The 60948-nt window shown below is 35.0% G+C and overlaps 1 long non-coding RNA gene across 1 annotated transcript; it reads right to left on the reverse strand.

Annotated features, from left to right (window-relative positions):
• Positions 1-37854: 37854 nt before the first annotated feature.
• Positions 37855-55353, reverse strand: LOC114417856. Its single transcript, XR_003667955.1, has 4 exons — positions 55318-55353; positions 54826-54881; positions 39906-39961; positions 37855-37882 (listed from the first exon to the last, which is right to left on the reverse strand). It is a non-coding gene; the product is annotated as an uncharacterized LOC114417856 (long non-coding RNA).
• Between the last annotated feature and the right edge of the window lie 5595 nt (positions 55354-60948).

Consider the following 60948-nt stretch of genomic DNA (forward strand, 5'->3'; position numbering starts at 1 on the left):
CAACGTTCCTACTGCAATATAATGAGAAGCTATACTGAAACAAAAAGATAAAAACCTTCCACGCCTCACACAGATTTACTGATTGTATCCTTCTGGTCAATCCATAAGGATCCACTACTACAAAAGCAATTATTTAAGTCACGAGACCTACGACGGTTGTGCAAAACCGCCTTAATATAAGGCACAGTGGCAATTTTGTAATTAAGGGGAGAAATTTTATTTTTTAAGTCGCACGTTCTAAGGCGGTTACGAATAACCGACTTAGAATGAGTTGTTATTGTAAGACAACGACGGTCTTACGGTAAGCCCGTCGTTGTTCCTCACCTGGCCCGTACTTGACTTTTCGAATTAAACTCATAACCCTTCTCTCCCTCAACCTTTGTTGCCTCCACCATTGTTCTGCCTAGGTCTAACCCCTCTCTCCCTCGACCTTTGTTGCCTCAAACCCCTCTCTCCCTCAAAGCTCGCTGTCCCTCAAACCTTGCTCTCCCTCAAACCCCTCTCTCCCTCAAACCTCGCGGTCCCTCGCCAACATCCATTCCGTGCAGTGGAGCTCACGCCTGTCGTGTAGTGGAGCTCGCGCCTGTCGTGACCTCGAGGAAGTTTATCTACTGTGCGCCTTAGGTCATTGTACCGGTAAGTCCCCGTATTCATCGTAACGTTTGCTTAGGGCACATCTTCTGTGCTCCATTGGTTTTGGTTTTGGTTTGTTGCTTGACTTGAGAAGTCATGTGATTGCTTCTATTTTTGTCTCTAGTTCAATGATGCTCAATTTTTGGGCTTAGCTTCCTCAGCTTGTTTGACGTTATCTTTTACCACTTTTCTCTCTTGTAATTAAGAAGCATTTTATTGATTCTACATGAATCTGTGCACATGTTGAACTAGGCAAATACTTAGCTGATTTGATTTCTCACTAATTGGTGCACTCAAATTCTCCTTTCTCTGTTAAGTCGTTTACTAATTGAGTATTATTGTTCAATGCAAATGCTTTTGAGTTCTTTGTCCCTTATTACAAATCATTTAGACATAATCTTTAGTTTTTTTTGTAAAGCTTCCTTTTTATTTAATAAATACTAACTAATAATAAAAAAATATGTTAAAGAGTGATTAGCCGCCTCTTATATTCCATATACATATGTGAAGCATTGAAAGTTCTCTGAACTTCTATACTATTTTTTTGAAGTTAAGACAGAGGAATACTGTTTTGGAGTCAACTCTAGCCTACGATTAAGTACCGATGAAGTCAATCAGAGTGTTCCTAATTAGTAGTAATACTGTAGTAATTAACCCATTAAACTAATAATTGAGATGCTTGATCATTAATGCATTCAGATGAGGGACAAAAGGTATGTGCGAAATATATAAAGTTCTCTAAGAGTAACAAAAGGTATGTGCTCTGGCTACTATAGATGACTTGGATATAATGTAACCAAATATATTCCAAAAGATTAAAGTGTTAAATGAAGACAAATGAATCACTTTGTATATTATGTGTGATGTGTGATACAGATTCATTTTGTTTATATTACAAGGAAGGAAACCTGATTTATAGCTTAAAGTTGTATACTGTCAACATAATTGGAAATTATTATAACTTTATAAAAAGCAATAGTCTTACCAAATATACTTATACATAGTACATTCTAATTAAATTCAATAACTGAATGATGTATCAATTGATGCATATATATTGCACACACTTGTTTGTCATACCTGTTTCCCACTTATTTGTGGTGGGTGATGAGCCTTTGCTCCACCTCAATACTTGCTTGAACCCAAATTCTGCCAAATGGGGTTCCATATTTTCATCAAATACAATGTTGCTGGCCTTCAAGTCACCATGAGGTATAGCTGGGTAACATTCGTGGTGAAGGAAGCAAAGTCCTCTAGCAATTCCAACTACTGTTCTGAATTTTGCAGCCCAATCCCATTTCATTTCCATTTTCTCAGCCAAGTTCCCATTAGGCAAGTAATCATACAAAAGATAGACTACATGTGGGTTGTGGCAAAACCCCAACAATCTGACTAAATTCTTGTGCCTTGCATTTCCCAGTCTTATTATAAATTCCGACACAACCTTGTTGCTCCTCTCTTCCCACTCAATCTTCTTGACCAAAACTGTTATTCCTGTAGGCAGAACAACCTTTGTAACTGATGGTGATTGAACTTCTGTAGGTTTTGTTGTGGCACTGAGGCTTGACATAACATCATTTTGTTGTGGCACTGGTCTTTTTTAAAATGGCAAACATTCTGATGATTAATTATAAATTTACCATCTCATGTAGTAATTGAAAGACAACTCACAAGTCTGGCAAACATAAAATCATTTTGTTTTTCCACTAGAATTGTATTTTTGTTGTTTCTAAGTAGGAATAAGTGTTGAAACTCTTTTTGTGGACCTCTACTTAGATTTCCTTCAATGGCTGTAAGTATAACTTTACACTTTATCCTCTAAACATATCATTAATCAATGGTTGTTCATCAATCATGGTTTGATTGAATAAAGATGCACTCATGTTTAGCTTGCCAACATATTTCAGCTTTCTTCCTAAATCTGCTCTTTTTTTCTCACATTCACTTTATTGCTTACGATTTGGAATAGTGACAAGTAAAGACAAATCACAACTCACGGTCATCCAATTCCAAGAATAGAGGTTTGTTCCTTTCTTTATAGCTAATTATATTGGCTACTTCTTTTGTTCATTTATTCAAGATTTAAAGAGAAATAACATATCTAGAGTCTCACTTGTAAGACACCAACAAAAAATGATAGAGATATGTCTGATAGTTTTTCCACTGCAAGGAGAGACAAAGAAAGTGCACATAATTCCTACTCTAAGACAAATAAAAATGACCTAGTTAAAGTATTAAAAATATTTCTATTATCCAAAAAAGTGTTCAATATTAATAAACTAAATTTAGTTTGTCTATCATGTAATAAACTAAATTTAGTTTGTCCATTGACATCTGGTAAATAACCAGATTGAGATAGTTTGGTGTGGCCATGACTATAGTTCTAATAGCAGCCATGATATTAAAAGTCCCTTTTTGTCAACCTAAATTCAGTTTAGTTAAAAAAAATTCAGTTCCCTTCTCCCTAATTTTGATCTCATGTTTCCCACTTTTTTCTCCAATCTCTCTTCATTATCTGATTTTATTTCAATGATTCAACTCTCTCCATAACCTGTCCTGACATGTTGGAATTTTCTTTAACCTAGTTAGATTGAAGACGAGGAATATCAATAATGAGGCATAATATTTTGCCTAAATATAGTTCATTCTATACTTCAAATTAAAATTTGCAAACCTTTGATGCTGCTACTTTATCTATTGCAGTTTGGTGCTACCATTTTCAGATCATATTAAAACTAAATTTGTACTGTTTTTTGATATTTTAATTTCAATCTTACTCCTAACCTATAAATATTGTGAGTTTAATCTTATTTCAAATAGTTTTCTCTTTTCTTTAGGCTTCTGAGTAGGGGTGTCCAAATCCAATTCAAACCATCTTGAAGATTCACATGAGAAATTATTAAAGGAAAAAAAAATTGTCTAGTTTATAACATAGCTGAACTGCATAATTTGTGAAATTGAGAGAACATACTTTGGCACCCCTAAAACATGCACTTTGGTCTAGAACTAGTACTACTTATCTATGATTCTCGTTAATTAGTTTGATTTTTAAATGATGATTAGTTGAATTTTATTAATTTTCTGATAAATTAAAAAACTTGACATCACATATGCTGAAAATTAACTAGGACTACAAACACGTACCTAATAGTCTAGATACTTTCTACCATCCAATAATTTCTCATGCATGCACCTCCAAAAGACTAGGCAAAGCCTGCATACTAATTTTCCAACTCCTCTGGCTATAACCTTTTTAAGTGATTGCTATCATGAGTCAGAAAGGGCTTTAAGTTTCAAGTGTATTACCAAACCAGCCAAAAGAAAAATGGAACCTAAATTAGAAATTAAATAAATAGCAATTTGAGTTCTAAAATTCAATATTTTAAAGCTGTAAACATGTTTTTCTCTCCAAATTGTTCAACTGATCAACTTATAATGGGTGACATTGACAAGCTGGCTTAATGATGACTATAGACTAATTGGCGGAAAAGACGTATATATTTGGACTTTATGTTAGAAATAGTAGCCAAGATTCTTCTCATCTGAAGCAGTTGAGATTCTATTTTGTTTGTTTTCTTATTTGGCTCTCCAATTCTATTTTGTTTGTTTTCTTATTTTAGTAAAAAGCACTACTTGTTATTTTTATGTCAGAATCAATGTTAGAAACTAGTTAAACCTAGGGAGAATCAAGGAGGAAACTTCTAAATGTTTGCCATCAAGTTAAATGGGAATGAAGTTACTGATGTGGTGCTTATATAACACTAAGAAACAATTTTATTGATGTGGTGCGTATATAACTAATAAAATAGGCGAAGAACCCTAACTTAAAAAACCTGTTCTCTTCAAGTAACGCATCTTTCTTTCTTCTTCAACTAATTTGCATTAAAAGTATCCTCAAGTAACTAAGAAAGCAATCAAGAAAGAAAGCTTCTTGTATTCATTCATTCATTCATTCATTATGTGTGTGTGTTCGAGTACAAAATTTATTTCTGGAATCTGAGGTGTTTCATATAGCCATGTTGCTTACTTGCTTTAGTATGTTAATTCGGTTAACAATTTTTTGGGTAAGTAGCATAGCTTTGTTTTACTATTCTTTTAGCATATTAGTTCTTCGGGTCAATGGAAGACCCATTACACCCTTCAACAGAAAATTGACACACCAAGATGGTGGAACAACAAGTAAATGTAAACTTATGTTATAAGAATAAGCCACTGAAGCTAGATAATCAGCCACCACATTAGCTTCTCTGAAAGCACGAATTTATTAATTGTTAACAGAATACAATGACATTATTTTATCCATGTAGCTGGTCTTACCTAGGGGAAAAGGCTTCTGTTTGTTTTTGTTGAATAATGTTAGAATAAATGAAAAACATCCAATTGTATCTCAATTATATGTTAAGATTAGTTCCATATTTTATTATTATCTGAATTACCTCCCAGGATTGGCTTTCATATTTCCTTATTATTGACAAGAACCAAGAGAGAACCAATCCTCAAAAACTAGCCATTGCAGTTGGAGAGCCCAAGGCCTTTTTAAATTGACACTTAAATCCCATATTTGCAATGTGGGACTCCAGCCCCATACCTTGCAATTGGATTCTAACAATTATCTCATGATTTGTTTCCTATTTAATTAGGATTATGATAGATTATTACTATAAATAAAAGTTAGTGCTTTATGTTTTATATTATATTGTAACATATTATATAAAATCAAGTGAACATCAATTGGATTCTAACAATTTGAAGGTTAAATTCTCACTTTTTTAGTTAGGCAACATGTCACACACATTGCTATAGTATATTTAAAACAATAAATTAAATCTACAAAAGTATAGAAGATTAAATATTAAAACATAATAAATAAAATTAGAGTAGGGATAGTTGACACTAAATGAGAATTCAGAAAAAAAAACATGTCTACAAATGAGTTGAGTTTGCAGCTTGACTCTAATACAAACTTTTCTTTTTTACTGGTATTCGACCCGAACCAAACTTATGAGCAGTTGTTAGCTCAGTTTGATTTAAAATTATGACTATTTTAGATATTTTTATTTATTTATTTATTCATTTACTTTGTACAATAAAATTAATTATTTCAATTTAATAATCAAAACCCTAAACCAGACTCGCTACCCTTTCATTGCAGCCTCGCATCTTTAGTTCTCTGCTTGCCGTCACCTCCGTCCTCCGCTGCACCTCCGTCACAGTCCATTCCTCTCTCTTTCTTGGAGCACTCACTTTGTCTACGTAAGTAACCCTCACCCTTCTTTATTATTATTTCCACCAATTCGTTATCCGTTGCTACAATTCCTGATGCAGCAAATTGAATTTTGTTCGTTACTAAGGAAAATTACTTTATTCATATAGATCTCTGCTAGGGTTCACATTTGTTTGGTAATCTCTGCAAGTGCCTCTCTCGTCCTCATTGCGGTTCACATTCTCTGCCTGGTATCTATCTCTGCAATTTCAACTTTCAACATTATTACTCACTTGTTTCATTCAATTCATTGTTCCTATGTTAGATTTTTATGTCCCTTTAGACTATACTGTAAGTAAAACAGTCACATTGCTATAGTATATTTAAAACAATAAATTAAATCTACAAAAGTATAGAAGATTAAATATTAAAACATAATAAATAAAATTAGAGTAGGGATAGTTGACACTAAATGAGAAATCAGAAAAAAAAAACATGTCTAGAAATGAGTTGAGTTCGCAGCTTGACTCTAATACAAACTTTCATGTTGTACTCTATCCTAAGCACATGAAGCTTGCTGCATGCTTTTGTTACCCAAAACAGCAGGCTTTTGTTACCCAAAACAGCAGGCTTTGAGTTCAACTTAATATTAATGTAATCAAACTTTTCATAAATTTAATATTATTATGATCCAAAAAATTATTATTAAATTTTAAACTAATCGAATCAAATTTCAATTCACTTTTGTTAGGTTGAGTTTGATAGGCCAATCTTTTATAATCCATTTTTCTCACATATACAATTCACATGCAAACTGCAACTTAAATTGAAAAATAAAAGGAATCAAATTATCTCCCTCTACCAAACTTGTCAATCTCACTGTGATGTATCAGGCAAACATAAAAGCAAAGGCCAAAAACATCTCCTTGTTCCTTTCTCCTTTTTTTAGTGGGTTTCCTTTTTATTTTTTTTCTTTCCCTTCAAATTATAACCAGTTATTATAAAATCACAACTCTTTAAAAAAATGGATGGAGAAGATGGGAATACTTTTAGATATTATTATTATTATTTGTCGAGGACTTGAAAATTTATTATCAGTAAGGAAGAAAAGTCCATAGTCAATAGGATATATGCAATAATATTCCCCTACCCTCGGTTTCCTTTATAATATAAGATGAGCTCATAGTTTTTAAATTTTAATTTAACAAAAAGCAAAATTGAAACCTTTCAATTTTCAAATAACATCAACAGAAGAGAAAAATAAAAAGAGAAAAAAAAGCTGAAACATTTACTTCTTATACAATACAAGAGGTCACATGCATAGACCTTCTCTCCCTCTCTCTCTTTCTCTATCAACATTCAACCTTCTTTTCTTTTCCTCTTTCCACAACCATTTGTGAGATTCCTCCAATGTTCTTCTCTCTTCCATTGGATTGTACAGATTGCCAGCTACAATACACACATCAATCCCTTCAATTCCTTCTCTCTTCTTTTGTTCATTTATTCAAGATTTGAAGAAATTTCACTCATAAAGATGGATATTTAAAGTTTTCGTTTAGATCTTTGAACTCTCATGGCTAATTTTACAAAAAATTAATATATTAAATTTTTTTTCCTAATTTAACTGGTAGCTCTCTTTAACAAAATTTTGACAAAATTAATTTCATTCAAATGTCCAATAATAAGCTTTTTGTTTCTTAGTTATCAATTTGATCTTCAAATTATATTAAAAGGTTTAATTTGATTTCATATTTCAGCGGCTTTTATTTATGAACAGTGGCAATTACTATATTTATCATTAGTTTAAAAAATAAAACAAATTTCATTTCTTTTTCTTCTTCACTTTTGGTTCTGTGCTTCCTTTCATCCTCGGAAGGATTTCCCAAAGCAAAGTGACGAGCATATATAAGACATTAGAAATTGGGTCTTTGGGGAACCTTTAAATCCTTCTAAGATCCCTGAGTATGCCTCTAGAATTCCATTTGTCAAACAATTAGTGTATTCTGTCATACTGTCATCAGCAGCAGATATATCCGCAGCGAGTTCTGCACCACTCTAAAGCATAGGCATTGCATACAACAACTACTTCTAAAAATTTTCTCCAATTGCCAAGGCTATGTCTCCAAAACTTGAAAAAATAGGAGGCTTAACAGACCTATGGAGCTGATTGCTGGACAAATCCACATGCAGTTGGGTAATTATCCCATCACAATAAAGCAGTACTTTCTCCTCGAAGCATCTACATACATCACCAACCACACCCATTATATTAGGGACCACCTGAACCCAATACAATGATTGAAAATGTGCTGCACCTATTTTTTAATTCCCTGCAGCTGCCATCCTTTCCCAATTACCCAAAAGCATCTCTCAAATAAATGTCCTGCAGAAAGACTTGCACCATACTACCATACTTAAGGACCTTTGTTCTACTACCATTCAAAACTTATGTTCTTCATTTCGGCTGCCATCACCCCATTGTGCATGAATTGGCAGTTTTGCTTTGGTTTATTTGAATGACACTTTTGAACATTCAATCCAATGGTAACCAATACAATTTTGTCACTTGGTATGAAAACATTCACTTCATTTACCCCCGTTAATCCATCCATGTCTGTCTTAAGAATTGCTTCGTCATCTACTTTAGGCAACCAAGCTGTATATATACCCGAATCTATCATAGGTACGAAGACTGAACAGCTGAACAGGAACACACTCTCCACTATTTTTGTTTAACTACTATACAAAATTAATTCCTATTTAGATAAAGATGAATATGGGATCATTCTTTATAAGTTAAACTCTTTTAAACTTTGAATTCTTAAAGTATTTTTTAAATTACTTATAGAACCTTTCGAGATTAAAAATTTGAAAAAGTGTTTAATACACTTTGGAATTAAATTTTCAAAAAATATTTTAATAAATTTTGAAATTAAATTTTTCAATATGATTTCAAACCATTTCTGAAATTCGATATGATTAATTTTGGAGTAACAATTAAAAAATAAGATATAGGGTTATTAGCCGAAAAATAAAGTAGTACAAAATGAAAATTTCAAGCTATTAGAACGCTCTTAGCTAGAAGCCGAAAACTGAAGCCCATTGCACCAAACAAGGTGGGGAATTTGGCCCGTGTATAATGCGTCTACTCAATCCGTCCCAGTAAAGGTGGATGGGCCCATTATACTTCAAACAAGTTTCGTTTACTTTTTTTTCCAGCAATTATAATTACGAATTGACTAATCCATAAGTTAATGGGATTGTCAAAATATTTATTTAGGCTTATGGATTTGTTCTGAAAATATCCTAGCATTATTTCAGATTAAGTAATTTGGAATCCATGTTGTTTTCTGGATTACTAAGTTCAAAATAAAGCTATGATATTTTTGGAACAGTTACTCAAGAAGTTGATAGTATTATTCCGGATTAAGTAATTTGGATTAAGTAGTACATAATTAGGATTAAGTAAATGAGTGACAACAACATATTAAGTAGTACATAATTAGGAAAATTTGGAGAAGGTTTTGATTTGTTCTATTTCAAAATTGAATTAAGGCTTTAACTTTCATAGTCCACTCCTAACAATTCATTATCCAGACTTCTTGTAGCAAACTCAGTTGTGTTTTAAAATAAATAAATAAAAATGAGCAAGGAAATGCTCGATAGCAAACACATTGAATATATCTCTATTAAATAAAAAAGATAAAAAAAAACTCTAACAAAAAAAACACATTGAATATATATTAAATGACTGAATATTAAGAACTAGCCCCTTAGTCCAAACCTTTTATTAAAGGTTATCTAGAGCATAAGAAAAATGCAATATTATGAGTGATATGGAGATGTAGCATATTATGAGTGTCGTTGATATGAACGTTTTTTTAACTTTTGTGGACTGCAGAAATTCATCCATAACAGGATTTTTGTTAAATAGATCATCCCCATTTATTGTTATTATTATTATTATTTGACTAAATTACAAATAAAATGTTTAATTTAATTTATTTTTAAAAATATTTAATATGATCATTTCTTCTAGAATGAAAATCTAGTATAAATTTGCTTTGACAGACTTATTAATTTCTTGCATCATTTTCATCTGATAGTTTTGGTTCCCATCAAATTTAAAAAAAAAACAAAAAAAGGAAATATACCAAAAAAAATTAAAAAAACTAAAAAAAAACAATATTACGACGGTTATTCTATAACCGTCTTAGTATATTGCACTTACTACGCCGGTTACTTCACAACCGGTGTAAAAAAGTTAAAAAAATTGGTAATACTACGACGGTTATAATACAATCGTCTTAGTATATTGTACTTACTACGCCGGTTATTTTAAAACCGCGTAAAAAGTCATTTTTGCATGTCTCCTACGAAGACGGTTATCTCACAACCGTCGTAAAAATTACAGACATACAACGATGGTTTATCAAAAACCGTCGTAAAAAGTTGTATTTACAACGACAGATAATAAAACCGTCTTTAAAATATTTCCACCTTTTACGATGGTGGCTGTTACGACGGTTCAAAACCGTCGTTAAAAGCACTACTTAACCGACTTAAAAAGACGTATTTCTAGTAGTGATCGGACACCAAGAAAATTACCATACTGGTTTGTGTAAGGAAATTTCTTTGAGAAAAGTTGTCTATCAAAATAAGGGAGAATCGAATCTGCATACATAGGAATCGGAGGAGGCAAATTGCCATAAAGGGGAAACTTTTACAAACTTTTACAAACTTATTACTCAAATGAGTCTCTTTTAAAACTATTTATATGATGGTGCTGTTTTTCAACGTAAATTGCATGCAAATCGTCAGTCCCATGAGTGAGTTTGTCCTGGATTTGACACGTGGAGAAGACGCCTTTGCTACTGGCGAGTTCCATTGGTCTCGTCACTCCCATTGGCAATTTGGCCATGCAATGGGTCTAGCCAATTTGACTGGCGATTTGCACCATAGGGCTAAAGGGAATTAGCAAGTGGCATTGGCTAGATAGGCTAAAAGGGACTAGCCCAGTGGCATGGGCTAGATAGGCTTTTTTATTTTTTTTTATTTTATTTTAGACACACCTTTACGTCAACCCTCACAAATTTTTAACACACACGAACAAAACATCAAATACAAAGCTAATTTAATTAAAAATAATAATAAAAACTTCACATTCAAACTTTATTCCGGCCTTAAAAAATTACTTCAAAAAAAAAGTTTGATGCCACAAAATTGTTTTATTGGGAACTTCAAACCTTGAAGGATGAGAAATTTAAACTTCAAGAAGGCAAATTTTGAGGGTTTCAGTAAGTTTTTAAAAAACTCATAGGAAGGAAGCAATTTTAAAAACGCGTACAGACCTATTTAAAGAGCCCAATAAAACAATTCTGCGGCATCAAACTTTTTTTTGAAGTAATTTTTTTAGGCCAAAATAAAGTTTGAATGCGAAGTTTTTATTATTATTTTAATTAAATTAGCTTTGTATTTGATGCTTTGTTTGTGTGTCTTAAAAATTTGTGAGGATTGAAGTAAAGGTGTGTCTAAAATAAAAATAAAAAATAAAAAAGCCTATCTAGCCAATGCCACTAGCTAGTCCCCTTTAGCCACCAATTGTATGGCCAAATCGTCAATGGGAATGGCAAGACTAATAGAACTCGCCAGTAGCAATGACGCCTTCTCCACGTGTCAAATCCAGGGCAAACTCGTCAGTGAGACTCACAATTTGCATGCAATTTATATAGGAAAACAACACCATCGTGTAAATAGTTTTAAAAGAGACCCATTTGAGTAATAAATTTATAAAAGTGCTCCCTTTAGGACAATTTGCCGATTGGAGGATCATGAGACTTAAGTTCGGAATATTTTTTCAAAGTATTTTTTTTATCTCATAAATCTATAATACTACTCACGTAGTTATAGTTAATTTATTCGTAATTAGGCTACCAAATCAAATCAAATGAGTGTTTTCATTATATTATAATCTTTCTTTCTCTCTTATTTCCTTCACACTGCATACGGACTTTCCTTTTAACATCACATTTTTTGGTTGCCATTGCTTAATAATTTTTCCTTTCACGGCATCTACTAATTATATTCCCTGGAATTATTCCTATATGTAGCATTGCAACTTTGGTTGTTTCTTTACATCTTCCCCTACCATATCTACACACATACACGAGTTTTTACGGAGGTGACAATTAACCAATAGTTTTTACGAAGGTGGAACAAAAAATAGTTTAACATTTTCTCAAATAAAAAATTATATGTTTTATTAAAAATGATAATAAAATATTAAAAACAGTAAAATTTAAAAGGATTAAGTGGATAAAATTAGTATCAATTTATTCCCTCTGTTATTTTTTACAACTATTTACATTCATCTTATTAAAAAAAATTATCTTTTTGAGAATGAGATCTATTTTTTATGTGAACAAAAAAAAATATTTATTATAGAAAAATTTAATTTGTGGGACAATTATCTCAATTACCCTCTATCTAGATTCGTCAATGCCTGCCACAATTCTTGTCTAAACTGACCCTGGAAGTTTGTAAAATAGCATGAACTAAGAAACTGTTCCAATTGAGACTTAATTATTTGATGACTTTGAATAGTATTTTCATCCTTCTTCAATGACCTTAATTATTTGAATTGTCCACTAGCTCTGTCTCTATATATCCTCAACCCATCATTTGCTCTCTCCATCTTGATCTCATCACAGTCTATACATGGTCTCTCTCTCCATCTTGATGACTTTGAATAGTATTTTCATCCTTTTTCAATGACCTTAATTATTTGCATTGTCCACTAGCTCTCTCTCTATATATCCTCAACCCATCATTTGCTCTCTCCATCTTGATCTCATCATAGTCTATACATGGTCTCTCTCTCCACACACACATCTTCTTGATCTATTTTTCTTCTTAATATCTTACATCATATCAACTCTCACATGTACACTTTTCTCTTCTTTAATTAATTATCCCTTTGAGTGTAAATGGATTTTAACTGTCCATGAATCATTTTTAAATTTGTAAATATATAAAATTGATTTGGGATATAACCTAAAATATCCATATATTAAGGTGACATCAAATAACAGTTATCATAAACCAACTTATACAAGACAAAAGAAATAATAGGGACTCAAGTATAAAATTTAGATTCCCTTTATATATGATAACTTTTGATTTTATGTTTTTCCTATTATTTATGTGACATGTTTGGATTTTCTATTTTTTTTGTATATATCTTGTATGTGCATTTTACAATTTTGGATTCCGAATTTTTAAACTACTGAGTTATGTTCTTAAATAAAATTTTCAAACACAAATATGAGGTTTTCAAAATAAGAAAACCTTCCAATGACCATTATGCAATATTGAATGCCAATTTTCTTTTACATTTTAATAGCAATTTCTTCGTCCCATCTGTACTCTATACATACGAAAATGTTATATAAAAAAAAGAATACATGTAACATTCTTAGGAGTTCTATGCAATAAATATATTTGAAATAATAATAATAATAATAATAATTTGTTTTTTAAATTATAATAATTGAAATTATTATCATTATTATGATTGATTGATAGCAATCAGCTCTTAAATAGTAATTCTTAATTAACAAAATTTGTACACATTCACCCCAATATTTAAGAAACATATATACTATAGCAAATTCCTGTGTTTTGTCGCTTTTCATTTCATCATTAATCTTTTTTCTTTTGTGATTTCACTCAAATGACTTCAAACTTTGACTTGTTTTCTACTATGATTGCCCAGAACTTGACTATACTTGTAAGAATTTAAAGGATTTATTGATGCCTGATGTAGGATCATTACTGCAATCTATTAGATTGCATATTAGATGATAATATGAGGCTGAGGGAGTTAGTTAGCCATGCCACATGTCATTAGGTAGTTAATTCTCTGCATTCTTCATTCTATACTAATAATATCATAATCTCTTCTTGTTTGGGATTCTCTTCTACCTTTCTAGTTCTTCGATTTGATCCAAAATCCTAGTACTATATCAATTGGTATCAGCTTGGCACCTTCATCTCGAAAGGACAGAAAACACTAGAAATTAGTCCCTTCTTTGTGAAGCAGAAGAACGTTTGAGCTCGAAGCTGGATGAGAGGTTCTTGTAGCTTGCGGATTCGTTACAGCAAACGCTACGTGAAGACAGACCACAGACCTTCTGCAACAACAAGCAGGGGGCATTCTCCTTCTTCCAGCGTGGGAATTGCGACACGCGGTGAGAAATCTTCTACCTATTCTTGTTAGACACGTCTTGCAGATTTCCCTAGACTTAATGGCGACACGAGTAAGAATTGGTTGGTTCAATGTGAGACTTTTTTTTCGAAGATTTCAAAGTTAGCTGGCTGTGGTACATTTCAAGGGAAAAACATTGCAATGGCACAATGCTTATGTTAGAATAGTGAGATTGAGAAATTTGCCTTCTTGGAAGGATTATTCCCAACAATTTTATTGGATAGATTTGGTGAAGTCTGTGAGGATCCTATGGCTGAGTTAATGAGGTTAAAGTAGAAAGGATCCGTGACTGAATTTCATGAACAATTTGATGCAATTGTATTAAGAGTTGAGCCGGCTGAGGAACATCAATTGAGTTGTTTCTTGGGAGGTCTCAAACAAGATGTGTAAATGATCGTGAGGATGTTCCAGCCAGATTCAATTAGGAAGGCTTTTTGTTTAGCCAAAATGTATAAATATGTTGTTACTGCTAACCCCCAACAAAAACTATCTTCTAAATGACCAGTCACTTCTCGAAACCACCCTTGTTGCCTACACCCCCTAAGCCTGCTGAAACATCTATGCCCAAAACACCAACTACAAGAAATCTTACATCTGCCTATGTGAGTGAAAGAAGATAAAAGGGGTTGTGCTATTTCTATGATGAGACCTTTACACCAGAGCACAGTTTGGCACAGGAATTTGCAGATACATGTTATGGAGGTTGATGATAATTTAGATTCAGAAGGGGAAGATGTTGTGAGTGAGGAGTTGGCTGTCTCTTCAACTAGTGAACCACTAATATCAATAAATGCTCTAACTGGAACTAATAGTTTCAGAATCATGCGAGTCATTGGCTATTATAGAAAAAAACCCTTTCATATCCTTATTGACAATGGCAATACACATAACTTCTTGGATGCACATGTGGCCAAGAAATTAGGGTGCAGAATTGAAGTTATTTCCTCTTTAAATGTAGTTGTGGATGATGGAAATAAGGTACATATTTTGAATATGGTTAAGAGTTTTACCACTACAAAAAAAGCATTTTTGCGACGGCAATAATTTGTCTGTAACACTAAAAATCCATCGCTAATTGGATGTTTCCGACGGATTTCTGACGGACACAAATCCGTCGGAAAAATGGTCGTCGAAAATATTAACCGACGGATTTTTGTAGTCCGACGGAATGGAGATTTTTGACACAATTTCCGTCGGAAAGGATCCATAGAAAATTTCCGATGACCACATTCGTCTGAAATTTCAGACTGATATTTTCCGTCGGAAATTTCCCAAGGATCCTTTCCGACTGAAATTCTGTTGCAAATTTCCCACGGTTTTGTTACAGACAGATTTTCTGTCGCAAATTTCCCACGGATCATTTCCCATGGCATGTCCGTTGAAAATCTCCCATGGGTCATTTCCGACAGACATGGTGGTCGCAAATTTCTCTTGGACAATTTTTGACGGATTTTTTCGTAGCAAATTTCTCTTGGACAATTTTCGACGGATTTTTTCGTCGCAAATTTTTGTCGAAAAAGATTTTTTTATAAAATTTATTATTTGCAGTTTTTTTATCATTAATAATTTAGACATTATTTTATGCATTTATATTATTTAGCATGAATATTTGAATTAGGCATACTTATAAATTAGGAAATAATGAACTTGATAAATCCAAAACATTGAGTAAAATAAGTCATTAAGTTAAATTAAAAATAAATCTAAGAAAAAAAAACACAATGTCAAATGTCAATGTCGATTGTCAGTAGTAATTTTGTGCTGCTAAGTCAGAAGTCAAAATAGTCATCAGGAGAGTGTCTCTGCTGGTCATCTGCTTGGTCCTGGTGATGGTCTTGATGCTGTTGGTGAGTGAGGTTATTGTTGTTGATTAACAATGTTTCGCGCCTCTGGAGGTAGGAACTGAAGGACTACTGACTAAAAAATGCGCATCTCCTCTTTTGTGATGAAAAAAGTTGTGACTAAAAACTTAAAAAATCATCACTAGAAATATTTAGTGACAATATTTTGATTTGTCACCAGTCATCACAAATATGTGAGTCACTATTATAAAAGTGACAATATTTTTTGTTGTCACAAAAATACTATTTTAATGTAAAAACAAATATCGTCACTAGTATTTTTATATAATCGTCACCAATGTCTTGCAAGAGTTCATAATGACAAAATAATTAATGATAAAATGTTTGTATTAGTGTCAATTTTTCATCACAACTAGTTACTAATTGCAATTAGTATGATTTTTATTTCTATTTTTAAATAAAATATTGTTTTATTATCACTATTATTTTTTAAATATATCAATAATGCATTGAAAATTATTTTTAAATTCTGGAATAATTATCATTGAAATAAAAGTAAAAAAATAAAATAAATCAAAGTTTACATTAAAATATAACAAAGTCATTACACATTGAATGATAAACTAAAAGAGTAGTATCCAAAAATATATAAATCAAATACATTAATACAATATTTAGATTCTCATAAAAATAATAAAGCGCCAAGTACAGAACCTATAATATTAAAGTCTCAACATCACAATAAAAAATAGTATCTTCATAAGTTTCAATCCCAAAACCTACAATAAGCAGTATCTTCGTACGTTTCAATCCTGCAAATAAATATAAAGAAATAAATTAGATAAAAATAAAAAAAATGGTATTTTGGTTTTAGAAAAAATGACCACATAATAAGTCTAAAAGAAAATAGTGAATAAAAGAGCTTCCTACTACTAACCTCAGCACTTGAGTTAGTAGGTGATTCAGAGGTCGACAATTCTTCCAATATGCCTACAATTTGGCGCTTCACTTCATTTTTAAGATTTTGCTTCATTTGTTCTCAATTAGTTTCAATCAACTGTCGTTGGAATTGTACTTCAATATGAAGTTGGGTAATGACATCCTCTTGCTTTTTTTGTAATATTTGTCAACTTTTGCATTTCCAACACCAAATTATTTGCTCGATTTTGTGCATTTTCAAGTTGATTTTGAATAATTTGTTTGTGTCAAAACTTCTTTGTTATTGGTGCACTACCAACACCTAAAGAATGGTTTGACTTTCTTCCTAATACCATGGCAAAATGTTCAACAAGTGGTACAAGAGCTTTTAAAATTTCCTCTTGATATATATCACCCACATTCTCCAAAGCTTCCCGTACAATGTGGAAAAAGTATGTATAATTTTCATAATTACATTAAAATCTTCACATTATTAGTTGACAAATGGAAATAAAAACATTTCATAACAATATAACTAGATATGATATCATAATACAATTAATGTCTTTAATTCTAATATTGACATCAAGACTTTAAAATGAATTTTTTCTTTACCATGATTTCTTCTACTTTTGGAATGCACCATGTTCCATTAGATCTCATGTGTGTGGCCTTCCAAACCTCCACAACATATGGCCATTCACTAGATATTAAATCTTCTTTCTATTAAAATTAAATATAGTAAAAGACAAATTAAATAATATAAAAATAATATAATCTAATGCATGATGCCTTTATATAAGTTTCACCAAACTTTCATATATCATATAAAAACAATCAAAAAATAAAAAATGAGTTATTATTATATAACTTATAAGAAAATGAATATAAAATATTAAAAGATGTTACCATTTTAAATGCCTTTTGCACAATTGATTTTGTGCCAATAATTGATTTTATTTCTTGCTTGCTTCGATTAGCTTTGTTTGTCAAGCTTCTTTCCTACATCAAAGTATAAATGATTTTATATTATAAGTATAAACCTATTAAAAAATTATGTTCAAAATAATAAAGTAACTTTACCTTAAATTTTGAACCACTACTTGTTTTTAACTAGCCAATTTCAATCTTCTGGAGATACGTATTTTGGTCTACCCTTTTCTTTAAGATAAACTTGATGTAAATGATAAAGCTTATTCTTGTATTGAGATTGAATTTGCTTCATTGCATATTCTTTCACCTCGTTAGATAAACTGAAAGCATCCTTATATCATATGTTTTCATTAGAAAAAATAAAAATTAAATACTATCAAACTAATTTGAAGACATAACTAATATTCAAATATATAAATAAATTTAATATAATTGACCTAATTATATACTAACCTTCATATGTCGCCACATTTCATCTACATCATCCTTACTAATTTCACTCCAACCATTAATTTGTAAAGGAGCTTTCTGGTGAATACACACTTGTGCCTCAGACTTGAAATATTTTGTATGTTTCCCGCAAATTTTATAAAATGGTGGAGGAGATTGGATGTCGATATTTTTTCCCTTTGCCATAAGATTTTCCTTTTTCTTTTGAAATTTTGCATTTATTGTATGCCCACGTCCCTTCTTTATGACATGCTTGCCTAAAATAAATAAGATAAGTTATAATGTTTTCAATGATAATTTTTTATTAAAGATGATTCTATAAAGGTACTTGCATTTGATTTAACTTGTTCTACATTGGTCAATTATGAGGCACGAGATGCATTATTAGATAAAGACTCCTTCACTTCTTTATCAAAAGAATGGTGTATGGATGAATCATTATAAACTCTTTTAGAATTCAATATTGATGATTTCATCACCTATCAATTACAATGATTAATCATAAAAATAAGAAATAAAATACAAGTTAAACTTGTGTATAATATAAACTATAATTGTAATAAATCAAGAAAGTCTGAATATTTGATGGATAAATTATATCTCAATTTTTTTCACGCATAAAAGAATAGATCAATTCATAAACAACATATATACACTTTTCAATTGAAATTAACCAATTCTCCAAATTTAATTTCCTAGCATCAAATGATACACTTGCGACACACTTAATCACTAACTAATTTTATTTTTTTAAGCAAGAGTGAATTTTATTGAGAATATATCTTACTCTCACTCACAAAATCACCCCACTCATTTATTAAGAAAATAATGTATATTAGCATTATATTGAAAAAATTTCAAGAGTTACCTTTCTTTTCCGTGACTCAAGATCATTTGTAGCAGCAAACTCATCATGTTTGTCATTCTCTTAATTTTTACTTGAAGAATTTGATCCAAGTCCCCCTTCATATTTAGGTAGATAGTCTTCATCATCATCGTTGGCCTTCTTTTTATCCTTTTTCTTAGCTTTTTGAATTCTATCCTTGAAAATGGTGGCCAATTTGGACAACCCTAAAGCTTCTATTTTTGCTTGATTTTCTGTAATTCTTTGCATTCTAAGTTCCTCGTACTTGGAACCTTCAACCTTTGACATTATTTTCTCCTTCTTCACTATGAGGGAAGGTAACTTCTTTGTGTGGGTGCTTTTGGTTTGGAAGTACGTGCAAGGTTATAGGTGAGTTTTTTTTTATAATTATTTTTTAAACTTTTTAAGAGAATTGATGGTTTACTAAGAGAGTGGGTGAGAGAGGTTAATTAATAATGAGAACTTCCTCCTTTATCTAATTGATCCAAATAATATTCCAGGGTTGAGCAATGGAATCAGATCGAGAAAGAGGCAATTGGTGAGCAAATGGAAGGAGCAAAGAATGGGGTCCATGTGATCTTTAGCAAATAGAATATTTCCATTTGCAACAAACATTCATAAGATTAAATTATTTCATTAACTAACATGAATGGTAGCCGTGTTGAATGAATAATTTTTTTACCAATGAGGCAAGACATAATTCTAATTTTATAAAAAAGTTTAAATATTTTTTAGTCCATAATAAATTAGTTAAATTTTATTTTGGATTTCTAATAATTTTTTTCATCGAGTTCCTAATAATACAAATTTTTTATTTTTAGTTATTGTTATTTTATTTTAATCCTTATAAAATTTGTTCATTTTCTATTAGTCCCTTTAAAAAATACTCAATAGAGACTAATAAAAAATGATCCACATACCATAGAGACAAAAATGAACAAATATATATATTAGAAGGACTAAAACATAAAATAAGGACAAAAAATTAATTTTCTTATTTTATTAGGGACTTAACGCAAAAATAATTTTATTAGGAACCAAAAATAAAATCTGTTAATTTATCAAGGACCAAAAATATATTTAAGTAAAAAAAAACTCTAATTTGGTGGATAAATTTTCCTTAGTTTGCAACCCTAAGTTGTTAGTGTAGTTATAAATCCTTATATGGCACATGCTCCATATTACAGGAATTTCCAAAATTTGATTAACTCGAGGGAAAACTATTAGAATAAGTATTATTTTAAGTTTGAATTCAAACTATCTTTTATTAGAAGTAACACATAATCAAAAAAATTTAGTAGGAGAGGGAAAAAGAAAAAAGCTAACAAAAACAACTACAAATGCTTAAGTGGATGTGATCATTAGTAGCGGTTTTGTGTTTTCTCTAATATAAAGATTTAATTTAAATTTTACACAAACATAAATATGATCGTTAAAAATACTCTTATAAGATATACTATATATAAAGAGGTGACTGATAAAATTGTATAAAAAATTAAAGAAAGCATTAAATTATCTAAAAATAATCATAAATTTAGATAATTAAATAAAAAATAAAACTGGACTTTTAGTCAATTTAAAAGAAAAGATAAATCTAGATCATTACATTTAATGTGATAAATTACCTTTTAATTTTTTTTAAAATGTTGATAATATTATTTTCTTAATCAAGATAACTTTATCATCATAATTAATTTATTAAATATATATTTTGTCTGACTATTATTTTATCATATGCATTACATGAGTCTATTTTAATGTATAAAATTTATAGTTATCATTAAAAATATTAAATTGTAAGTTGACTAAATAAATATTATGTATAAAAAATATTTTAAAAAGTACAAAAAATCAAATTATTTACTTAAAATTTAATTTTAATTTTATTTTTAGGTTAACATTTTTTCTTATAACACAATTTTGTTAAAAATATTTTTTTTATAAAAAAATACATATTTATTTTCAACCAATTAAATAATGAGTAATAATAGTTAATATAAAATGATAGCAAATATATAAAAAATGATAAAATAATAGTTACTAATAAAACAAAAGAGATAAAGATAAAAAGATATTGAGAAAAATTAGGAAAAATAAAAACTAACCCAGATAAGAAAAAAAAATTTCAATTTCTTCGTGAATTTTTTTATTGATGAATTTATTTATGTTAACTACCTCATAATGCACAAGATTTAACTCTAAAATTGAATTTATTTCTCTTCTTTTTCATTCTTCACTATTTTTTCTTTGATAGATATGAAGTTAAATAAAAGTTTGATGCAAATAACTAATAGGACGGCTCCTCTAACCAAAATTTTAACTTTTCATGAATTTTATAATAATTAGAATTATAATTAATTATATAATAAATAAATTTAAATCGTGTTAGCACAATAAAATTTTAAATTTACTTATCTTACTAACACTTTAACCATAGTATATTGATAGCCTAATAAAATTAAAACTACCTATTTGGTCAAATTAAGTTATATCAATTCAAATGCATTCAAAATTCATTTTTTTAAATATTGACAAAAGAAGAATAACGCCTAAATCAAATTAAAAGATCCTAGTCAGGAATTCGTGCCACTTTATTTTTTTTAAATAATAATAATAATAAAATTAGAAGTTAAATTTTTTTTAAAAAAAAACATGAAAAAAGAATTAATACTGGGTAGTTATAAAAGGTAGAATAAGTATAGAAATGTGGACACCAAGGAGTGGTTGCAGAGAATGTTATCCCCTTACTTACATTATTATTGATAAAAGATACTGCAAAATTATGCAATATTAATCATTTAAAAAAAATAAAATTTTTAATAATTAATTTAGTTGGCATTTTATTAGGTGAAAAAGGATCATACTTATACATAAGTTTAGTTAAGTTCTAATTTAAAATATTTAAAGATCGAGTATCATTGAACATTTTTTTAAATGTTAGGTGAAGTTTGGTAAATATGAGAAAATAGAAAAAAGGGAGGAAGGATTCAATTGCCTGGGGATTGGAAGAAGAAAAGTATTTTCTTTGAATTGCCTTGTTAGAAATGTCTCAAGGAAGTTAGGACGGTCTATTTTCTCTCACATGAAAGTTAACCGCCCAAAATTTTTCGTTAATGGCCTTGTGATATTCTATTAAACAAAATACTCGTACGGTCAAACTAAAAATATTTCATTCTAATAATATTTTAAGGTCACAAAAAAATTAATATATGTGTTTTAAAACTTCAATAAATAATTTAGAAGATAATAAATAATTTAAAGCGATTTTACAACTAAAATTTAAAAATTCAACGATTAGTGATAATTAATTAATACAGAGAAAATTGAAATTGATGAGGTTTGAATAAATTATGTGATAACCAATATATAATTGAAAGATTTTAATATTTTAAGTTTTTTTTGCATATAATAAGTATTTTTAATTACTTATCTTAAATCTTAACACGCTGAGCATTCTACCTATTGATAGATAATTGTATTCATGATTAGTTAATCATTTTAAAATTTACATTTACAAAATAACTAATATTTCATTGATTAGATTTTATTATTTATATTTGGATCATTATATTTTTTTTATATGATGTTATTTATGTTTTCTTATTTATATGTTATTATTTATATTTGCATCATTATATATTTTTATTTATATGTTATTATTTATATTATCTTATTTTTTTATTTATAAATAATAAGATATAAATAAAAAATAAATAAAATTTTATAACTTAAAAATATAAATAATAAAATACTAATAATGAAATATTAATAATACAATATGCAAATTTATAACATAAATAGAATGTAAATAAATTAATTAATTCTCACTTAATTTACAAGAAACAAAGGTGGGTTAGTGATTTGACTTGCTTCTCATAGTAAGAGGTTATAGGTTCAACTCTATTTTTTGCTTTAAATTCTGAATGATGAATAATTTGTCAATTACTTATTATCTCATAATTGCTTTAAATTTTTAATGATGAATAATTTGTCAATTGTAATTGAAAACAAATATACTAATAAAATATAATATTTATGACAAACTCATTTTTTTATTTTTTCCATAAATACCTTAATTGACTACTAGAATGTGTATTAGTAAAAATTTTAAATATGGAAATAAAGTATGTAGATATTAGTGACAAATATTTTTTTGTCACTAATAATAAAATTATAGTGACAACTTCTTTTCTGTCACTATTGTAAATAATATTAGTGACAAAATAAAATTTAGTCATTGATGATATATTATTAGTGACAACTTGAATTTTCATCACAATTTTTTAGTCACTAAAAATCACAATTCTTGTAGTGGCGGCTAATCTTTGCGGCATCTTCACTACTAGAAAATACACTTTCAACATTGGTTATTTAGAACATTTTACGTCGGTTCTAAAACCGATGTTGAAAGTGACGATGTTGAATGTATGAATGTTAACATCGGTTTTGGAGAACCGATGTTAACATACATATGACAACATCGGTTCTCCAAATACCCGATGTTAAACACAATGAACAACATCAAAAAAAGTGTAGGCATGATGAACGTTGACATCGGTTTTCCAGTAAAACCGATATAAATATGTTAGTTTAACATCGATTTTCTAGAAAAACCGATGTTAATATATGCCCTTAACATCGGTTTTGCTAGAAAACCGATGTCAACGTTGATGATGCATACACTTATTTGGTGTAGTTCTTTGTGTATAACATCGGTTAATTATAAATAACCGATGTTAATATTCAAATATTCACATCGGTTATTGATAATTAACCGATGTTAATGTACACTAGTTAACATCGGTTTTCTACAGATAACCGATGTTAAATTACAAACGCTGACATCGGTTATACACAAAAAACCGATGTTAATATACAAACGTTAACATCGCGATGTTGGTTATGATATTAACATCGGTTTTTGTTAATAACCGATGTTGTTTTCAAATATTTTTTTTATATATACTTTCTGTTTTTACAGTAAACCCAAAATTGTACCTGTCAAATGCAATTTCAGAAGGCCCAATTCACAGCAAATAAACATTTTATTCTGCTTTCAAGCAGTTTTAATGATAATAAACATCAAATAATTGATTTATATATTATAAAGAACTATCAACAAATGAATTGAATGTTCATGTTACATAGAAAATGTAAAAAATGTTAAAAAATGTCCCTAAATCCTAGGCCTGATCTCTAATTCGGAGATAAAACTGTGCCCACTGGATCCGCAATGCTTTTAATCTCTCAGGCTCCAATGGTCTAGGGTCGTTAAAATACTGCATGATTAAATAAATCATATTAAGTTAATAATGTAATACAAATTATAAATAAATCGATTTTCTTTGAAATAAACTTACCGCTTCCCAATTATTTGTAAAAGTTCCTAAAATGATGGTGGACATCCAGTGCATGACATAGTAGCCGCACTCAGTAGTTCCTTTTTGTCTATTACACTAAATACATAATGAAATTTGGATATTAATTAAACAACTAGTGTACAGACACATAAAGAAATATATATATAAGTAGAAGTTTTATGTAAATGACGTACCTTGACGACAATCCACCTAGCAGGAGCCTTTGATTTAGGCTATGGAGCATCATCAAGACCCTTGATAGCACTGTTCCATATGAGTAACAATTAAAAACTGGTGTTGTACGTTGAGGTATTACAATGCAAATGTATTGAAAACAACACTAACCTATTAATAATCCCCTTAAGGTAGTTGTCTGGCCTGTTATGCAATGAACAAAACCAGACAACTAAGTGTTCCTTGGGCAGGATGACCACCATCTGCCAGTGTCCGCTGCAGTGGAACCTAAAATGGGTTAGTACATTAGTAAACATTAATTAAATTTTGTTATTTTGTGACTTACCCATTTAGGTAGGCTCCAAGATACACATCGCGTTGTGAACTCTGCATCCAACTCTTTATGTAACTTTCAGATTCAAACTGCGATTGCCCAGACCTCTGAATGGACTGAGGCTCGAGGAATCCATAGATATCAGAATTCCCCGCTCGCATACATGTTTCAGTGAGATGCCTGTTTATGTTAAGTCAAAGTTAAATATTTATGAATTGAAAGCCATAACTTAGGTAAATAAAAGCCTTTTATATAAAGACTTACAGAATCCACAACTGTAACACTGATATGCTGAGACATTGACCACCGTGTGCGATTTCAGAGAGGTCTTCGTGCTTTATGTACAGGGGGAAATCTGGATTAACGACCCCGAACACGGTGGCATCCCATCTAACCTGATAAGGCCTCAAGAAAAGCTCTGGGATGGTCAATGTCATCAGATAAAGCGGATCATCGACCTCCGGAGACACAGCTACCTGTTCATGAAACAAAGTTAAATAGCCTAATTTGAAAAGAAGAAACATATAGTAAGGACAATAAGTACCTGCTGTGATAAAGACTTGACCAGATGTGTCGGGCAAGCAAGGAAGGTGTGAAGTGCCTACCCCACTAAGGAAACCTCATCAGTGGGTACAGGAACTGGAGCATCTGCATCTTTAACCTCGTCCACACTCACCTTTACTTGGCCAGACAACAAAGGAGTGTTATGAACAAGAGTGGATCGCTCATAAACTCTCCCCACGGCAACCAGGCGGGCAGGATCTGCTTCTATGTACAAGCCGCACCTGTCAGAGTCACCCGTCTCAGGATCGTTTCCTGAGGGATTAACACAACTCTCATTTGTGCTCACTCTCGGACCGGAGGGACCAGGACCAACCAGAGGCTCAGGAGGCACTGCAACTCCCTGAGATTGCATCTGCGACTGAAGGTGGCTGAAGGATGCCATGACCTGCCTCGTCACTTTCTCTGTGATGGACTCCTCTAGCTAGTCCCTGATCTGCTGAGTCAGCTGCTGTAATTCGTCAGGAGGCAGGGAGGAAGCGCTGCGGGACGTCCGTGGAGCCGATCCAAAGTATTGCTTGATGGTGACACCGGCTCCAACAACACGGACACGTCCAGGGTGCTCTGGACGTCCAATAGCAGCGACCAGAACATCCTGGTGTCCATGGGGGACGAACGATCCCTGTGTGGCCTGCTCCTCAAACGAATCCTGCACAAAAAACACACAATGGTACATGGCATTCTCAAAATATTCAAACATAATTGTAATGGTTAGTTGAACATGACTTACAATCTTTTCAGCGATTTCCTTTGCGGCCTCAGTCGTCATCTCCCCTGTCTTCTTCGTGCGGACCATCTTTCACTTCACGTGGCGTCTGACCGGGGATGGAGGGTCGATGACGCCATCAACACTTCCTAACTGTGCAGCTTCCTGCATCTTCTTCTTGGTCTTCTCAGCCAGGAGCTTCTGCTCCAAATAATCATAACCCCCACGAGACAAAACGTGGGGGGCAGTATTCTGCTTCTGGATGGCCTGTGCCTTCATGCGCACATCCTGAAAAAATTAAACAATAATGTTTGAAATGGGTAGAATGAAGTATAACAACATCATGTTTAATATGAAAAACAACTTAAATGACAAAGGAACATACCGCCCAAGAAGGGTCTCTGCGAGTCTGGCAAAAATGGGCCCACTTTTCCTTGCTGATGCCGTATTTGTCACAGACAGTGTCCTCGACACCGTCCTGATCAGCTGCAAGGGCCCATTTTCTCGTGAGGTCTGATTTAAACTGCCTCCATCTCTCCCCCACGGTCTGTAGTAACTTCCTTTTCGTCCTACTGTCAGAAGCCTCTGGGATATCAAATTCCGCCTGACAACATGAAACAAAATTTATTTGTTACAATAATGAAATTTTTTGGCTATTAATTACACACAATCAAATAAGAAAAGAGAAATACCTGAATATCCTCCCAAATCAGGTCCTTCTGAGCAGTAAGGACCTCCTTCCAGTTCTCGTAGGTGATGTCCACCTTATCACGTGCCACAATCCCCAAATATATTCTTAATTTCTTCTTGTGGGGACCGTCAGCCTTCCCTGTAGCAGGATCAACATGCACCATTGGTCTCTCAACACCAGGTGGTCTAGTGGACAACGATCGTAGGCGTGAGGCTTTGCGTGTCCGCTTCACGGAAGACGTCGAAGCCGATGCGTCCGAAGTAGGAGGAGGAGGAGGGGGAGAAGGAGGAGAAGGAGGAGGAGGAGGAGGAGGAGGAGGAGTAGTGGAGGCAGGTGGAGAACTCATGATCTTTTATACAATAACATACAAAATTGGATTAATGAAAAGAGGATTAGTGATAAGTTTTTTATGGAAGGCAAAAGTATAAGATTATTAAACAAAACCCCACCACATAAGGAGACAAGACAAATTAACCAAAGGACTCTGAAAGATAGGTAGTTGTGCTTTTTAATTGTGATTTCATCCATGTTTTCTTTGATATTGATTTTCTTAGGACTTCATCCATGTTTTGACAGCATTTGATTTTCTTTTTTGCAGAAAAGAAAGAGGGGAACGAGCAACAATTTGAAGGTTGTACATTCAGGAACTAAAGAATTCAAAATAGCTAGTAATAAGAGGGATTTGTTTTTGGGATTTTCTGAGCACCAAGAGCGGCTACGCAAGAAGCTTGCACTTGAGGAGGGAAGGATATTTGCAGCTAATGAACAACTTTCTTAACTATTTGTCCTTCAGATTTTACTATTTTTTTCTTATATGTAAATATAAATAATATAAGGTTATGCCATAGGGACATGGTCATTTTTACCCCTAACAATCTTAGAAGTAAATATAGACCATGTTTTTACGCCATACCCTTATACCATTTATATTTACATATTAGCAAAAAGAAACAGTAAAATCTTAAGGACAAATAGTTAAGAAACTTGTTCATTAGCTGCAAATATCCTTCCCTCCTCAAGTGCAAACTTCTTGCGTAGCCGCTTTTGGTGCTCAGAAAATCCCAAAAACAAATCCCTCTTATTACTAGCTATTTTGAATTCTTTAGTTCCTGAATATACAACCTTCAAATTGTTGCTCGTTCCCCTCTTTGAGAATGAGGAGGATCTTCATAGGACTTCATCCAGCTGATGTTTGTCGGCAGTTTCATCATCCACCACCCTTTTCTTCTGTGCCTTCTCACGTTCATTGTTGTTAAACCCATATTTATGCCTTCTTCCCTTCATGTCTTGTTTGATCACAACTTTAGCTGAATCTCCCATCTTCAGCATAGTTGAATCTCCTGTCTTATTGTCCAATGCCACATTTTGATGGCCTGTATCTCTTTTGTTCGTATGTTCTACTGCTTCAGCTTCACAATGCATAGAGCAATCACAATTTTCGAGTCATCACCAAAGGCTTCTGCATCAGCGTTGACACTCTCCACCCTCTTTGGTTTATGCTTCTGTGTTTTCTTCCATGCTTCCTCCTTATAATTCTCAGATTTATTGGAGGTCCCACTAGAAGGATCAGCACCAATCCGTGCTTGTTCCTCCTCTACCAGCTCAATATCTTTCCTTTCACCTTTGCTTTTGAAAACTACACTGTAATTTACAAAACAAAAGTTGAAAGGAAAGATATTGACCTGATAGACGAGGAAGAAGCACAGATTGGTGGTGATCGTTCTAGTGCAACCTCGAATAAAGCTTAGATTTATAGCGAGGAGGCACGAAAGAAAACACAGAAGCATAAACCAAAGAGGGTGGAGAGTGTCAATGCTGATGCAGAAGCCTTTGGTGATCACTCGGAAATTCGGATTGCTTTATGCATTCTGAAGCTGAAGCACTAGAACATACGAAGAAAAGAGATACAGGCCATCAAAGTGTGGCATTGGAGAATGAGACAGGAGTTTCAACTATGCTAAAGATGGGAGATTCAGCTAAAGTTGTGATAAAACAAGACATGAAGGGAAGAGAGCATAAATATGGGTTTAACAATAATGAACGTGAGAAGCCAGAGAAGAAAAGGGTGGTGGATGATGAAACTGGCGACAAACATGAGCTGGATGAAGTCCTAAGGAGGCAAATTGAAACAAAAAATCGATGCCTCAATAAGAGAAAAATGTAGTTGTCACTTACTAGGTTTGGTGACCTCTATCTCTGCAGAAAATTACATTAGCCGATGTTAATCAATTCTCCTTCATCATGATCATTTCGATTTGCATGAACGTCGTCAGCTTCTTCTTCTCCGACAACGTTACCAGTGATTTGAGCGGTCAAAGGACTAACATAGGTGTCCATGTATGAATCATCATCTTCTACATTAACACCAACTATTTTGCCCTGCAGAACCACGCACCACCTTTCATCACAAGGGTCTTGCACGTAAAATACTTGTCTAGCTTGTTCTGCCATGATGAAAGGGTCATTGTGGTAACCAAGTTTCTTTAGATCTACCAGGGTAAATCCTATATCATCGGTGCGCACACCGGTGTTGCTGTCAACCCATTTACATTTGAAAACACATACTGTAAATTTCACATAATTAAGCTCCCAAATTTCATCAATGAACCCAAAGTAAGGGATGGAAGCTACACAGGGATTGGCATCGTTGACACTTGCAAAGTGTTGAGATTCAGCCCTTAGGGTGACCCCGCTGTTCTGCATTATACTTTTGTCATCTTGTGCTTTTGTGTAAAATGAATACCTGTTTATGTCGTATCCTTGCCAGGTTATAACATTTCTTTTAGGCCCATCTGCTAGTTTTCTTAATGTTTCTGAAGCAATCTCATCTGCAAAGATTGTATCTTTAAACCAATCACTAAAAGTTTTGTTATGCTTTTTCAACGCCCAATTCTTTGACATTTTCGGATTATTCTGTTTGACTAAAGCTTCATGCTTAACTATGTATGGCAAAACTTCATTACTGTTGTTCAAGACATACAAGTGAGCTTGTAACAAATCTTCTACACTTGGAACGATCACCTGCAGTCCTCTTGAACCCTTACCACCCACTCTGTCATCATGCCGACACTCAGGAAGCCCAACAGCTTTAGCCTTCTCTAAGTATTCTGAACAAAATTCAATGGCTTCTTCTGCAATGTACCTCTCAACAATAGATGCTTCCGGACGATATAGATTCTTTGTATACCCTTTTAAGATCTTCATGTATCGCTCAACCGGGTACATCCACCGTAGATAAACAGGACCACATCATTTGATTTCTCTGACCAGATGCACAATCAAGTGAATCATGATGTCAAAGAAAGCAGGGGGAAAATACATCTCCAACTGGCACAGTATAATTGCGGCCTCATTTTCCAACTCATCAAACATTACTGGATCAATCACTTTGCTACATATAGCATGGAAGAAAAAGCACAGGCGAGTTATCGTGAACCTGACTTTGTTTGGCAAGATGTCTCGTATAGCCACGGCTAACAATTGTTGCATGAGCACGTGATAATCGTGAGACTTTAACCCTACAAGCTTAAGCTCCTTCAACTGCACAAGGCTCTTAATATTTGAAGAGTATCCTTGTGGAACCTTCACCCGACGAAGACACTGACAAAAACTTATCTTCTCCTTCATGGACAAAGTATGGCAGGCTGGGGGCAAGTAAATTTTCTTCCCATCAGACCTTGGATGCAATTGTGATCTTATACCCATATCAACTAGATCTTGACGGGTATTCAAGACATCCTTCGTCTTGCCTTGAATGTTAAGGAGCGTCCCAATCACACTGTCACAAACATTTTTCTCCACATGCATAACATCAATACAATGTCTAACGTCAAGATCACACCAATACGGAAGATCAAAGAAAATGGACCTCTTCTTCCATATGCAACTCTGACTTTTATCCTTCTTTTGGGTCTTCCCAAATACAGTGTTCAGGTGTTGAACCCGCTGATATACCTGCTCTTCCATTAAAAGCTTTTCTCAGTCGTCTATAAGGATGATTGGGTGTTAGAAAGCGGCGATGCCTACTATAGACTGTTTTTCTCCCATGTTTCAGTTGTGTGTAACTTGTATTTTCTTCACAGATGGGGCATGCATGATGACCCTTAACACTGTAACCGCTGAGATTCCCATATGCTGGGAAGTCATTAATGGTACAAAAAAGCATTGCACGCATTTCAAACGTCTCCTTGCAAAATGCATCAAACACTACAACCCCCTCGTCCCACAACTTTCTCAGATCTTCAACCAACGGACTTAGATAAACATCAATGTCATTTCCTGGCTGTCTTGGGCCCGATATCATCATAGACAACATCATGTATTTTCGCTTCATGCACAACCAAGGAGGCAAATTATAAATTACTAGCAGAACTGGCCATGAACTGTGTTGAGTGCTTAAGGTGCCATATGGATTCATTCCATCATTGGCTAGTCCAAGTCTAAGATTTCTTGGCTCATTCCCGAAATCCGGATACAAACCATCAATCTTCTTCCACTGGGAGCAATCAGTCGGATGACAGACCATTCCATCAAAAATCCTTCCATTTGCATGCCATGTAAGGTCTTTTGCGTCGTCCTCGTTAGCAAACAGACGCTTAAACCTTGGAATGATTGGAAGATACCATAAAACCTTCGCTGGGGGGCCCTTGTTGGAGTTTTCATCAGAATTGCTTTCCTCTTCATCCTTCACTTTGTACCGTGAAGTCCCACAGACAGGGCATTTGGACATTTCTTGGAATTCATGCCTGTAGAGTATGCAATCATTGGGGCAAGCATGAATCTTCTGATACTCCATACCCATGGGACACAATATCTTCTTCGCCTTATAGTAACTTTTAGGCAGCGTGTTGTCCTCTGGAAGCAGATTGTGCACTACCTCAAGCAGTGAGGTGAAACTTTTGTCACTCCACCCATACCTGGCCTTCACATTAACCAGACTTAACACCGCAGACAACAGGGTTAAGGAATTCTTGCACCCTGTATACAAAGGCTTCTTTGAATCACTCTGCAATCCTTCATACACAGGGGTGTGTGCTTGTTGAAAACACTCTTGTCTAAGGTCACGAATCATGTCTTCCAAGCGATCTCCCATTTCTACATCAAACGGTTCAAATTGGGACCCAGTATGCATGTCAGTCACTTCACCATGCCATATCCACGTCGTGTAATTCTTCTTCATCCCATCACACAATAGATGGTCCCGTATGTCGTCAAGTAGTTGTCATCTTCCATTCAAACAGTTGATGCAAGGACAATAATATTTTCCTTCTTCATTCGGTCGACCTCTTTCTGAAGCAAATTGCAAGAACTGTTCGACGCCATCCTCATATTCTGGGCTCATGCGACTTGCATTCATCCAACTTCGATCCATCTAAGCAATTCCATGCATGAAAATCTCACTTTTTTATTTATAGGTGTGGCCCTATCCCATTTAGGAAAACTGTCTTTTATGTTAGCTTCAATCGTCAAGGTTACCATTATTTACAAAAATTTGACTAAATTTCGGCAGTATTTCGCATTGGTCTCCAAGTACACGACATGACATCGGTCAAATGAATTTCCCGATAATCAAGTATGCACTTGGAGAACAACTTGAAATGCATTGAACCGAAATTTAATCAAATTAATGAAAATAATAATAACCTTCACGAATGAATCTAACATAAAAAACCAGTCTCCCCAAACTGTCCAAACGGACAATTCAAGACTAAATACAATCACTAATGCAAACTGTCCACAAGAGTCATTGCATTCAGTCTCAAACGGGAATCTAAGGTTCACTCAGCATGAACAACAGTTGTTTATATAGCAAATTACACTGATCACATACAAGAACATACAAAAGGTAAAATTCAATTACAGGCAAATATAGACATCAACAGTTGTTTATGTATCTAATTTAAAATGCTGGGTTTGAAGGGTGCTTATGCTTTATTATTGTCGTTGGGTATATGTATGTGTGTGTGTGTGTGGCTGTTTGTGTGTGTGTGTGTGTGTGTGTGTGTGTGTTTGTGTGTGTGTGTGTGTGTATGTGTGTGTCTGTTTGTGGTTGGACCTGTGTGTGTGTGTGTGTGCGTTTGTGGTTTTGTGTGTGTGTGTGTGTGGTTGTGTGTGTGTGTGTGTGTGTGTGGTTATGTATGTGTATGTGTCTGTGGCTGTGTGTGTGTGTGTGTGTGGTTATGTATGTGTATGTGTCTGTGGGTCTGTGTGTGTGTGTGGTTGTGTGTGGGTCTGTGGGTGTGTGTGTGTGTGTGTCTGGGTGTGTGTGGCTGTGTGTGTGTGGAGGTCTGTGTGTGTGTGTGTGTGTGTGTGTGTGTGTGTGTGTGTGTGTGTGTGTGTGTGTGTGTGTGTGTGTGTGTGTGTGTGTGTGTGTGTGTGTGTGTGTGTGTGTGTGTGTGTGTGTGTGTGTGTGTGTGTGTGGTTATGTGTGTGTATGTATCTGTGGTTGTGTGTGTGTGGTTATTTATGTGTATGTGTCTGTGGCTATGTGTGTGTGTGGTTATGTATGTGTGTGTGTCTTATTTCTGTAATTAGGATTTCTTAATTATCTGCTAATTAGGATTTCTTAATTATCATTTCTTGTTTTTATTAGATTAGGACTAGTAAGCAAGGCAAGGCAAAGAATGTGACTAACTGAGGGAGGCAGAATAGAATTGGAAAGGGGGGGGGAGACAAACAACAAAACCCTCAGAGAGATGGTTGAATATTCTAAGGTGCTGATAGCTGAACAATATAGAGTAGGATCAGACACATATTATGCACCCTGTCTTGGGAGTTTTTTTTTTATCTCCAAACCTACTTTGGATAATGTTTCAGCTATTAAGGCTATTCTCAGAAGCTTTGAGTTGGTTTCTGGCCTTAGAATTAATTTTGCTAAAAGCCAATTTGGTGCAATTGGCCAATCTGAGGAGTGGTGTACTCTTGCAGCAGATATCTTGAATTGTGGTCCTCTGCAGTTCCCATTTATATACCTAGGGATGCCTATAGGTGTTAACCCTAGAAGGAAGGTGGTGTGGGAGCCTCTAATCAGAAAATTTGAGGCCAAACTGAACAAATGGAACCAGAGAAGTCTATCTATGGCTGGCAGAATTACTTTAATTAATGTTGTCTTGACAACTTTGCCTTTGTTCTATATGTCCTTTTTTAGGGCCCCTACAACAATCATTAAGAGGCTCACTGCTATTCAAAGACAATTTCTTTGGGATGGAAACTTAGAAGGAAAAAATATAGCTTGGGTTGCTTGGAATCAAGTGTGTGCTCCTAAAGAAAAGGGAGGGTTGGGTGTCAAAGATATCAAGGCTTTTAATAGAGCTCTTCTTATCAAGTGGAAGTGGTTGATGTTTCAGCAGTAAGATCATCTATGGAGCAGAATTCTTACTTCAAAATACAGGGGTTGGAGAGGCTTGGAAGAGGGACCTCCTAAGCAAATTTTTTCCTCTTGGTGGTCTGATTTAAGATCTGTTACTCAGCACAGCAGCATGGCTGTTGTCAATAAGCATTTTCGCTGGAATTTAGGCAGTGGTGATCAAATCCTTTTTTGGGAAGACTCTTGGGTGGGAGAAGGAATTGCTCTTAAAGATAAATACCCAGATTTATATCAGGTAACATCCCAAAAATTAAAGACAGTGGCAAGCATGGGGATCTTTGGAGAACATGGTTGGGAGTGGCAATTTTCTTGGAGAAGATGTCTTTTTGACAGCGAACTGGGGGTGTTTCAGCTTTTATTGACCAAACTGCAGTAATAAACACTAATGCAGCTTTGAGGGATTCTTGGGTGTGGGGAGCTGAGCCAAGTGGGATTTTTTCTACAAACTCTGCTTATAATTGTATCAAAGCTGACTAGTTACCTTCCCAGCCTATTACTGGCTTTCGTCAGCTATGGGAAATCAAAATCCCCCCTACAACCCTAGCTTTTGCTTGGAGACTTCTCTGGGATAGGCTTCCATCTAAGGAAAACCTTATTAGGAGGCAGATTGTCCTTCAAAATGACATCTGCCCCTTCTGCCAAAGTCAAGTTGAATCTGCATCCCACCTTTTTTTCTCTTGTCATAAAATAATGCCTTTGTGGTGGGAATTTTATTCCTGGGTCAAGGAAGTTAGAGCTCTGCACAGCAATCCTATGGAGAACTTTCTTCAGCACTGCTCCTTGGCTGCCTCGAGGAACTCCAATAGAAGGAGGAAGGTCTGGTGGATAGTAGCTACAAGATCCATTTGGAACCTCAGAAATGACATGATTTTTAATAATCAGCCTTTCGTCATTTCCAAATTGGTGGATAACTCGATCTTTCTCACTTGGTCATGGCTGCGGGGGTGGGAAAAGGACTTCAATGTTCCTTTCCACCAATGGTCTTCAAATATGTCTTTGTCTTTTTCCTAGTTTGCGATTTGTAGGGTTGGGCACTGTTCATTTTGTTGGCCTTTCATTTGCTGTTTATGTTCTTGTCTTTTAAGAGATACTGTATCATATCTTCCTTGTAGTACCTCTGGTACTATTATTATCATATATATAATATTATCTTTGGTCGTTCAAAAAAAAAAAATAGAACATGAGATGCCGTTAGAATTAGTCGTATTGGATTTAGCAAGAAGATTGTAAATATATTGGCTCTAAGGCACAAGTAGAGAACCATCAGAAAGATGCTTTACTTCAATGCCTAAAAAGTAATGAAGAAGGTCAAGCTGTTTTAGGGCCAAGACTGATTTCAATTGACTGATCAATTGTTGAATTAAAATAGGAGAGTTCCCTATAAAAATAATATCATCAAAGTAGACCAAAATATTGTGCAGTAACAATGATTGCTATAATTATTAATAGTGTTTCTAATATTGTCACTTGCAGTTTATTCAGCATATTTGTGGTGCTTCTGCAGGGAAAAAGATGGCAGTGGTGGTGGTTTGCTCTTACTTACTCGATTTGGAAGCATAGGAACAACATTATTTTCTCCAATACGACATTATTTTCCCTACGCTGTATCAAATCTCTAACCAATAACAGCAACCTATCATCCTCTTGGGAAGTCATAAGGAGGAACGGTGGGAATTGAACTTTAAATGGAGGGGAAACTTATTTGATAATGAAGCTACAATGGCTGCTGAATTCCTAGAGGAAACAGTAGGGCTAGCAGTACAGCAACAAGGAGCAGACTGATGGGTTTGGAAGCAAGACTCGAGTGGAATCTATTCGACCAGAACTGCATATAAGTTTCTGCTGGGGGAAATAAGGGGGGTATCAGAGGATGGGACTTTCTCGCTTCTGTGGAGACTTAAAATACCACCTAAGGCAAAGGTATTTACATGGAGGCTCATCAAAGACCGTTTACCAACGAACATGAATTTAAGAGGAAGACAAGTGGAGATAGTTGATCCATTGTGCCCATTCTACAACAATTTGGATGAAGATGCAGTGCACCTTTTCTTCAACTACAGCAAGGTACTTCCCTTGTGGTGGGAGACAGTCTCATGGGTCAAATCAGTGGGTGCTTTCCCAAAAGAACCGAAAGACCACTTCATGCATCATAGCAGATCGAATGCTACACGAACAAGGCTTTTTGTATCACTAGAGGGTAGATTTTTATTGAGGCTTTAGCAGATGTATTAGCCATAATATGGTTCCTAATTAAACTGTATTAGTTTTTTCTAATGAACCATATGTATGGGATCCTATCTATGTACAAAGTACCTCTGGTACTTCATCACTATTTACATAATGAAATATTTATATATTTTTGCCGATAAAAAAAAACCATGCAGATGATAGCAACACACTAACAGCAGTACCAGATATCACACAGATAACAGCATCAGACAATGATTCCAACCAAGAGGAAATCATGACTACAAATAGCAGAGGCAATAACAGACCAAAACGCAACACACACAGGCCCAAGTACCTCAGTGAGTTCGTATAAGGACCAGGGGAGCTGCAAGCCCGATAGTAGATTCTAGAATTCCTTCTACTTCGCGCTTAAAGCTTTTTCCACGTTTTACTTGATACCTGTGTGGTTATGCAATTTCAAAATTTTGTTATAACAACTTAGCAAAATATCTTGTATGAAATGGCTATAAAAAGGGGTAATGATGAAATAAAAAGATATGAGAATTATTCCCTGCAATTTAGCTTTTCTTTTATTCCAGTTAGCTATCAACTGGTCCGACCTTAGCTTTTCTTTTATTCCAGTTAGTTATCAACAGACTAATAGGAAAGAACAAAATACTAAACATTTATTTAATTAAATCTAATAAAAAATTTACTTCAATCACATTATTTAACAAAATACTTGCAAGGTACGGGTGTCTTCTAAGAGCTGGAGTGTTTGGCAGCCTATTATAAGGAAGTTTGAAGCCAAGTTTGCAAAATGGAAACAAAGAAGTCTATCTATGGGGGGCAGAATCACTCTCATTAATTCAGTTTTATCAACAAAGTGTACCATAATTCTATTTATCAACAACATTTTTTGATTAGGGTAGCAGTGCAGGGTTATTGTATTCTATTTAGATTGGCACGTGATTCGTAGGACCTATGGTTCTGCTAGTCTGCTGGTTTCTACCTTGTATATTTAGTACCTCTGGTACTCACAGTTATTAATACAAATTATAATTTTGCTAATAAGAAAAAAAGATAATACAAGAGAGAGAGAAGGGCAGTGGCAGTCACAACATATATATAGAGAAGGGCAGCAGATAAAATTACAAAAACATTCAACACTAACAATGAACAAGTTATGAGAGTTTAAATCACAGTAAATACTTCAAAAATATCAGTCCAATGAAAGAAGGGTCATGTAGAGAGGCATGAACATATCAGTCCAATGAAAGAAAGGTCATGTAGACAGCCATAGCATAAGTTACAAATATACCAGTAATGTATACAACAACAATTTCAAATTAGTTTTCGAATCAAAGATATAAATACCTGACTTTGAGGCTTCAAAGATATAATCAAAGCGCTTCCACAGCAACGCCAATTAGCAGTAGTAAATGATAGCCCTAAAAAAACCCATACAGAAATTAGCCACAGTGTGTTTAAAGCCTTTTATCAACAATATGACTGTCACTTCATGGTGATACATTGACTCTCAAAAGACATTATACTTAGAGTGTATTTAAAGCCTTTTTCAGTCATTCTATCAAACAACTCATGGACAATTTTTTAAGAATACATATCATACATTGACTCTTTAACATAGTTGGGGAAGGCATCACAGGCCTAATGAGGGAAGCAGTCCGGAAGAATTTTTATAGTAGCTACAGGGTTGGAATGAAAAAGGAACCCACAAACATTCTGCAGTATGCAGATGATACTGTTTTTGTGGGTGACGCTACATGGGACAATGTCTTGGTGTTGAAGGCCATGCTAAGAGGTTATGAAATGGTCTCGGGCTTGAAGATTAACTATGCTAAGAGTCAGTTTGGTGTTATAGGGGGTGTTGTTACTTGGACCAATGAAGCAGCTCAAACCCTGAATTGTAGACAATTGGAAACCCCATTCACCTACTTGGGTATTCCAATTGGGGCTAAACCTTCTAGCAGTGTTGTGTGGGAGCCTTTAATCAAAAAATGTGAGTCTAAACTATCTAAGTGGGCCCAGAAAAACATATCACTGGGAGGAAAGATAACTCTAATCAATTCTGTTCTCAATGCTGTACCAATTTATTTATTATCCTTCTTCAAGATTCCACAAAGGGTAGTAAATAAACTGGTAGCCTTGCAAAGGAACTTTCTATGGGGGGGGGGGGGGGGTACCAAGACCATAGGAAAATTTCTTGGGTAAAATGGCAGACTGTATACCTGCCCAAGTCTGAGGGGGGTCTAGGGATTAAAGATATCTCTAAATTTAATATAGGTTTGCTGGGAAAGTGGATATGGGCCTTAGCTTCTTATCTGCAACAACCTTGGGCCAGGATTATCAATTCCAAGTATGGAGCCAGGTCTGATTTTCAGTCAGCTCGTGTTCAAGGGGGGCATTCATACTGGTGGAAGGACCTAAGAAAGCTTTATCACCAGTCTGATCAAAGCATTTTTCAACAATGCATGAGCTGGAAGGTTGGGTGTGGGGATAAAGTCAGCTTTTGGAAAGATAAGTGGTTAGGGGAAGGTCCTACTCTTCAACAGAAATACAATCAGTTGTTTCTCATTAATAGACAGCAACCCGATCTTATTTCAATGATGGGAAATTTCTCTCAAGATAACTGGAGATGGGACTTGAAATGGAGGAGGAATCTGTTTGATGATGAAAGTGATCTAGCTGTCACTTTTATGGAAGAAATCAGCTCTATACATATTCAGAGGCATGTTAAGGACATCATGACTTGGAAAACTGATCCTAGTGGTGTTTATTCCACAAAGTCAGCCTACAAATTAATGATAACCCCCTCTACTCCAGGCTCTGAACTGAGATCCTCAACATTACTATGGAAATTGAAAATTCCCCCAAAAGCTGCAGTTTTCACTTGGAGGCTTCTTAAAGACAGGCTCCCTACTAGATCTAATCTCATAAGAGGAAATGTGATCAACCAGGACACTGTTTGTCCCCTTTATGGCCTAGAACAGGAGGAGGTAGGCCATCTATTTTTTAACTGTAAGAGGATAGTAGGCATGTGGTGGGAGTCGATGACATGGGTACAGGCTCAGGGAACTCTCCCAGCTTCTCCAGTGGATCATTTTCCTGTGGTGGGTTTTTAGAGGGCAGCACCAGAGGTGCTTTGTAACATCTTTTTCCAGTACCTCTTGTACTGTTTTTGACTATATTAATACATATATATATAATTTGCCTTCCAAAAAAAAAACATATCATACCTCTATCCAGTCAAACTAAAGCAATAACTAATTAATTCAATTAAACATGGACCAATTTAGATGTCAATCATTAAAGGTAGATGATGGCATTCAAAGAATGATAGCAAACCTTTCTATTTCTATTTTTTACACATTTAAAACTCAAACATATAAAATAAAAAATATATAACAAACTAACAAAGATAAAGACAAAAAAAAGGAAATATACACTCACCTTAGTTGGTGCTGCTGCCCATCATTTCACTCTCACAACAAATAGGAATCATGTACCTGCATGGAAGAAATAATCACACAACACACAATGATCAGAATAAGAAAATGCATATAATTAAGCATGATACAATATCAATATTGATGGAAGTAACAATGACTTGTCAAAAATTTGGATGAAATTCAAAATGTAAATCAAAGCTTTGTCCCTGAAACCCTCTATGTAAATCAAAGCTTTGTCCCTGAAACCCTCTATGTAAATTTGAAAGCCTCGTCTCTCCTTTCCTGAAAACCCACTAAAAACTGCCTAACCCCCCTGCTGTTACTCCATAATTTATTTTGCAATAACTGCTTAAGGCAGTTACATATAGTCCTAAATCACTACAGATTCAGTTACGATTAACCCTTTGTGCCTAACTAGGGTTTCGAAACATCACAACAGAGATAGACCATTGAACAATGGATTTTCATCATTAACATACAACAGAGACATACCTTCGATGGAAGCGCAGACACGAACTCCACAAACGCCAACTCGACAATGTGGTTGCAGTGACGGAAGCGCGGCCCAGTTTGTGACAAACACGAACTCAGGCAGAAGGAGAAACACACCCTGGGAGTACCCTTTCCGGGACTCTTTCCTTTCCTACTTTTCATCGACCTGCGAAAGTGAGCAAATGTTAAAACGACGAACGCCTAATGTTAAAACGAAAGGATGTACCTCAATGGATAAGACGATCTCCACAAACACGATCTCCACAATGTGGTTGCAGTCACAGAAGCACAGGCGACTTTGACACAAGGAGAAAGAAGAAGAACAATAGGGTTCAAGCGCAAGGAGAAAGAAGAAGAACGATAGGGTTCAAGTGCGCAGGTTGTGCAATTTCAGAACTTTAATATATAATGATAACAACATCGGTTTTTTAAAAATAACCGATGTTAACATCGACTCGATAACATCGATTTTTACAAAACCGATGTTAGCAAAGGCATACTAAAATAACCGATGTTACTATGGAGTAGTTAACATCGGTTTTTCCAAAATCGATATTAACTAAGTCTACTTATTTACAAAAATGCCACCGCGCTTTCGTTAACATCGGTTTTAGCTATAACCGATGTTAATTGGGCGATGTTGAAAGCTTTTTTTTAGTAGTGCTTCAACGCGACTGGAAGATCCTTGCATATGCTGCATGAAGCTGTCACTTCCGCATTTGTAAGTATGATCAAGGTCTCCAGTACCATGAAGGCGTCCCTTATGCTTTGGTCTTGCAGCTGCAATCCAACACCGACTCCTAAGTCTTTGTTCTTCAGGAGGGTTTAAGGGAGTGAGTTGGGATTCACCAACACTTGATGCAGCATCAAACCTAGCTTGAGATAGTCTAGCCTCAAATTCTTCCTGTAATTCATAAACAATTATTATTCCAAAAATATAATAAAAGTATAAAGAATAAAAAAAAGTGCAAGATAATGCTCTCACATGTGTCCGTCTAGATCTATCATCGATAAATTGACTAGTATCCTTTTGTAAATGAGTTTGTTGAAAGACCTCATCTACATATATAGATAAACCAAGATACTCTGACTATTAATAAACATTTAAAAATAAACATTAAGTGGTAAATTAAACAAGTACAAACAACTATGTATTATAATTTTAATGTACATACCAAGCGAATGACATGATTCTGCAAGCTGATAGAACCACCTGTGTGTATACACCCACCCTTTTTAGATGCCCGATTTTTTTTGCCTATGCACACTTGGAACGATACTCAGGTGCATTCCAATGTGATAACAGAATATTCCAAACACGATCTTCAATCCAATATGACCTTTTATTTTCATTTCGGGCATCCCTAAACATCTCAGAAAGTCTATGAGAAGCTTTCGAGTTAAAAGCTTTTTGTATTTCATTCTCTTCCTTGGGTCTCCAAACCAATTTTCTTTAAGGTATAACAAAGTAACGAAATTGTACACGATTAGAAAAATATGAATTTTACAATTTCAGTTAAAATAAAAAAATAACATTAGCATCAATTTCAACCTTTGAACTAATTCATTAACAAAAAATAATTTACCTTAAAACGCTGGAAAAAAAGTTCTTGATATTCTTTTGGAATCGCTTCCCATGTAGGCCAAGGCTGACCAAATTGTTGCCTAATGGATAAAGTGACAGCCTTTGCCGCAACCTTAGATGGATGAAACCTAAATATAAAAAATAATCAATGAAAACTGTAAAATCCATCTTATGTATCATATATAATGATAGTTATATAAATTTTGTAATACTTACGCTCCATTAATTAACATAACCATAGGACGATTATTAAGAGGGGGGTCTTCTATTGCCAAATTTACATCATCTTCATCTATAGGCAAATTGTCCACAGACGGAGATGGGGAAGGTGTGGATGTAGGTACTAGGGATGGTCCACGTGCATCAACGGAGGATGGAGATGGTGTGGATGCAGATACCAGAGATGGTCCATGTGCATTAACATGAGATGAAGATGGTCTAGCTTCAGTTGGAGGTGGAGATGGTGTAGGTGCAACATCGGGAGGCCTAACTAGGATAGACACAAAGACGAGGATGGGGTAGATGATGTCAGACTATCTCGAGGTGGTAATAGTCAAACCACGCATCATTTTTCTTCGCAGTTGTCCCTTTCCCATTGGAGTCATGTGACGTTGAGAAGGGTCAACGCCTAATCCTCTTCAGAATTGTAAACTTCAAAGTCATCTTCTAATTCCCCTTCATTGTCTTGTTCAATATTGTTTGATTTTCCATTCAAATTAGTTGATTCTTCTTTTTTTGTCAACAAATTAGCAGGGTTTACTTCTCAACACCACCTCTTAAATCTTGCAATCTAGAAATACTTTCAACTTCAATGACTTTGTTGACATGTGACATTTCCTCAACTTGGTAAGGCACATCATCTTGTACATGATCGGATTCTATGTAACCCCTTGGCTTCATTTTAATTGCTACACACCAACCACGTTTGTCCCTTCTTGTTGCTGGATATGGCACATAATATACTTGCCTTACATTATGTGCACTGATGAATGGGTCAAACAAATTATATCTTTTATCCATTCGAATTTCCACTATGCCATATTTAGGATCTACCCTTGTTCCTCTACTCTTTGGATCAAACCAGTGACAATAAAATAATACTACTCGCTAAGGATAGGTTGTAGTATTATACTCTAGCTCATATATATGTTGAATGACACCATAAAAATCATCTGCAACTCCTTCTGTAAGGCCCTTTTCATGAACCCCACTATTTATCATTTTTTTCCCTTCACTCCATGCTTGAGTATGGAATTTGTACCCATTGACAAAGTATGTGTGCCATTCTTTAACATAACTCATGGGACCATACGATAAATCCTTTAAGTGTTGGTTTCTCACATTTGCAGGCTCATTTGTAACCTATGAATATAAAGAGTATGAACATGTATATTTTTTTTTACCAAAAAGTAGCAAAATAAAATATACAATAACATACTTACTTTTTGTTGGAACCAAGTAGGAAAATCCGCATGTAGATTATGAGTAGAGGCATTTGACTGGGATTGCAAGAATGAACTGTCCAAATATAAAGTTGCATGAGTCAATTAGGGGGATAATGCAAAGATAAAACCATAATTATTGAATCCCAAACGACATACATTGTGAAACTTACTCGAGGTATGATTTAACTTCAATCAGTTAATCAACACATGAACATGGGCTGAGTCTTTCTCATCATCAGTTAATCAATGAATTAACTCTTCCCAGAAAGACGACCTTGCTAGTCAAACACTGATAACATCGGTGGATGACTTTCAGCTTCAATTGCAATTTGATTCCTAACATTATGCGGTGACAACATAAAGTTATTGAAATAATGAGAACAAAATAAGTCATCTCACATATGCGTAAGACGCACAAATGGATCCTTCCACCTGGGCCTTATTTTCACTGCTCGTTTAGAATTGCTCATGAATCTACAAATTTTAAAGAAAACCAAGTCATCTTCATGAGCATTAAAAAAAATGAATTTTAAAGAAAATACAATTATCATTTCACTGTCGTTCAAATGGATACATCCATCTGTATTGGACTGGTCCACCAAGTCGAACTTCATACGCCAAATGGATAAGTAGATGCTCCATTGAATCAAAAATGCAGGGGGAAATATTCTCTCCAACTTGCACAAAATTAATGGAATATTTTGTTCCATTCTACTCAAGTCATCCCCCCATCAAAGTTGTAGAACACAAGTCTTTAAAGAAATGACTTATTTCAATAACTGGATTTAAAACATGTGGTGGCAATGAGCTAAAAGTAATAGGAAGTAAACATTTCATGAACACATGACAATCATGACTTTTCATCCCATGCATGGTTCCCTATCAACATTGGCACATCTGGTTAAGTTAGAAGAATAACCATCTGGCATTCGTAGTTCTTTTATCCATTGACAGACTAACTTTGTTTGGTCTGGAGCTAGAGTGTAATTTGCTTTTGACTTTAATAACTTCCCGTTAGCTGCCGACTTCAACTCCAAGTCTTTACGCCTACAATAAATAGCTAAGTCCATCCTAGCCTTGTCATTGTCTTTTGTCTTACCACTGACATCATAACAGTGTTGAATATGTTGTCAAAGAATTTTTCTCTATGTGCAGTCGCAACAAATTATCTTTCCAATAAGAAAGATCCCAAAGATATTTTTTTGTCCAATGGTGTCACTCCCCATATCCATGTATATTGGTGGTGGCAGACCAGTTTGCAGGTACGGTGTCTTCTAGAGCTGAGAGTGTTTGGCAGCCTATTATAAGGAAGTTTAAGCCAAGGTTGCAAATGGAAACAAAGAAGTCTATCTATGGGGGCAGAATCACTCTCATTAATTCAGTTTTATCACAAAGTGTACCATAATTCTATTTTTCAACAACATTTTTTGATTAGGTAGCAGTGCAGGGTTATTGTATTCTATTTAGATTGGCACGTGATTCGTAGGACCTATGGTTCTGCTAGTCTGCTGGTTCTACCTTGTATATTTAGTACTCTGGTACTCACAGTTTTATACAATTATAATTTTGCTAATAAGAAAAAAAGATAATACAAGAGGAGAGGAAGGCAAGTGCAGTCACAACATATATATAGAGAAGGGCAGCAGATAAATTACAAAAACATTCAACACTAACAATGAACAATTATGAGAGTTTAAATCACAGTAAAATACTTCAAAAATATCAGTTCCAATGAAAGAAGGGTCATGTAGAGAGGCATGAACATATCAGTCCAATGAAAGAAAGGTCATGTAGACAGCCATAGCATAAGTTACAATATACCAGTAATGTATACAACAACAATTTCAAATTAGTTTTCGAATCAAAGATATAAATACCTGACTTTGAGCTTCAAAGATATAATCAAAGCGCTTCCACAGCAACGCCAATTAGCAGTAGTAAATGATAGCCCTTAAAAACCATACAGAAATTAGCCACAGTGTGTTTAAAGCCTTTTATCAACAATATGACTGTCACTTCATGGTGATACATTGACTCTCAAAGACATTATACTTAGAGTGTATTTAAAGCCTTTTTCAGTCATTCTATCAAACAACTCATGGACAATTTTTTAAGAATACATATCATACATGACTCTTTAACATAGTTGGGAAGGCATCACAGGCTAATGAGGGAAGACAGTCCGAAGAATTTTTATAGTAGCTACAGGGTTGGAATGAAAAAAGGACCCACAAACATTCTGCAGATAGCAGTGATACTGTTTTTGTGGGTGACGCTACATGGGACAAGTCCTTGGTGTTGAAGGCCATGCTAAGAGGTTATGAAATGGTCTCGGGCTGAAGATTAACTATGCTAAGAGTCAGTTTGGTGTTATAGGGGGTGTTGTTACTTGGACCAATGAAGCAGCTCAAACCTGAATTGTAGACAATTGGAAACCCATTCACCTACTTGGGTATTCCAATTGGGGCTAAACCTTCTAGCGTGTTGTGTGGGGCCTTTAATCAAAAAATGTGAGTCTAAACTATCTAAGTGGCCAGAAAAACATATCACTGGGAGGAAGATAACTCTAATCAATTCTGTTCTCAATGTGTACCAATTTATTTTTATCCTTCTTCAAGATTCCACAAAGGTAGTAAATAAACTGGTAGCCTTGCAAAGGAACTTTTCTATGGGGGGGGGGGGGGTACCAAGACCATAGGAAAATTTCTTGGTTAAATGGCAGACTGTATACCTGCCCAGTCTGAGGGGGTTAGGGATTTAAAGATATCTCTAAAATTAATTAGGTTTGCTGGGAAAGTGGATAGGGCCTTAGCTTCTTATCTGCAACAACCTTGGGCCAGGATTATCAATTCCAAGTATGGAGCCAGGTCTGATTTTCAGTCAGCTCGTGTTCAAGGGGGGCATTCATACTGGTGGAAGGACCTAAGAAAGCTTTATTCACCAGTCTGATCAAAGCATTTTTCACAATGCATGAGCTGGAAGTTGGGTGTGGGGATAAAGTCAGCTTTTGGAAGATAAGTGGTTAGGGAAGGTCCTACTCTTCAACAGAATACAATCAGTTGTTTCTCATTAATAGACAGCAACCGATCTTATTTCAATGATGGGAAATTTCTCTCAAGATAACTGAGATGGGACTTGAAATGAGGAGGAATCTGTTTGATGATGAAAGTGATCTAGCTGTCACTTTTATGGAAGAAATCAGCTCTATACATATTCAGAGGCATGTTAAGGACATCATGATTGGAAAACTGATCCTAGTGGTGTTTTTCCACCAAAGTCAGCTACAAATTAATGATAACCCCCTCTACTCCAGGCTCTTAACTGAGATCCTCAACATTACTATGGAAATTGAAATTCCCCCAAAAGCTGCAGTTTCACTTGGAGGCTCTTAAAGACAGGCTCCCTACTAGATCTAATCTCATAAGGAGGAATGTGATCATCCAGGACACTGTTTGTCCCCTCTATGGCTTAGAACAGGAGGAGGGGCCATCTATTTTTTAACTGTAAGAGGATAGTAGGCATGTGGGGAGTCGATGACATGGGTACAGGCTCAGGAACTCTCCCAGCTTCTCCAGTGGATCATTTTCCTGTGGTGGGTTTTTAGAGGCAGCACCAGAGTGCTTTGTAACATCTTTTTCCAGTACCTCTTGTACTGTTTTGGACTATATTAATACATATATATATAATTTGCCTTCCAAAAAAAAAACATATCATACCTCTATCCAGTCAAATAAAGCAATAACTAATTAATTCAATTAAACAGGGACCAATTTAGATGTCAATCATTAAAGGTAGATGATGGCATTCAAAGAATGATAGCAAACCTTTCTATTTCTATTTTTTACACATTTAAAACTCAAACATATAAAATAAAATATATAACAAACTAACAATGATAAGACAAAAAAAAGGAAATAACACTCACCTCAGTTGGTCTGCTGGCCCATCATTTCACTCTCACAACAATAGGAATCATGTACCTGCATGGAAGAAATAATCACACAACACACAATTATCGAATAGAAAATGCATATAATTAAGCATGATACAATATCAATATTGATGGAAGTAACAATGATTGTCAAAAATTTGGATGAAATTCAAAATGTAAATCAAAGCTTTGTCCCTGAAACCCTCTATGTAAATCAAAGCTTTGTCCTGAAAACCCTCTATGTAAATTTGACAGCCTCGTCTCTCCTTTCCTGAAAACCACTAAAACTGCCTAACCCCCCTGCTGTTACTCCATAATTTATTTTTGCAATAACTGCTTAAGGCAGTTACATATAGTCCTAAATCACTAAGATTCAGTTACGATTAACCCTTGTTGCCTAATAGGTTTCGAACATCACAACAGAGATAGACATTGAACAATGGATTTTCATCATTAACATACAACAGAGACATACCTTCGATGAAGCGCAGACACGAATCTCACAAACGCCACTCGACAATGTGGTTGCAGTGACGGAAGCGCGGCCCAGTTGTGACAAACACGAACTAGGCAGAAGGAGAAACACACCCTGGAGTACCCTTTCCGGACTCTTCCTTCCTTCCTTTTCTTTGACCTGCGAAAGTGAGCAAATGTTTAAACGACGAACGCCTAATGTTAAAACGAAAGGACGTACCTCAATGGATAAGACGATCTCACAAACACGATCTCCACAATGTGGTGTGCAGTCACAGAAGCACAGGCGACTTTGACACAAGGAGAAAGAAGAAGAACAATAGGTTCAAGCGCAAGGAGAAAGAAGAAGAACGATAGGGTTCAAGTGCGCAGGTTGTGCAATTTCAGAACTTTAATATATAATGATAACAACATCGGTTTTTTAAAAATAACGATGTTAACATCGACTCGATAACATCGATTTTTACAAACCGATGTTAGCAAAGCATACTAAAATAACCGATGTTACTATGGAGTAGTTAACATCGTTTCCAAAACCGATGTTAACTAAGTCTACTATTTACAAAAATGCCACCGCGCTTCGTTAACATCGGTTTTAGCTATAACCGATGTTAATTGGGCGATGTTGAAAGCTTTTTTTAGTAGTGCTTCAACGCGACTGGAAGATCCTTGCATATGCTGCATGAAGCTGTCACTTCCGCATTTGTAAGTATGATCAAGTCTCCATACCATGAAGGCGTCCTTATGCTTTGGTCTTGCAGCTGCAATCCAACACCGACTCCTAAGTCTTTGTTCTTCAGGAGGTTTAAGGGCGTGAGTTGGGATTCACCAACACTTGATGCAGCATCAAACCTAGCTTGAGATAGTCTAGCCTCAAATTCTTCCTGTAATTCATAAACAATTATTATTCCAAAAATATAATAAAAGTATAAAGAATAAAAAAAAAGTGCAAGATAATGCTCTCACATGTGTCCGTCTAGATCATCATCGATAAATTGAATAGTATCCTTTTGTAAATGAGTTGTTGAAAGACCTCATCTACATATATAGATAAACAAGATACTCTGACTATTAATAAACATTTAAAAATAACATTAAGTGGTAAATTAAACAAGTACAAACAACTATGTATTATAATTTTAATGTACATACCAAGCGAATGACATGATTCTGCAAGCTGATAGAACACCTGTGTGTATACACCACCCTTTTTAGATGCCCGTTTTTTTTGCCTATGCACACTTGGAACGATACTCAGGTGCATTCCAATGTGATAACAGAATATTCCAAACACGATCTTCATCCAATATGACCTTTTATTTTCATTTCGGGCATCCCTAACATCTCAGAAAGTCTATGAGAAGCTTTCGAGTTAAAAGTTTTGTATTTCATTTCTCTTCCTTGGGTTCCAAACCAATTTTCTTTAAGGTATAACAAAGTAACGAAATTGTACACGATTAGAAAAATATGAATTTTACAATTTCAGTTAAAATAAAAAAATACATTAGCATCAATTTAACCTTTGAACTAATTCATTAACAAAAAATAATTTACCTTAAAACGCTGGAAAAAAGTTCTTGATATTCTTTTGGAATCGCTTCCATGTAGGCCAAGGCTGACCAAATTGTTGCCTAATGGATAAAGTGACAGCCTTTCCGCAACCTTAGATGGATGAAACCTAAATATAAAAAATAATCAAGAAAACTGTAAAATCCATCTTATGTATCATATATAATGATAGTTATATAAATTTGTAATACTTGTGTGGGGAGCTGAGCCAAGTGGGATTTTTTCTACAAACTCTGCTTATAATTGTATCAAAGCTGACTAGTTACCTTCCCAGCCTATTACTGGCTTTCGTCAGCTATGGGAAATCAAAATCCCCCTACAACCCTAGCTTTTGCTTGGAGACTTCTCTGGGATAGGCTCCATCTAAGGAAAACCTTATTAGGAGGCAGATTGTCCTTCAAAATGACATCTGCCCCTTCTGCCAAAGTCAAGTTGAATCTGCATCCCCACCTTTTTTTCTCTTGTCATAAAATAATGCCTTTGTGGTGGGAATTTTATTCCTGGGTCAAGGAAGTTAGAGCTCTGCACAGCAATCCTATGGAGAACTTTCTTCAGCACTGCTCCTTGGCTGCCTCGAGGAACTCCAATAGAAGGAGGAAGGTCTGGTGGATAGTAGCTACAAGATCCATTTGGAACCTCAGAATGACATGATTTTTAATAATCAGCCTTTCGTCATTTCCAAATTGGTGGATAACTCGATCTTTCTCACTGGTCATGGCTGCGGGGGTGGGAAAAGGACTTCAATGTTCCTTTCCACCAATGGTCTTCAAATATGTCTTTGTCTTTTCCTAGTTTGCGATTTGTAGGGTTGGGCACTGTTCATTTTGTTGGCCTTTCATTTGCTGTTTATGTTCTTGTCTTTTAAGAGATACTGTATCATATCTTCCTTGTAGTACCTCTGGTACTATTATTATCATATATATAATATTATCTTTGGTCGTTCAAAAAAAAAAAATAGAACATGAGATGCCGTTAGAATTAGTCGTATTGGATTTAGCAAGAAGATTGTAAATATATTGGCTCTAAGGCACAAGTAGAGAACCATCAGAAAGATGCTTTACTTCAATGCCTAAAAAGTAATGAAGAAGGTCAAGCTGTTTAGGGCCAAGACTGATTTCAATTGACTGATCAATTGTTGAATTAAAATAGGAGAGTTCCCTATAAAAATAATATCATCAAAGTAGACCAAAATATTGTGCAGTAACAATGATTGCTATAATTATTAATAGTGTTTCTAATATTGTCACTTGCAGTTTATTCAGCATATTTGTGGTGCTTCTGCAGGGAAAAAGATGGCAGTGGTGGTGGTTTGCTCTTACTTACTCGATTTGGAAGCATAGGAACAACATTATTTTCTCCAATACGACATTATTTTCCCTACGCTGTATCAAATCTCTAACCAATAACAGCAACCTATCATCCTCTTGGGAAGTCATAAGGAGGAACGGTGGGAATTGAACTTTAAATGGAGGGGAAACTTATTTGATAATGAAGCTACAATGGCTGCTGAATTCCTAGAGGAAACAGTAGGGCTAGCAGTACAGCAACAAGGAGCAGACTGATGGGTTTGGAAGCAAGACTCGAGTGGAATCTATTCGACCAGAACTGCATATAAGTTTCTGCTGGGGAAATAAGGGGGGTATCAGAGGATGGGACTTTCTCGCTTCTGTGGAGACTTAAAATACCACCTAAGGCAAAGGTATTTACATGGAGGCTCATCAAAGACCGTTTACCAACGAACATGAATTTAAGAGGAAGACAAGTGGAGATAGTTGATCCATTGTGCCCATTCTACAACAATTTGGATGAAGATGCAGTGCACCTTTTCTTCAACTACAGCAAGGTACTTCCCTTGTGGTGGGAGACAGTCTCATGGGTCAAATCAGTGGGTGCTTTCCCAAAAGAACCGAAAGACCACTTCATGCATCATAGCAGATCGAATGCTACACGAACAAGGCTTTTTGTATCACTAGAGGGTAGATTTTTATTGAGGCTTTAGCAGATGTATTAGCCATAATATGGTTCCTAATTAAACTGTATTAGTTTTTTCTAATGAACCATATGTATGGGATCCTATCTATGTACAAAGTACCTCTGGTACTTCATCACTATTTACATAATGAAATATTTATATATTTTTGCCGATAAAAAAAAACCATGCAGATGATAGCAACACACTAACAGCAGTACCAGATATCACACAGATAACAGCATCAGACAATGATTCCAACCAAGAGGAAATCATGACTACAAATAGCAGAGGCAATAACAGACCAAAACGCAACACACACAGGCCCAAGTACCTCAGTGAGTTCGTATAAGGACCAGGGGAGCTGCAAGCCCGATAGTAGATTCTAGAATTCCTTCTACTTCGCGCTTAAAGCTTTTTCCACGTTTTACTTGATACCTGTGTGGTTATGCAATTTCAAAATTTTGTTATAACAACTTAGCAAAATATCTTGTATGAAATGGCTATAAAAAGGGGTAATGATGAAATAAAAAGATATGAGAATTATTCCCTGCAATTTAGCTTTTCTTTTATTCCAGTTAGCTATCAACTGGTCCGACCTTAGCTTTTCTTTTATTCCAGTTAGTTATCAACAGACTAATAGGAAAGAACAAAATACTAAACATTATTTAATTAAATCTAATAAAAAATTTACTTCAATCACATTATTTAACAAAATACTTGCAAGGTACGGGTGTCTTCTAAGAGCTGGAGTGTTTGGCAGCCTATTATAAGGAAGTTTGAAGCCAAGTTTGCAAAATGGAAACAAAGAAGTCTATCTATGGGGGGCAGAATCACTCTCATTAATTCAGTTTTATCAACAAAGTGTACCATAATTCTATTTATCAACAACATTTTTTGATTAGGGTAGCAGTGCAGGGTTATTGTATTCTATTTAGATTGGCACGTGATTCGTAGGACCTATGGTTCTGCTAGTCTGCTGGTTTCTACCTTGTATATTTAGTACCTCTGGTACTCACAGTTATTAATACAAATTATAATTTTGCTAATAAGAAAAAAAGATAATACAAGAGAGAGAGAAGGGCAGTGGCAGTCACAACATATATATAGAGAAGGGCAGCAGATAAAATTACAAAAACATTCAACACTAACAATGAACAAGTTATGAGAGTTTAAATCACAGTAAATACTTCAAAAATATCAGTCCAATGAAAGAAGGGTCATGTAGAGAGGCATGAACATATCAGTCCAATGAAAGAAAGGTCATGTAGACAGCCATAGCATAAGTTACAAATATACCAGTAATGTATACAACAACAATTTCAAATTAGTTTTCGAATCAAAGATATAAATACCTGACTTTGAGGCTTCAAAGATATAATCAAAGCGCTTCCACAGCAACGCCAATTAGCAGTAGTAAATGATAGCCCTAAAAAAACCCATACAGAAATTAGCCACAGTGTGTTTAAAGCCTTTTATCAACAATATGACTGTCACTTCATGGTGATACATTGACTCTCAAAAGACATTATACTTAGAGTGTATTTAAAGCCTTTTTCAGTCATTCTATCAAACAACTCATGGACAATTTTTTAAGAATACATATCATACATTGACTCTTTAACATAGTTGGGGAAGGCATCACAGGCCTAATGAGGGAAGCAGTCCGGAAGAATTTTTATAGTAGCTACAGGGTTGGAATGAAAAAGGAACCCACAAACATTCTGCAGTATGCAGATGATACTGTTTTTGTGGGTGACGCTACATGGGACAATGTCTTGGTGTTGAAGGCCATGCTAAGAGGTTATGAAATGGTCTCGGGCTTGAAGATTAACTATGCTAAGAGTCAGTTTGGTGTTATAGGGGGTGTTGTTACTTGGACCAATGAAGCAGCTCAAACCCTGAATTGTAGACAATTGGAAACCCCATTCACCTACTTGGGTATTCCAATTGGGGCTAAACCTTCTAGCAGTGTTGTGTGGGAGCCTTTAATCAAAAAATGTGAGTCTAAACTATCTAAGTGGGCCCAGAAAAACATATCACTGGGAGGAAAGATAACTCTAATCAATTCTGTTCTCAATGCTGTACCAATTTATTTATTATCCTTCTTCAAGATTCCACAAAGGGTAGTAAATAAACTGGTAGCCTTGCAAAGGAACTTTCTATGGGGGGGGGGGGGGGGGGTACCAAGACCATAGGAAAATTTCTTGGGTAAAATGGCAGACTGTATACCTGCCCAAGTCTGAGGGGGGTCTAGGGATTAAAGATATCTCTAAATTTAATATAGGTTTGCTGGGAAAGTGGATATGGGCCTTAGCTTCTTATCTGCAACAACCTTGGGCCAGGATTATCAATTCCAAGTATGGAGCCAGGTCTGATTTTCAGTCAGCTCGTGTTCAAGGGGGGCATTCATACTGGTGGAAGGACCTAAGAAAGCTTTATCACCAGTCTGATCAAAGCATTTTTCAACAATGCATGAGCTGGAAGGTTGGGTGTGGGGATAAAGTCAGCTTTTGGAAAGATAAGTGGTTAGGGGAAGGTCCTACTCTTCAACAGAAATACAATCAGTTGTTTCTCATTAATAGACAGCAACCCGATCTTATTTCAATGATGGGAAATTTCTCTCAAGATAACTGGAGATGGGACTTGAAATGGAGGAGGAATCTGTTTGATGATGAAAGTGATCTAGCTGTCACTTTTATGGAAGAAATCAGCTCTATACATATTCAGAGGCATGTTAAGGACATCATGACTTGGAAAACTGATCCTAGTGGTGTTTATTCCACAAAGTCAGCCTACAAATTAATGATAACCCCCTCTACTCCAGGCTCTGAACTGAGATCCTCAACATTACTATGGAAATTGAAAATTCCCCCAAAAGCTGCAGTTTTCACTTGGAGGCTTCTTAAAGACAGGCTCCCTACTAGATCTAATCTCATAAGAGGAAATGTGATCATCCAGGACACTGTTTGTCCCCTCTATGGCCTAGAACAGGAGGAGGTGGGCCATCTATTTTTTAACTGTAAGAGGATAGTAGGCATGTGGTGGGAGTCGATGACATGGGTACAGGCTCAGGGAACTCTCCCAGCTTCTCCAGTGGATCATTTTCCTGTGGTGGGTTTTTAGAGGGCAGCACCAGAGGTGCTTTGTAACATCTTTTTCCAGTACCTCTTGTACTGTTTTTGACTATATTAATACATATATATATAATTTGCCTTCCAAAAAAAAAAACATATCATACCTCTATCCAGTCAAACTAAAGCAATAACTAATTAATTCAATTAAACAGGGACCAATTTAGATGTCAATCATTAAAGGTAGATGATGGCATTCAAAGAATGATAGCAAACCTTTCTATTTCTATTTTTTACACATTTAAAACTCAAACATATAAAATAAAAAATATATAACAAACTAACAATGATAAAGACAAAAAAAAAGGAAATATACACTCACCTCAGTTGGTGCTGCTGCCCATCATTTCACTCTCACAACAAATAGGAATCATGTACCTGCATGGAAGAAATAATCACACAACACACAATGATCAGAATAAGAAAATGCATATAATTAAGCATGATACAATATCAATATTGATGGAAGTAACAATGACTTGTCAAAAATTTGGATGAAATTCAAAATGTAAATCAAAGCTTTGTCCCTGAAACCCTCTATGTAAATCAAAGCTTTGTCCCTGAAACCCTCTATGTAAATTTGACAGCCTCGTCTCTCCTTTCCTGAAAACCCACTAAAAACTGCCTAACCCCCCCTGCTGTTACTCCATAATTTATTTTGCAATAACTGCTTAAGGCAGTTACATATAGTCCTAAATCACTACAGATTCAGTTACGATTAACCCTTTGTGCCTAACTAGGGTTTCGAAACATCACAACAGAGATAGACCATTGAACAATGGATTTTCATCATTAACATACAACAGAGACATACCTTCGATGGAAGCGCAGACACGAACTCCACAAACGCCAACTCGACAATGTGGTTGCAGTGACGGAAGCGCGGCCCAGTTTGTGACAAACACGAACTCAGGCAGAAGGAGAAACACACCCTGGGAGTACCCTTTCCGGGACTCTTTCCTTTCCTACTTTTCTTTGACCTGCGAAAGTGAGCAAATGTTAAAACGACGAACGCCTAATGTTAAAACGAAAGGACGTACCTCAATGGATAAGACGATCTCCACAAACACGATCTCCACAATGTGGTTGCAGTCACAGAAGCACAGGCGACTTTGACACAAGGAGAAAGAAGAAGAACAATAGGGTTCAAGCGCAAGGAGAAAGAAGAAGAACGATAGGGTTCAAGTGCGCAGGTTGTGCAATTTCAGAACTTTAATATATAATGATAACAACATCGGTTTTTTAAAAATAACCGATGTTAACATCGACTCGATAACATCGATTTTTACAAAACCGATGTTAGCAAAGGCATACTAAAATAACCGATGTTACTATGGAGTAGTTAACATCGGTTTTTCCAAAACCGATGTTAACTAAGTCTACTTATTTACAAAAATGCCACCGCGCTTTCGTTAACATCGGTTTTAGCTATAACCGATGTTAATTGGGCGATGTTGAAAGCTTTTTTTTAGTAGTGCTTCAACGCGACTGGAAGATCCTTGCATATGCTGCATGAAGCTGTCACTTCCGCATTTGTAAGTATGATCAAGGTCTCCAGTACCATGAAGGCGTCCCTTATGCTTTGGTCTTGCAGCTGCAATCCAACACCGACTCCTAAGTCTTTGTTCTTCAGGAGGGTTTAAGGGAGTGAGTTGGGATTCACCAACACTTGATGCAGCATCAAACCTAGCTTGAGATAGTCTAGCCTCAAATTCTTCCTGTAATTCATAAACAATTATTATTCCAAAAATATAATAAAAAGTATAAAGAATAAAAAAAAAGTGCAAGATAATGCTCTCACATGTGTCCGTCTAGATCTATCATCGATAAATTGACTAGTATCCTTTTGTAAATGAGTTTGTTGAAAGACCTCATCTACATATATAGATAAACCAAGATACTCTGACTATTAATAAACATTTAAAAATAAACATTAAGTGGTAAATTAAACAAGTACAAACAACTATGTATTATAATTTTAATGTACATACCAAGCGAATGACATGATTCTGCAAGCTGATAGAACCACCTGTGTGTATACACCCACCCTTTTTAGATGCCCGATTTTTTTTGCCTATGCACACTTGGAACGATACTCAGGTGCATTCCAATGTGATAACAGAATATTCCAAACACGATCTTCAATCCAATATGACCTTTTATTTTCATTTCGGGCATCCCTAAACATCTCAGAAAGTCTATGAGAAGCTTTCGAGTTAAAAGCTTTTTGTATTTCATTCTCTTCCTTGGGTCTCCAAACCAATTTTCTTTAAGGTATAACAAAGTAACGAAATTGTACACGATTAGAAAAATATGAATTTTACAATTTCAGTTAAAATAAAAAAATAACATTAGCATCAATTTCAACCTTTGAACTAATTCATTAACAAAAAATAATTTACCTTAAAACGCTGGAAAAAAAGTTCTTGATATTCTTTTGGAATCGCTTCCCATGTAGGCCAAGGCTGACCAAATTGTTGCCTAATGGATAAAGTGACAGCCTTTGCCGCAACCTTAGATGGATGAAACCTAAATATAAAAAATAATCAATGAAAACTGTAAAATCCATCTTATGTATCATATATAATGATAGTTATATAAATTTTGTAATACTTACGCTCCATTAATTAACATAACCATAGGACGATTATTAAGAGGGGGGTCTTCTATTGCCAAATTTACATCATCTTCATCTATAGGCAAATTGTCCACAGACGGAGATGGGGAAGGTGTGGATGTAGGTACTAGGGATGGTCCACGTGCATCAACGGAGGATGGAGATGGTGTGGATGCAGATACCAGAGATGGTCCATGTGCATTAACATGAGATGAAGATGGTCTAGCTTCAGTTGGAGGTGGAGATGGTGTAGGTGCAACATCGGGAGGCCTAACTAGGATAGACACAAAAGACGAGGATGGGGTAGATGATGTCAGACTATCTCGAGGTGGTAATAGTCAAACCACGCATCATTTTTTCTTCGCAGTTGTCCCTTTCCCATTGGAGTCATGTGACGTTGAGAAGGGTCAACGCCTAATCCTCTTCAGAATTGTAAACTTCAAAGTCATCTTCTAATTCCCCTTCATTGTCTTGTTCAATATTGTTTGATTTTCCATTCAAATTAGTTGATTCTTCTTTTTTTGTCAACAAATTAGCAGGGTTTACTTCTTCAACACCACCTCTTAAATCTTGCAATCTAGAAATACTTTCAACTTCAATGACTTTGTTGACATGTGACATTTCCTCAACTTGGTAAGGCACATCATCTTGTACATGATCGGATTCTATGTAACCCCTTGGCTTCATTTTAATTGCTACACACCAACCACGTTTGTCCCTTCTTGTTGCTGGATATGGCACATAATATACTTGCCTTACATTATGTGCACTGATGAATGGGTCAAACAAATTATATCTTTTATCCATTCGAATTTCCACTATGCCATATTTAGGATCTACCCTTGTTCCTCTACTCTTTGGATCAAACCAGTGACAATAAAATAATACTACTCGCTAAGGATAGGTTGTAGTATTATACTCTAGCTCATATATATGTTGAATGACACCATAAAAATCATCTGCAACTCCTTCTGTAAGGCCCTTTTCATGAACCCCACTATTTATCATTTTTTTCCCTTCACTCCATGCTTGAGTATGGAATTTGTACCCATTGACAAAGTATGTGTGCCATTCTTTAACATAACTCATGGGACCATACGATAAATCCTTTAAGTGTTGGTTTCTCACATTTGCAGGCTCATTTGTAACCTATGAATATAAAGAGTATGAACATGTATATTTTTTTTTACCAAAAAGTAGCAAAATAAAATATACAATAACATACTTACTTTTTGTTGGAACCAAGTAGGAAAATCCGCATGTAGATTATGAGTAGAGGCATTTGACTGGGATTGCAAGAATGAACTGTCCAAATATAAAGTTGCATGAGTCAATTAGGGGGGATAATGCAAAGATAAAACCATAATTATTGAATCCCAAACGACATACATTGTGAAACTTACTCGAGGTATGATTTAACTTCAATCAGTTAATCAACACATGAACATGGGCTGAGTCTTTCTCATCATCAGTTAATCAATGAATTAACTCTTTCCCAGAAAGACGACCTTGCTAGTCAAACACTGATAACATCGGTGGATGACTTTCAGCTTCAATTGCAATTTGATTCCTAACATTATGCGGTGACAACATAAAGTTATTGAAATAATGAGAACAAAAATAAGTCATCTCACGATATGCGTAAGACGCACAAATGGATCCTTCCACCTGGGCCTTATTTTTCACTGCTCGTTTAGAATTGCTCATGAATCTACAAATTTTAAAGAAAACCAAGTCATCTTCATGAGCATTAAAAAAAATGAATTTTAAAGAAAATACAATTATCATTTCACTGTCGTTCAAATGGATACATCCATCTGTATTGGACTGGTCCACCAAGTCGAACTTCATACGCCAAATGGATAAGTAGATGCTCCATTGAATCAAAAAATGCAGGGGGAAATATTCTCTCCAACTTGCACAAAATTAATGGAATATTTTGTTCCATTCTACTCAAGTCATCCCCCCATCAAAGTTGTAGAACACAAGTCTTTAAAGAAATGACTTATTTCAATAACTGGATTTAAAACATGTGGTGGCAATGAGCTAAAAGTAATAGGAAGTAAACATTTCATGAACACATGACAATCATGACTTTTCATCCCATGCATGGTTCCCTTATCAACATTGGCACATCTGGTTAAGTTAGAAGAATAACCATCTGGCATTCGTAGTTCTTTTATCCATTGACAGACTAACTTTGTTTGGTCTGGAGCTAGAGTGTAATTTGCTTTTGACTTTAATAACTTCCCGTTAGCTGCCGACTTCAACTCCAAGTCTTTACGCCTACAATAAATAGCTAAGTCCATCCTAGCCTTGTCATTGTCTTTTGTCTTACCACTGACATTCATAACAGTGTTGAATATGTTGTCAAAGAAATTTTTCTCTATGTGCAGTCGCAACAAATTATCTTTCCAATAAGAAAGATCCCAAAAGATACTTTTTTTGTCCAATGGTGTCACTCCCCATATCCATGTATATTTGGTGGTGGCAGACCAGTTTCTATGACTTTTGGCAAATCCCTAACCCTACGCCATACTTGTGTAGGTGTCAACATACACGGTGTCTCATCCCTTTCTACTCCTTTTTTGAAGGCATTTTTGTTCCTCCTAAATGCATGATCAGTAGGTAAGAACCTACAATGACAATCAAACCAAGAAGTTCCCCCCCCCCCCCCAATTTCCAATTGAAAGGCCTTTGTGTCCTCCATGCAATACGGATATGCTAGTCTACCATGTGTCCCCCAGCCAGACAACATCCCATAAGCAGGAAAATCATTAATAGTCCACATCAAAGCTGCCCTCATCATAAAATTTTGTTTTCTTGAAACATCGTAAGTCATAACACCACTCCATAATTTTTTCAAGTCATCAATCAAAGGTTGTAAATAAACATCAATACCAACCGTTGGATTAAATGGACCTGGTATGACACAAGTTAAAAACATATAAGGTTTAGTCATACACATTTTTGGAGGAAGATTGTATGGGGTAACAATGATTGGCCAACAGGAATAAGGTGAAGAGGATGCTTGAATATATGGGTTAAATCCATCTGTGCATAAATCGAGTCGCACATTTCGTGGATCAATAGCAAAATCTGCATGTACCTGATTAAAGTACTTCCACGCTTCACCATCAGATGGATGACGTAACATGCCCGAAGATCTTCTATTATCATAGTGCCATGACATTTGACTTGCAGTTTGTATTGATGCAAACAGTCTCTGCAACCTTGGCGTTATAGGCAAATAAAACATCACCTTTATTGGAACTGGTTTTCTGTTACTTGTTCCAATAGTCTTGGCACGATACCTGGGCTTGTTACAAAATTTGCATTCGGTTAATGCTACATCATTGTCATAATACAACATGTAGTCATCCACACAACAACCAATCCTCTTCGCATCATAAATTTTTTTTGGTAAGCCATCTTTTATAGGTGTTGCATCCAAAAGCATTTTTGAAATAAATTCCAAGCACTGGCCATAAACATTCCAATTGGACTTGCAAGCTAAGAGCCTCATGGATATTGATAATTTTGAGTCTGTAGAAGCAAAGCTTCATAGTGAATCAAAGGTGATTCAAATGTGTTTTGATGATAACAATGATGATAACAAAAGATGATGACAAAGGTGATGACAAAAAGCTCAAAGATCAATCAAAGTCAACTCAAATAAATCAAAGATCAATTAAGAACAATTCAAGAGTTCAAGATAAGAATCAAGAAGAATTCAAGACTCAAGAAGAAAGTCTAGAGACAAGAATCAAGATTCAAGGTTCAAGATCTCAAGAATCAGATCAAGATTCAAGAATGAAGAGAAGACTC

Source organism: Glycine soja, chromosome 7 (assembly GCF_004193775.1).
Source record: "Glycine soja cultivar W05 chromosome 7, ASM419377v2, whole genome shotgun sequence".
NCBI lineage: Eukaryota > Viridiplantae > Streptophyta > Magnoliopsida > Fabales > Fabaceae > Glycine > Glycine soja.